At 34.5% G+C, this 72,089-nt stretch overlaps 4 protein-coding genes across 4 annotated transcripts; 2 read left to right on the top strand and 2 right to left on the bottom strand.

The window, feature by feature from the left end:
* Positions 1 to 21,329: 21,329 nt before the first annotated feature.
* On the bottom strand, positions 21,330 to 24,208 carry LOC139844569 (uncharacterized). The gene is made up of 5 exons (XM_071834794.1): positions 23,819 to 24,208; positions 23,276 to 23,442; positions 22,683 to 22,982; positions 22,317 to 22,580; positions 21,330 to 21,796 (listed from the first exon to the last, which is right to left on the bottom strand). The coding sequence occupies exons 1-5, from the start codon at positions 24,189 to 24,191 to the stop codon at positions 21,419 to 21,421; spliced, it is 1,482 nt and encodes a 493-aa protein (XP_071690895.1). The 5' UTR covers positions 24,192 to 24,208; the 3' UTR covers positions 21,330 to 21,418.
* A 2,274-nt stretch (positions 24,209 to 26,482) lies between these two features.
* On the top strand, positions 26,483 to 30,440 carry LOC139844568 (ankyrin repeat-containing protein At2g01680). The gene is made up of 3 exons (XM_071834793.1): positions 26,483 to 26,886; positions 27,527 to 27,936; positions 29,419 to 30,440. Exons 1-3 carry the CDS (start codon positions 26,574 to 26,576, stop codon positions 30,283 to 30,285), a joined length of 1,590 nt encoding a protein of 529 aa, XP_071690894.1. The 5' UTR covers positions 26,483 to 26,573; the 3' UTR covers positions 30,286 to 30,440.
* Positions 30,441 to 30,555: 115 nt separating this feature from the next.
* Positions 30,556 to 39,410, bottom strand: LOC139844567 (nuclear pore complex protein NUP155). Its single transcript, XM_071834792.1, has 13 exons — positions 39,036 to 39,410; positions 38,456 to 38,625; positions 38,177 to 38,303; positions 37,793 to 38,055; positions 35,573 to 37,193; positions 34,851 to 35,063; positions 34,510 to 34,757; positions 33,357 to 33,765; positions 32,968 to 33,173; positions 32,259 to 32,583; positions 31,944 to 32,162; positions 31,527 to 31,855; positions 30,556 to 30,861 (listed from the first exon to the last, which is right to left on the bottom strand). The coding sequence occupies exons 1-13, from the start codon at positions 39,192 to 39,194 to the stop codon at positions 30,744 to 30,746; spliced, it is 4,407 nt and encodes a 1,468-aa protein (XP_071690893.1). The 5' UTR covers positions 39,195 to 39,410; the 3' UTR covers positions 30,556 to 30,743.
* Positions 39,411 to 39,677: 267 nt separating this feature from the next.
* Positions 39,678 to 43,149, top strand: LOC139840846 (uncharacterized). The gene is made up of 4 exons (XM_071831088.1): positions 39,678 to 39,932; positions 41,797 to 42,268; positions 42,339 to 42,573; positions 42,656 to 43,149. The coding sequence occupies exons 2-4, from the start codon at positions 41,804 to 41,806 to the stop codon at positions 43,147 to 43,149; spliced, it is 1,194 nt and encodes a 397-aa protein (XP_071687189.1). The 5' UTR covers positions 39,678 to 39,932; positions 41,797 to 41,803.
* The last annotated feature ends 28,940 nt before the right edge of the window (positions 43,150 to 72,089 follow it).

Genomic DNA, 72,089 nt, shown 5'->3' with positions numbered 1-72,089 from the left:
TAAATATCTTTAATCAATCAACCCAAAATATTTCAAAAATTCGTCATGAGTTAAATTAGGTCTTGGAACCGAAATTACTTTACCGAAAAGAGGGGCGCATATTTTTGATAATATTTGATTGATTAAAGTGGGATAAAAAGCCAAAAAGATTTTTAATTTTATTTTTACCATATTTTTAAAATTAATATATAAATCTTAAATTAATATTGTAAACTTTGTAAAAACAATATATTTAAAATTGTAAATATTTGAAAAATTAATATAAGTTTGGTGTGAATTTATAATATGAATTTTTAAATTAAGTTTGGTGTGAATTTTTAATTTTTAAAATATGAATTTTATTTTTATGCATTTTAAATTGTAAGTTTGGTGTGAATTTTTAATATTAATTTTGAATTTTATATTTAAATTGTGTGAATTTAAAAACAAAAATTTACTTTATCTCATTAAGTTAAAAATATGATTTTTAAAATTCGTCGTAAGTTGAAGACTAGGTCTTTGAACCGAAATTGCTTTACCCAAGGGAGGGACGAGAACTTTTATTATCATTATTTTTAATCTTATTGAATTAAAGTATGCCAAAAAATCTTAGCATTTAAAACAATCGCTACAAAAAGACAAATTTTAAAATTTTGTCGAAGGACGGACTAGGACATCGATCCGAAACGACCTCGTCCTAAATAACAAGGGAAACAAAATTTTAAAATTAATTACTTAATTGTTTTAATTAGTATAAGATGTTAAAATATATATATATATATATATATATATATATATATATATATATATATATATATATATATATATATATATATATATATATATATATATATATATATATATATATATATATAAACTCCGCGACTCGCGGAGGGACCGAATTACAAAAAAAAAATAAAGGAGCTGGAACAGCTCAGTCCACACAACACCCACAAAACATACTGCGAAAAAACCCGAAAATATCACACAAAAAATCGAATTTTTTCACCATTAATCATCAAATCTTTTACTAAAATCATGTTGAGAAGGATGCTATCAAGGAATTACTCAAGAAAAACGGTAAATTTCTACACCTAAACACCATTTAATCCGAAAATTAGTGTTCTTGAGCAATTTTATACCCAATTCGATTTTGATGCTTTTTAGTGTAAGTATGCTTAAATTACTTATGTATTATGCTTGTATAACCTAGATTGATGCTATTTAACATGATTAGAAGCCTTAAACTTCAAATTTTGAGTAATCTAGGGTTTGTGTTCTTGAGCAATTTGGGGCTTTTTGATATAAGCAGGTTATGGCCAATTTTTGTCGTGAATTGTTGCTAAATTAAGTAGTGTAACATGTTTAGGTAGTTAAATGATCCAAACTTTGAGCCTAAACATGATTTTGAGAATTAAAGTGGACTTTTTCAAGTCTAAAATTCATGAACTTGATTTTTGAGAGATAATGCCATTTGAAACTTGTTTAATTGCTAGTAATGATTATTTTGACATGTTATTTGAGTTGAAAGCTTATGAACTTGGCGAACATTTTCGTATATGCTTATTTGAAAAAGTGTAGATTTGATGAAAATATGAAAATGAGCTTAAGTTTGATATAAATTGATCATGTCATTGTAATTATTTTGATTGATGATTTTGCTGACACTAATGCATATTTGGATGCACAAAAATTGTGTTTGATGTGTTTTGCAGACTGAAAGGGGTGAATCTTCATCCCAAGCTCGCAATGCTCCTGCTGAGAATGCAGAACAACAGGAGGTGGATAACTACTACAAACAAGATATACCTCATCCAGTCATGACATTTTCTGATATGCACTTGGAAGATTTGCACCCGAACCTGAGATTTGACAGACTTTGGATAGATTATCCAAAATACCAAAGGGGTTTGCATACTCTTCATTCTAAAGTTGTTGAGGTACCTAGGGTCATAGAATGGGGACCATTAGAAGCTGTAGAATTGGCCGGGCCAATTAGGGAATTACTTGCACAGAGGTATGGTAATTCTACTTTTAACGACTGGGTACGTTTATTCACCATGCGTAGACCTGTATATAAAGTATGGTGTGAAGAATTGTTGTGTAGTATAGAATTAAATGATCGGGTAGCTAGTTTAACCGATCGATCTTTTATTAGATTTTTGTTAGGAGGTTCGATGCGCCACATGTCTTTACTAGACATGGCTCAGGCTTTACGTATATATACGCCTGAGGAGTTAGCATCTGCCGATTGTAGAGGGTTGATATTGAACGGTAGGAAGATAGACGAAAATTTTGATACGCATGGTGTATGGAGTCAAATGACTAGCCATCACCGATTCAAAGGAGGAAATTACTCTTATTTGGATATAGATAGAGCTGAATTAAGAGTAATTCATAGGTTTTTAGCTAATTCGATTACACAAAGAGGTAAGAACAAGGAAAAGGTAAATGAACAGGATTTGTTTTACCACATGTGTATTCGAGACCCACAAAGCGCTGTAAGTATACCTTATTGTGTGGGTTATTATTTATCAGCTATGGTTAGGGGGATGAGACCGCATAGCATAATAGGAGGTGGTATATTTATTACTTTGATTGCTGAATATCTCGGTGTGGATATATGTCGGGGGGATTATTAGTCGAAGAACCAGAACCCCGCGATACAATAGGTTTAAATGTATACCATGGTGCGAAAGTTTTGAAGAGGCGAAATAACGCCGCAGTACAATACCATGGTAGACATCCACAGGTTGAGAGAAACCAACAGCAAGGTAATGTAGGAGGGGGGAAATGAAATGCAAGAAATGCAAAGGTTTATAGCTTCACAGGAGTACGAAAATGCTAGACATAGAGCATTTGAAGATTGGCAAGTTCATCAAAACCAAATCATAGCTTATTGCCAACATATAGGTAGAAACTATATTCCTACTCCATCACCCATATTCCCTCCCTGGTCTATAGAGATTCAACCACCGTATCCTACGTATAACCCAGTCGAAGCATTTTATAGCACCAATGGTTATGCATGAAACCCCTACTGGTATCAGTATCATCCCTAGTCTACTTAGTTTTATTTATTTTGTAATTTGTAATGTTGATACGTTTAATACTTATTTAATATTGTAATAGTTTTTATAATTTTCTAACTTTTATTCTTAGATTTTAATAATTTTTGAATGTGGGGTAATATACCAAACTTCAAAAATATGTATATATGTATGCAGTTTATCTTATGTACACAACAGGGTAAAACAATGCATTTTCAAAGACTGGCATTAAGTTCAGCAAAAGCAACTAATTTTGACGACAAGATGCAAAATATATGTGAAATAACAACAAGACGGAATGAACAAATGATGTGCACCATTTATCATTCAGCAAACAAACACAAATATGTTTGGAAACTTTGGTAAAATTTAATCATTTTCACACAAATCACCCTCAATAATTTAAATTGTTACTGATTTCTTGCAAATGAGGGCATTGCAAGATCTTAAGTGTGGGAAGGGGTTAAATTCTTTCGGATTTTAAAATTTTTACTTTATACACTTGGTTACCATTAGAAATACTAGTAAAGTAGTAATTGTATTAGAATCTAGTGCTCTCTGATAATAAAGAACAGCCCTAGTCTTATATACTGACTACCCAATTCTAGTAAAATTTTTCAAAATTTTTAATTAAATGAACTCAAAATCATGTTTATACATATTTATGAATGATAAAACTAGGTTTTAACACCGAAATTGTTGTTACCTCGGAAAGGACATAAATTGATAAACAAACCAAAATGTTAAAATTCATTTAAAATGGAATAGAGGACAATAAAAAGGAAAATAAAAGCCAAGTGTGGGAAAATTCTCCAAGTTATTCAAAACATATGTCACATATTTTTGTACAAATAACTGAAAATACTTTTGCTTTGGACTAAACTAAACTGTTTTACCCGATGAAAGAAAAGAAGAGATGGATCTACACGATGAATCAATTCCATCATTAAAAGGAAGTAAAGTCTTCTGAAAAAGAAACGCGCTTCTTGATTTAGGTCAGGAAGTTGTCGTCCAGACCAACTGTAGGTTGACGAAAAACCTAGAAAAGTCATCACTAAAATCAGCAGGGAATCCACGGACCTCAGCATTAAATAGGGTCGCCAAGTGGTCAGATTTATCCTAACTATGAGAAGGATTTATCTCGTACAATGGGGGGGCACCATGCAAATTAGCTGGATAAGACTAATGAATCAGATCCCCAGAAAGGATAATCTCCTTAAAAGATCAAAAATCAGCTTTTAAGCCTGATATTAATCAATCCTTGAGATTGACCTTAAAGATTGAGAATTAAAAACTCATGGAATTTAATGATATCTAAACTCGAGCCTGAACGAGAAAATATTTTGATCAAAATTACAAACCGATTTGTTTTCTAAAAACCCATTTTCAATGCGTTCATTACCATTGAACGTAAAATCCTAGGAATTCACCTGGAATTCATTAGGTCACCTGAACCAAATCGGGTGTCAACCGTAAGAACGGTGGTTGCATAGTGGTCAAAGACAGGACCTTGTGCCAAACCTACAAATTATAAGGGTGAGCTTTACTATTGCTCCTACCAAGGATAGTAATTGCATCTGACACGTTATAGACCATAATTAAAAGCATATCAGGGGACATTGCCTTCACAGTTGCTTGTTCAACGCTTTCCTTTACAACCGGACGGTAGTTTACCGAAAGGTAATATACGGGACAAGTAAACTGGACGTGTTGCTTTTCAAATACAAGGTTAGCAAGTAGGTGACACAAAACCATAAGTTTTGAGCTAAAATTTTCAAATCTGAAACCCACCAAACCCACAAAAATATTTTGCAAACACCGATGAATGGTTATTCCAGAAAACTTATCTAGGGTAAAAACTAGATTTCATTTTCAAAAGATCAAATGTTTTCATAAAGATCCAATTTCCTTAATGGATCTAAATTTTTATAGTCATGTGGGACTGTAAACCATATCGTTACTACCATTGTTTATACCGCCGTATAGAAATCACTGATGTACAAAGTGTGAAGAATAAAGAAGTGATTCTAGTATTTCAAGACGATATTGCTTGAGGACAAGCAACGCTCAAGTGTGGGAATATTTGATAATGCTAAAAACGAACATATATTTCATAGCATTATTCCTCAAGAAAGACAAGCTATTAGTTGCAATTGTTCTATTTACAAGTGATATTCGTTTAAATAATAAAAGGTGAAGACAAAAGACAGATTCGACGAATTGAAGACGCAAACGACCAAAAAGCTCAAAAGTACAAAAGACAATCAAAGAGGTTCCAATTATTGATAAGAAACGTCTCGAAATTACAAGAGTACAAGATTCAAAACGCAAAGTACAAGATATTAAATTGTACGCAAGGACGTTCGAAAATCCGGAACCGGGACCAGAGTCAACTCTCAACGCTCGACACAACGGACTAAAAATTACAAGTTAACTATGTATATAAATATAATATAATATATAATTAATTATATATATATTATATTTATATAATAAACCGTCGGTAAATAAAGAGCCAAAATGGAGTGAGCTGTAATTACAAACTCCGCGACTCGCGGAGTTTGAAGAAGGAATGGGCCGCGAGTCGCGGAGCCCCAAAAACTGAAACTCCCTATAAAGCCCAACGAATTCTGATCAATTTTTGATCCAAAATATATCCATCTCTCTATCTATATACGTAATATTTATATTTATAATTTATATTTTAATTTTAATTTTAATTTTAATCCTAATAATAAGGGTATGTTAGCGAATGTTGTAAGGGTGTAAGTCGAAATTCTGTCCGTATAACGCTACGCTATTTTTAATCATTGTAAGTTATGTTCAACCTTTTTAATTTAATGTCTCGTAGCTAAGTTATTATTATGCTTATTTAATCCGAAGTAATCATGATGTTGGGCTAATTACTAAAATTGGGTAATTGGGCTTTGTACCATAATTGGGGTTTGGACAAAAGAACGACACTTGTGGAAATTAGACTATGGGCTATTAATGGGCTTTATATTTGTTTAACTAAATGATAGTTTGTTAATGTTAATATAAAGATTGACAATTAGGAGTCCCTATAAATTACCATATACACTCGATCGGACACGATGGGCGGGGTATTTATATGTACGAATAATCGTTCATTTAACCGGACACGGGAATGGATTAATAGCCACTAGAATAATTAAAATAGGGGTGAAATTATGTACAAGGACACTTGGTATAATTGATAACAAAATATTAAAACCTTGGGTTACACTCAGTCGACATCCTGGTGTAATTATTAAACAAAGTATTAAAATCTTGTTACAGTTTAAGTCCCCAATTAGTTGGAATATTTAACTTCGGGTATAAGGATAATTTGACGAGGACACTCGCACTTTATATTTATGACTGATGGACTGTTATGGACAAAAACCAGACGGACATATTAAATAATCCAGGACAAAGGACAATTAACCCATGGGCATAAAACTAAAATCAACACGTCAAACATCATGGTTACGGAAGTTTAAATAAGCATAATTCTTTTATTTCATATTTAATTTCCTTTATTTTATATTTAATTGCACTTCTAATTATCGCATTTTTATTGTTATTGTATTTAATTGCACTTTTAATTATCGTACTTTTTAATTATCGCAAGTTTATTTTATCGCACTTTTATTATTCGCAATTTCATTATCGTTATTTACTTTACGCTTTAAATTAAGTCTTTTATTTATTTAATATTTTACATTTTGTTTTAACTGCAACTAAAGTTTTTAAAATCGACAAACCGGTCATTAAACGGTAAAAACCCCCCTTTATAATAATAATATTACTTATATATACATTTGTATTTTTATAAAAGTAAACTAATATAGCGTTAAGCTTTGTTTAAAGATTTTCCCTGTGGAACGAACCGGACTTACTAAAAACTACACTACTGTACCATTAGGTACACTGCCTATAAGTGTTGTAACAAGGTTTAAGTATATCCATTCTATAAATAAATAAATATCTTGTGTAAAATTGTATCGTATTTAATAGTATTTCCTTGTAAAATTTAATAGTATTTTATACCCCTTAGCTTTGACATCAGTTGCCTTCAGGCCTATCTTCATGAAATCCAGATTCATTGAAGGGGGCAAAGTTTGGGTCAGGCATTTTCAGGCCCTTCTCTCTTTCACTTTCAAGATTCCTCTCCGGCCTCCGGTCACCGCCCTCCGTAGCCTTCCCTTGGCTATCATCCAACTCTGCTAAAATTACTAACAAAAACAAATTAGTATTATGAACAAACATAACAGTTATAAGCAAAAACATGTGCATTTTCAAAAGAGAGCAGAATGGACATACTTCTCCTACGTTTTTGCTTTTTGCCCTCCTCAGTACCCTTCACCCTTTTAGAGCCTATGCTCTTCTTTCTTGTCTTTTGGGTTGGAGGAGGAGTAGGGTTGGTTTCACCCGTGATGTCAATTGATGCCGATGTTTGCTGATCGGCGGTGGTGGTATCATCCGTTGTCCGCTCAGTGTCTGTATGATCAGACCCGGATTCGCTGTCTGAGCTGCTCACAGCAATTTCTTTCCCCTTTTCAGCATCAGCAGCAGCTTTAGCTTCAGCTGCAACTCTCTCCGCCTCAAGCTCTTCAACAGTTTTGTCACGAGCAGTGACCTCCACATCATCATCAAGATCAGGGGATAAAAGAGCAGAGCGGACCTGCATCACGGAGTTGCCTGCAAAGATTACACATTAATAGCAATATAAGTACACATGACAAACAGTGGACAAAAATCTATATATATATAATAGGATGATCATATCACATCCTACCCTATTTTTTCTCACGAAGTACTGGCACAGAATTGCTTGGCCATTCTTGGCTCACTTTGCACAGCACAAGGATTCCCTCATACCTTTCGTATGATCTGGGTGGAATACGGAGTCCTTTCAAGCTATTTACTATCCGCTGTTCTGCGGGAGAAATTTTAACACCCTTTCCTATGCCAGCATCAATAGCACCCCACTCCCGGACAACGGAGTATTCTTCCAGAATAACAGTTTCAACAACAAAGAAAAATGGACTTTTCCAGTCCTTCAAGTTTGAAACTCTAATTAGACCAACAAAATGATTATTTTTCTTACTATCAATAGTAAGCCAGCAATCGCTAATTGTGTGGATTCTAAACAAAGAGATAAAAACATTAATGCGAGGCTTTATATTAATAGCATTGCAGTACATTTCAAAAAGGATGATTTTTTGAAGACCATGGGGATGTATCTGACTAAGACAGGCCCCGTAATATCTAAGAAGGCGAAGAAGAAAGTTAGTAAGGGGAACACGGAGGTTGCCGTGGGTAATTTGTAAAGCGTATAAAGTAATTTCTCCCTCAGGAGGATTGTCAGCGGTTTGTCTGATAGTGGGAAGAACAGGGTTGTATTGATTGAGATGGCGAAAGGCAATCTTTAATCCATCTAAGTATTCACTAGTCAATGATGAAGCCATCGTGCTAACTTCTAGAATGTTAGCAGTATTTGATGAAGAAGGCTTGGCGTGTTCTTGGCCAGTACTCCGTGAAGAAGCCATGATAATACAGTAACAGATATCAACAAGAAGAAAATAGCAGTAAGATGAAGTGTACTGACCTTGGAAGACGGTAAACCTTAAAAAGTTGAAGATTGAAGAAGGCGATGAAGATTTGGGAGAAATATGCTTTTTGGATCTTGGAAAAGGTAAAAAGTGATGGTAACAGGGTTATGACAGTTTTTATAAGGGTTCATCGGTGCAATTTTTATGGTCATGATTGAGACACGTGTATGGGCGAGTTTAAACGAAGGGTACGAAATAATACTTTTTACAACTGGAGGTGCGTGGATGATCTCAGCCATAAGAAGACAATCATAACAGTGTCAGTAAAATTCGTCTGCATTTAATGCCTAAAATGTTTTCCCCGATGCAAGTGGGCAATGAACAGGTTGGTTTGGCATGCGTTATCAAAAGTTTAACAACTTAATCATTTTTCAAATGCTTAAGTCCTTAAACTGGGGGGACTTAATGGTGTATCCTATCGTATACACACATAAAAGGCATAATGATTGCATAAAAGTAGCATCAGGAAGGCTGGAAACAACAGTTTTGTGGAGATTGTCCGTCCAGCGTTCTCCGCTGTACAGGCTGCTCCGTCATGCGTAAGCCCTGAAGGCCGCCTAGCGCATAAGCCCTGGCCGGAGAGCGCCGCATTTAGCATAAATTTCGGAGCACATGTAACAGAACGTATCATCATTTGACACGTGTCCCCAAACAAATCTGGTAGATCTGACACTATAAATAGACCCCTTGGGTCGTCATTTTACACAAGTTCAGACATTCTGACAACTTTGAGAGCTGAGACTTTACTTCTCTCTTTCTCTCTCTACTTTCTCTCACTAGAAGTCATCCGGCTAGCACTTATACGCTCTGCGAACGACAGATTGATTAAGCCACCCCACAAGTTCTTACACTTGTGTACTGGGTCTGCAGGGATTATTTCCCGAGAGTAAAAATCAATCGGCAACACTCCGCCCTTCTAAAAGCTAGATCACTTCTAGTCTCTTGTTGACATACTAAGCCTTACCTCATAAGGAAATAGGTGTCGTCAAAAGGACGAAGGTTACGTAATGACCAACAGTCTCGTAATAACCTAAAAACCTCATTTCTTACCCCAATTACCGACTCCGTCACTTGTGGGAACGTTTTGTTTAATAGTTGTAGCCCGATGTTCTTTTTCTCACTTTGGTGAGAAGCGAACATTACTAACCCGTAAGCATAACATGCTTCTTTATGTTGCATGTTATCCGCTTTTTCTAAATCATGAAGTCCTATATTCGGATACATTGAGTCAAAATAATTTCTTAACCCGTTGCGTAAAATAGCATTTGGGTTCCCCGCAATATATGCGTCAAAGTAAACACATCGTAACTTATGGGTTTCCCAATGTGATATCCCCCATCTTTAAACGAAAGCCTTTTATAAACCAAGGCATTCTTGGAACGTTCTTCGAATGTCTTACAAACTGATTTTGCCATAAATAGTTGTGCCGAGGAATTCTGACCGACTCTAGACAAGATTTCATCAATCATGTCTCCGGGTAAGTCTTCTAAAATATTAGGTTGTCTATCCATTTTGTGTTTTTATACTGTAAAATAAACAAGAGTTAGATTCATAAAAGATACTTATTAATACAAGCAATTTTTACATATATCGTAAAGCATAAGCACACTATATTACATATACTACACCGCACAAATACAACTATCTTATTCCGACTCACTCGTTTCTTCTTTTTCGAACTTGGTTCTTTTTGCTAAGTTTTTAGGGATATATGATGTTCCCCTAATACGAACCATCGTTTTCCACATTGGTCTAGAAAAACCTGGTAGTTTAGAGGTTCCCGGGTTATTGTTACAACTTAAGAAATACGGGTGTTGACGATACATATAAAGTTCATCGGGGTTGGAATCAGATTTCTCTATTTTTATGCCCTTTCCCTTATTGTTCTCTTTTGCCTTTTTAAATTCATTTGGGGTAATTTCTATAATATCATCGGAATCCTAGTCGGGTTCCGATTCATCGGAGAATTGGTAATCCTCCCAATATTTTGCTTCCTTGGCGGAAACACCGTTGACCATAATTAACCTTGGACGGTTGGTTGAGGATTTTCTTTTACTTAACCGTTTTATTATTTCCCCCACCGGTTCTATTTCCTCCTCCGGTTCCTCCTCTTCCGGTTCTGATTCTTCTTCCGGTTCTGATTCTTCATCCGGTTCCTCTTCGGGAACTTGTGAATCAGTCCAATATATATTCGACTCTTCGTTATTATTAGGTGAGTCAATGGGATTTGTGCTAGAGGTAGACATCTATCACACAATATCAAACATGTTAAGAGATTAATATATCACATAATATATGCATGTTAATAATATATAGTTTCCAACAAAAATGTTAAGCAATCATTTTTAAAGAAAAACACGGTCGAAGTCCAGACTCACTAATGCATCCTAACAAACTCGATAAGACACACTAACGCAAATTTTCTGGTTCTCTAAGACCAACTCTCGGATACCAACTGAAATGTCCCGTTCATATTGATTATAAACGTTCCATATTAATTGATTTCGTTGCGAGGTTTTGACCTCTATATGAGACGTTTTTCAAAGACTGCATCCATTTTTAAAACAACCATCACCTTTATTTTATCAATAAAGGTTTTAAAAACATTACGTAGATTATCAAATAATGATAATCTAAAATATATTGTTTACACACGACCATTACATAATGGTTTACAATAGAAATATATTACATCGACATATGTTTCTTGAATGCAGTTTTTACACAATATCATACAAACATGGACTCCAAATCTTGTCCTTATTTTAGTATGCAACAGCGGAAGCTCTTAGTATTCACCTGAGAATAAACATGCTTTAAACGTCAACAAAAATGTTGGTGAGTTATAGGTTTAACCTATATATATCAAATCGTAACAATAGACCACAAGATTTCATATTTCAATACACATCCCATACATAGAGATAAAAAATCATTCATATGGTGAACACCTGGTAACCGACATTAACAAGATGCATAATATAAGAATATCCCCATCATTCCGGGACACCCTTCGGATATGATATAAATTTCAAAGTACTAAAGCATCCGGTACTTTGGATGGGGTTTGTTAGGCTCAATAGATCTATCTTTAGGATTCGCGTCAATTAGGGTGTATATTCCCAAATTCTTAGATTACCAGACTTAATAAAAAGGGGCATATTCGATTTCGATAATTCAACCATAGAATGTAGTTTCACGTACTTGTGTCTATTTTGTAAATCATTTATAAAACCTGCATGTATTCTCATCCCAAAAATATTAGATTTTAAAAGTGGGACTATAACTCACTTTCACAGATTTTTACTTCGTCGGGAAGTAAGACTTGGCCACTGGTTGATTCACGAACCTATAACAATATATACATATATATTAAAGTATGTTCAAAATATATTTACAACACTTTTAATACATTTTGATGTTTTAAGTTTATTAAGTCAGCTGTCCTCGTTAGTAACCTACAACTAGTTGTCCACAGTTAGATGTACAGAAATAAATCGATATATATATTATCTTGAATCAATCCACGACCCAGTGTATACATATCTCAGTATTGATCACAACTCAAACTATATATATTTTGGAATCAACCTCAACCCTGTATAGCTAACTCCAACATTCACATATAGAGTGTCTATGGTTGTTCCGAAATATATATAGATGTGTCGACATGATAGGTCGAAACATTGTATACGTGTCTATGGTATCTCAAGATTACATAATATACAATACAAGTTGATTAAGTTATGGTTGGAATAGATTTGTTACCAATTTTCACGTAGCTAAAATGAGAAAAATTATCCAATCTTGTTTTACCCATAACTTCTTCATTTTAAATCTGTTTTGAGTGAATCAAATTGCTATGGTTTCATATTGAACTCTAATTTAAGAATCTAAACAGAAAAATATAGGTTTATAGTCAGAAAATTAAGTTACATGTCAATTACTAAAGAGGTAGTCATTTCCGTCGAAAAAACGACATCTTGATGACCATTTTGGAAAACATACTTTCACTTTGAGTTTAACCATGATTTTTGGATATAGTTTCATGTTCATAAGAAAAAATCATTTTCCCAGAAGAACAACTTTTAAATCAAAGTTTATCATAGTTTTTAATTAACTAACCCAAAACAGCCCGCAGTGTTACTACGACGGTGTATGTCCGGTTTTACGGTGTTCTTCGTGTTTCCAGATTTTAAATCATTAAGTTAGCATATCATACAGATATAGAATATGTGTTTAGTTGATTTTAAAAGTCATGTTAGAAGGATTAACTTTTGTTTGTGAACAAGTTTAGAATTAACTAAACTATGTTCTAGTGATTACAAGTTTATAACGTTGAATAAGACAGCTTTTTATGTAAGAATCGAATGATGTTATGAACATCATTACTACCTAAAGTTCCTTGGATAAACCTACTGGAAATTAGAAAAATGGATCTAGCTTCAAAGGATCCTTGGATGGCTTGAAAGTTCTTGAAGCAGAATCATGACACGAAAACAATTTCAAGTAAGATTTCCACTCGAAATAAGATTGTTATAGTTATAGAAATTGAATCAAAGTTTGAATATGATTATTACCTTGTATTAGAAAGATAACCTACTGTAAGTAACAAAGGTTTCTTGATCTTGGATGATTACTTGGAATGGATTTAGAAAACTTGGAAGTAAACTTGCAATCTTGGAAGTATTCTTGATTTTATGAAACTAGAACTTTTAGAATTTATGAAGAACACTTAGAACTTGAAGATAGAACTTGAGAGAGATCAATTAGATGAAGAAAATTGAAGAATGAAAGTGTTTGTAGGTGTTTTTGGTCGTTGGTGTATGGATTAGATATAAAGGATATGTAATTTTATTTTCATGTAAATAAGTCATGAATGATTACTCATATTTTTGTAATTTTATGAGATATTTCACGCTAGTTGCCAAATTATGGTTCCCACGTGTGTTAGGTGACTCAAATGGGCTGTTAAGAACTGATCATTGGAGTGTATATACCAATAGTACATACATCTAAAAGCTGGGTATTGTACGAGTACGAATACGAGTGCATACGAGTAGAATTGTTGATGAAACTGAACGAGGATGTAATTGTAAGCATTTTTGTTAAGTAGAAGTATTTTGATAAGTGTCTTGAAGTCTTTCAAAAGTGTATGAATATATATTAAAACACTTGTGATGACCCGAAAATTTTTGACTTATTTAAACCAATTCTCTATACGATTTATTATTTTAACACGCTAAACAAAGTCTGTTAGATTGAGTCTCAAAATTTTAGAACTGTTTCATATATACAATTACCTTTGATTACTCTCGACGATTCATGAACAATTATATGTATGTATATATATATGTACAAGTAAAAACGACTTTCCTACAGTAAAAATTACTTTGCTACAGTAAAACACAATTTGCTACAGTAAAACACTATTTGCTACAGTGAAACCGTATTTTGCTACAGTACTACAGTGAAAACGAAGATTCATTCAATATTTCTCTAGAATCGCCAAACCCTTAACTTCATTGACTCAAAAGGGAAAGAAGTATGATTGGTCCACGGAACAGGAATCCTCATTCCAGTTGTTAAAGAAGAAGTTAACGTCTGCACCCATTTTGTCATTACCAGAAGGAAATGATGATTTCGTGATCTATTGTGACGCTTCGCGCCAAGGTTTAGGATGTGTATTAATGCAACGCACAAAAGTTATCGCATATGCCTCACGACAACTAAAAATTCATGAAAAGAACTATACAACACACGATTTGGAACTTGGAGCTGTAGTTTTTGCACTCAAAATATGGAGACACTATCTATATGGCACCAAGTGTACAGTGTACACTGACCATAAGAGTCTTCAGCATATTTTTGATCAAAAACAACTCAATATGAGACAACGTCGCTGGGTAGAGTTGTTAAACGATTACGATTGTGAAATCCGTTACCACCCCGGAAACGCTAATGTTGTAGCTGATGCCCTAAGTCGAAAAGAAAGAGTAAAACCTCTTAGGGTCCGAGCTTTGAATATTACAATTCGTACCAATCTCACAAAGCAAATTCAAGCAGCACAGTTAGAAGCTTTAAAAGAAGAAAATGAAAAAGGCGAAATGAGCAGAGGGTTAGAAAAACAGCTTGAGGTAAAAGCCGATGGAACCCTGTATTTTGCTGATAGGATATGGGTACCAAAATATGGTAATCTAAGGCAACTAGTACTAGATGAAGCACACAAAACGAGGTACTCAATTCACCCAGAAAACGAGAAAATGTACCACGATCTCAAGAAGTTTTATTGGTGGCCTAATATGAAGACGGAAATTGCTACTTATGTAAGCAAATGTTTGACGTGTGCAAAGGTCAAAGCTGAGCACCAAAAGCCGTCAGGATTACTGCAACAACCAGAAATTCCGCAGTGGAAATGGGAAAGAATAACTATGGATTTCATTACGAAATTGCCAAGGACTGCAAGTAGTCATGATACTATTTGGGTGATAGTTGATCGTCTAACTAAATCAGCTCACTTTCTACCAATAAAGGAGACAGACAGTATGGAGAAATTAGCACGCCTATATTTGAAGGAAGTAGTTTCCAGGCATGGTGTACCCATCTCTATCATATCTGATCGCGACACCCGATTCACATCACGTTTCTGGCAGTCATTACAAAAAGCATTGGGAACTCTATTAGATATGAGCACCGCTTATCACCCACAGACAGATGGTCAAAGTGAAAGAACAATACAAACATTGGAAGACATGTTACGGGCATGCGTGATTGACTTTGGAACCAGTTGGGATCGACACTTACCGTTGGCAGAATTTTCATACAATAACAGCTATCATACGAGCATCAACGCAGTGCCATTTGAAGCACTTTATGGTAGAAAGTGCAGAACTCCTATCTGTTGGAGTGAAGTAGGAGAAAGACAACTTACTGGACCAGAAATTATTCATGAAACCACCGAAAAGATCATTCAAATACAACAGCGATTGAAAACGGCCATGAGTCGCCAAAAGAGTTATGCTGATGTAAGAAGAAAACCGCTAGAATTTCAAGTGGGCGACAAAGTCATGTTGAAAGTGTCACCCTGGAAAGGCGTTGTACGATTCGGTAAACGAGGAAAGCTAAGTCCTAGGTACGTAGGACCCTTTGAAATCACAGAAAGAATTGGAACAGTTGCTTATCGATTAAAGCTACCGCAAGAACTTAGTAGTGTTCACAACACATTTCACGTGTCAAATTTGAAGAATTGTTTAGCTGAAGAGGATGTCGTAATTCCTCTTGACGAAATACGAATCAATGATAAACTCCATTTTATCGAAGAACCTGTTGAAATCATGGACCGTGAGGTCAAACAATTAAAACAAAGCAAAATACCGATAGTTAGGGTTCGTTAGAACGCAAGACGAGGACCCGAGTTTACTTGGGAACGTGAAGATCAGATGAAGCAAAAGTATCCACATTTGTTCACTGATATCGCTCATGAAACAGGTACTACTCAAAATTTCGGGACGAAATTTTCTTTAACGGGGAGGTACTGTGATGACCCGAAAATTTTTGACTTATTTAAACCAATTCTCTATACGATTTATTATTTTAACACGCTAAACAAAGTCTGTTAGATTGAGTCTCAAAATTTTAGAACTGTTTCATATATACAATTACCTTTGATTACTCTCGACGATTCATGAACAATTATATGTATGTATATATATATATATGTACAAGTAAAAACGACTTTCCTACAGTAAAAATTACTTTGCTACAGTAAAACACAATTTGCTACAGTAAAACACTATTTGCTACAGTGAAACCGTATTTTGCTACAGTGAAAACGAGTTTGCTACAGTAAAACACTATTTGCTACAGTAAACACTATTTGCTACAGTGAACACTATTTGCTACAGTAAACACTATTTGATGTCGGCGAACTAGCAAACAAAAACAGAAAAGGCGGCCATGCGATCGCATGGCAAAAACACTGAAAACTCATGCGATCGCATGAGCTACAGTAAATCGAAAAGTACTATAAAAGGTCAGTTTTGCTCGACGAAATATTTCATAAATATATATGTACGTAAATTTTATAATTATAATTATAATTATAATTTTAATTTTAAGTTTAATAATAATAAAGTATATTCGAGGGTATTTTTAATTCGGGTTTCAAACCGTTTTAAAATAAGGAAATATTGAGTATTGTTCGGGGTATTGTTCTTGAATCCAAGACCAACCATACAGTCGTCTACCATCATTACGTCTACGCAATTTGCCTACAATATTGAATCGCAATATTGAACTGTGAGTTATAGTCTCCCTTTTTAAATACTTTAAATATTTTTGGGCTGAGAATACATGCAATTTATTTTAAACGCAATAAGACACAAGTACATACAAAATTCTACACTGAGTTAAACCGAAAATCCCTTAGCTTTGGTAACTAGTAGCTGCCAGTACATAGGATATGGACTGGTGGGCGCGAATAATTGTATATGGATCCATAGGGCTTGACATCCCCGTCCGAGCTAGAGCACTAGCCTTTTAACGGACGTATGTTATTTGAGTTTAAGACACGTTGATTTACGTGTATTAAAACGAATGGGGTAATTATCACTATAGCGTTAAGTTTAGTTACCAGGGTGCTCTGTTACGTAGAATCTATTGATAAACTTTTGATGAAATCTTGTGGTCTATCTTTATATATGTTTATGACTCGAGCAATTAAACCTATAACTCACCAACATCCGTGTTGACTTTTTAGCATGTTTTATTCTCAGGTCCTTAGAATGCTTCCGCTGTGATGTGCTTGTTGCCTGCATGGAGTCTCTCATGCTTTGTACAAAGTTTATTGCATTCAAAATAAAACTGCGTTGTGTAATAAATAATTGGACTGTGATGTCAACCTGTAAATTAAAGACTTATGTATTTTGGGGTTTTGCTTATACCTAAGCACTCGCCCACATGTTTATAACTTTCTATGTTTAGAAAGTCACTTATTTTAATGAATGCAATATTTTATCAAAACGTATCATATAGAGGTCAAAACCTCACTGTGGAATCAATGATTAACGTGCCGCGTCAATAGCGATTTTGACGGGTCGTTACAACACTACATGTATATATATTTTAACTGAGTCGTTAAGTCATCGTTAGTCGTTACATGTAAGTGTTGTTTTGAAACCTTTAGGTTAACGATCTTGTTAAATGTTGTTAACCCAATGTTTATAATATCAAATGAGATTTTAAATTATTATATTATCATGATATTATGATGTATGAATATCTCTTAATATGATATATATACATTAAATGTCGTTACAACGATAATCGTTACATATATGTCTCGTTTCAAAATCATTAAGTTAGTAGTCTTGTTTTTACATATGTAGTTCATTGTTAATATACTTAATGATATGTTTACTTATCATAATATCATGTTAACTATATATATAACCATATATATGTCATCATATAGTTTTTACAAGTTTTAACGTTCGTGAATCACCGGTCAACTTGGGTGGTCAATTGTCTATATGAAACCTATTTCAATTAATCAAGTCTTAACAAGTTTGATTGCTTAACATGTTGGAAACACTTAATCATGTAAATAACAATTTCATTTAATATATATATAAACATGGAAAAGTTCGGGTCACTACACCACATACTCCAAAATACTATGGAATATTTGACCAAGTACATTGGTTAACCCGTTTGATAATCTGATGTTGGACTTTAGTTTGAATTTCAACAAACCTCCCCTCAAACCTAAGTTCAACTAGGCCTTCACTCCAATGATAGTCCTGATCCAACCTAATTTAGTACCTTCCGAAACCTCAGAACACAACCTGACAGGGACCACATCAAGTCGACTTACGGTACAAGGCTCCAAGATAGACTCATCCATTGAGGGCGCGTAACCACGTGCACCAAGTACGGGGTGCAACAACCGTCGACATGGTCCAAATGTCACGTTGCGCTATCCACACATCCAGACTACAACCCGCGAGTATCCAAACTTCCACGATAACTCCCACTGTCAATTTCCAAAAGAATGTCCCTACTGTTTACTACCTTACCGCCCAAACCTGAGAGAAACCACCTCTTACGCACACATATGTTTCTTCCCCATATACGATGTATGACTTTGGTTTGCCCCATAACAAACCTCCCATCAAACCCAAATCCATATGAGCCTCCCTTTCAACGATAGGTCGGGCCCAACCTTTACCGCTGCCAAACGGAACTCTCAAACTGTCTGTGTGCGGACCAATGAGATTTCGATACAAGACTTCAGGATCAACTCAACGTTACCAAGGGAACGCACACATGCTGAGAGGTGCGCCCACAGCACCGTCCATCACATCCGGAATATATTTTGGCTCCCGTAACAAGGCTACATCTCTGAAAAATCACAGCCTTTATCGCCCGAAGATTTGTAAAACAAATCGTCTCGCCACTCGCAACATCAAAACCGGAACTCTCTCATAAAACTGCCGCAACTTAAAAAATCGTATCTCAAGATCCAACGGTCCGATTATCAGCAAAATTTTACCACTCTTAGAACAGTACTTCTGGAAACTACAGTCCAAGTTTCACGTCGATCCAACGGTAGATGAACCCTCTATGATTTTTCTCTCACTGAAGCTTCAAACCCGAATATCCGCAACTTCGAAAAAAACATAACTCCTGATGTAACGGTCTGATCACTGTCAAATTTTGACCACAATTAGATCTATACGTCTTTTACTTACAGTAAAATTTTCAAGGCGATTCGACGGTTAACAAACCCGTGATGATTTTGTCTTCTCTAACAGCTCCGAATACTAACAGTTTAAACCTGAATGGCAGCAACTTCGAAAAACTATATCTCGAGATCTAACGGGTCGATCTTCCTAAAATTTTTACGGCCACTAGACCTATGTATCTGTCACGTACGGTAAAAATTTCAAAGCAATCCAACGGTTAACGAACCTGTTGCGATTTTTATCCTCCATCTGTGCAGTAGAATCCGAATTTTGAAAGTTCATCATTCCCTCGAACGGGACCGCAAGGAATGATAACTTAGATCCGATACCCGGATCTTCCCGAAAATCTCTCAGCAACAAGACCCATCGATCCGATCATCGACCCCGTTGACTGATCCCATGATCATGATACATATTGCATCACATCATATACCCGTCGTTCGTTCACCATACTTTCAATTCGCCATCGTGCCCATACTTGAACCTTGAGCTCTGAGACCACTTGTTAGGATTTCGGAAGGCTCCAACAAGACAAGTGATTTAAACTAATTACTAACTCACGAACGACAAACGAATTAAAACGATAAATAAAGTACAAACGACACGGGTATTTAACGTGGTTATATCCCAACTCCAAAACACGGAGAATGGTTTACTCCACGGGCGCAAACCAGAGATTTTTCAGTATTATTTTCGTGCACATTTTACAATGAGGCTAGGGGTTACAATTTATACGAAGAGTTAAACTTGTCCACCAAGTTACATTTGTCCTTCAAGCAAAAGACATTCCATGAATATCTATTACTTGCTCCATACTTCATTCATACTAGAAGATTTAATTAAGGCAACAAGATCTCTACGACTTGTTCACCAAGTCAAACTCCCTTCGACTTGTTCCTTTGATCAAATTCTTCACACCTTCAACAATCTCCCACTTGAAGACTTTGAGCAAACTCTTCACTACTCAACACTACGTATAGCTTTAGAACCGTTGCTCTTTAATCATAACCCTTGTTAAATCCTTCTTTTAGTCAATTCTAATTCAATTTTGTATTTTCGTAATTACTATATTCTTTTTTTTTTCTTCATACATTTGATTTGATTTTTATCATTAATGTAAACATAAAATCGTAAAATTTTGATGTAAAAATCAAAATTAGTTGAAACAGCATCTGTTAGATCATCAAAAGCTAAAGTTGGTGTGCCTACTGCCTAAAAAGGGCATTATATTGCATTATTGCTTCTAAGTTTCATCTACAATCGTCATTTGTTTCTCTACATGATTCCAAATTGTTTTCTTTTCAGGTGTGTTTGGATGATCTATTTTAAAAGCTTACAGGAGCTTAAATAATACTCCATAGAACTTATGGTTTTCACGAGCTTATGATTTTTAAGCTTTGTTTATTAATAAAAAAAATAAATAAAGTTTAGCAAATAAATTCCTCCCATCAAACTTAAATAATAAGCTCTTAGCATATGATATGTTAAATTACATAACTACTTTTTGAAAAATTATTTAATACGTATGTATTATGTTGTCCTTTTTAGTCAATTTAAAGCTATAAGTTTCAGCTCCAGTTACTTTATCAAACACTTATGAAAAATAATAAGCTTCAGTTTCAAGCTTAAAAAATAAACTCCAACTACCAGCTTCAACTCCCGCTACCAATCTCCAGCTAATTTCACCCAAACACACCATTCACCTATGATCCTGGTTTGGACCGATTAGAAAAAGTTAATCATTTTTTATTTTTAAAACGCAGTTAAGAGTCACCGACGATAAATCCAGACGCGATGTCGGAACCAAAAACACCTACACCAATTTAGGCCCTATAATGTATTATGAACTAGATAGATAGCAGAATACATGTAATGTGAGAAAGTAAACCGAAACGACATTTTAATCTGTAAAAAAAGTGATAACATAAAAAGACTGTTACAGAAAAGGGTTCAATCAACATTTCAAAACCAACAAAAATCCTGTCAAAACTGAACCAAAAGAAACAACAAACATGAAGGTTCAAGTTTAACTTTGAGAAGCAAAGGATTCATTTGAAGATAGTAATTTGACTCTCTTGGTAAGATTTCTCATAGCATCTATAATAACCGATTTCTTTTCGATTCTAAACTGTAAAGCTAATTCCGTTGAGGGTGAAACGCCGTTCTTGAGTATCGATTCATCTTCCATTATTTTGGTGGGGAAATGATTAAGTGCTATCACGCATAACGCAATAAGCGTTCGAAGAGTAGATATTTCGTTAGCTAATCCAATAGGAGCCTCCGTCGATAGAGATTTGAGTGTAGTTAGATCATGTTTTTCGACTGTTTCCGCATCATTTGCCAAGAGAGCTCTCAAGGCGGCTAGTAAACGGCCTTCTACTACTTCCGCTCCACCGAGAGTCACCTAAAAAAAATATAAAAAATAAAAAATAATAAAAAAATTCTCATGGCCTGCAGCTTTAGGGTATTGCCATTAAAAAAAAAAATTATGTTTTTACAATAACAATTTAACCCAGATTTTTCTAATGACAGCTCGCCCTTAGAGCTGTCATTAAGAATTAATTTGATGCATAAAGTGGTGGTTAAACATTAAGCTAGTCGAGGGTAGTTATTTGCACAAAATGAGTGGTTATTTTTTATGTACAAACAATTTTTGCGTGTCCGAAAATCTTAATGACAGCCCTTAGGCTGTCATTAAAAAAATCCATTGGTATAGGTCTTGGATGACTTCCACCCGTTTGACCGATTTGACACGTCTCCTTTCAAGTTGATCTTTTAGCTTAACCCATTTGACAACTTAGAGATGCAACATTACCCGAATCGACCCACATTTACAGGTAATCAGATGATTGTTGGTATTTGATTGTTTGACAAATTAGGTAAAACGGGTAAATTCTAACAAACATAAAAGGGGGAAATGATACCTTGAGAAGAGCTTGATCTCCGTCTAAGTTCAATTTTGATAATATCTGTTGTTGCCAAGGTGCCGGTGAAGAGAAATTGGGATTCGAAACCCCAGCTGCCATGCTGGCAGCATCTAAAAGACCACCGTCATACTTAAGTTCGACACAATCGTACGGATTCGATGGAACCACAAACCCATAATCTAGAAGAAAAAGATCATTGCTCAAGCAACCATAGTTCAAAGTTAAATGATCGCGTTCTTTAATAGTTGTCCCCGCAACAACCTATATATAACACATCAAGTTCAATTATGTTTGCAAAAAAAGTAATGTTCGCTTAAAAGTGGTAACTTTGACCCATTTACAAGTAGAACGTCACCTACATACCTTTACTATCATCTTTGGATCTCCTGAACCTTGTTCTTGAACGATTTCGGCATTAGGGTTGAAGCTATGATTGCACATATCAATAAGAGGAAGCATCATCGGAACATCACTACGGTTTCCATTTTGAAGATTTTTCCCATGCAAACGGAAAGCTCTAGAAGAAACAGCCGACATAGCCCAACCTAATGACGATGCGTCAACTTGACGACCTCCAAATGGATGATCTTGTAACTTCACATCTTCAATTTCACGTCTCAATTCTTTCTCAAAATCAAGAAGAAACCGACATCTTTTATTCACCTGTACGTTAGGGATTGGAGCATTGTATGCAACATATAAGCGAATATTGTACAGTACGACAGTACGTTAAAAAATTGACAGTAAATAACCAAATGTAACAAAATGAACTACCTAAGAATCTAAGATAGACTTTGAATGTGCTTATATTGCTCTACGTTGTAACGATCATATGTTTAAGTGTTTATTTAACCATTAGGAACTGATTATCAGATAATTAGTTCCAAAACATAAAACCAAACATTCTGTGATAGCATCATATGATATTGTATTAATCAAAATGATGTAAAAGTTACCTGGTGAAGAAGAGGGGCATATTGCAAATTCTTAATATCTTCCCCCGGAAAGAAAATGGGTACGGTAAAAGTTTCTGGAAGATTGCTGATATATGGCCACCAAAAGGAACCGGTTTTTGCTCTCTCTTGAAGAAGCTTTAATCCCAATTTCATAGCCCATAGTTCCTCTGCCAAATGCTTTACACCATTTATTCAGAACTCAATATAGCCTATTTTTTGCAAAATAAAGTTACTAACAATGGCTAAAACAAACTAGCTAATTTGAAGTTGATATTTAAGTTTATTTTATATACAAGGTATTAAAAAAACCACCAAATATTTGTCAAGTTCTCAACATTGCTCAACTTAATCACTGAAAATTACAATAGAAGCAGTAAATGCATATAACAAATGCAATCATAAACAAGTAAACGACCTTTAAAATGAAAAATGGTCTAACTAATGTAATGTTTGTTTTCTAATAAGTACTAACATATAGAAATCATCAAATAGAACTACATATAATATATAAAAATAACAATTAATCACTACAAAATTACATACCAGGAACATGGCGAGATAAATTGACCATATTGGAGTACGACCCATCACCATTATCAGATTCATTTGACGGAAACCGCAACGGAATGTGCTCCGGCAACGCAATTAATTCAGACCCTTTGGGGATTTCTTCAGAAGCAATCAATCCAAGCCCGTATGGACCGGAATCTGCAATTCGAACAAAAGGGTGCACAAAAGCACCTTCTTTTTTGACCCATTTGATCAGGTCAGGTGGGTGTGGAACTAACCGTTGTGGAGTTCCGGCAGCGGCGGAAACAGTCGTGAAACGGCGGCGGGAAGATGGAATCCTGGTGGTGGTTGGGTTTATAGTGAAACAGTGGTGCTTAGTAGCTACTGACATTATCTTGTTCGACATTTTTTGTGAAATTTGAGAATTTGTGATTTGGGGATACGAATTCGATTGGTTTGCTATTTGCCGGCGGGTTAAGAATTAAGAAATGGAGGTTGACAAAAAACACCCTGATACTTTCATTGTATAGATATCTGGTCCTTAATATCTACCCTAAAAAGAGTAGTTTTTTTAGTACTCCGTAAAAAACCCGATTAGTCATTCTTAAAAGTTGTCCGCTTCGAATTTTCAAAATTAGTTTAATTAATCGATCAACGTGATGGGTCAAAATCGATTTGGTAATCAAAGTCAGTTGAAGTCAAAATTGATCAGCATTTTAATATTAATTTAAACAAAATGAACAATTTTAAACAATTACGTTAAAGTTTATATTTATGGCTTTCTTCTATATTTAAACATATCATTTTTAAATTTTAATATTTAAATATATAAAGTACAATCTAATTAATCCATAATTAATTTCCGAATGTCTGATTACTTCATTCAAAGTTCATATCGATTAGTTTGTCTATTAAATTATGCAAATTTATAGATTGTTAATAATGTTTCATCCACCAAACATTTTAGAAATTCCAAGGACAAATATATTTTTATAAAACCAATGATAAATATATCTAAAAAAATTCCTCGCTTTCTATTATATTGTATTTGACATATCAGTATTTATCAAAGATTTAAAATTTCCTATTATATTGCATTTGACATAACAATATTTATCAAAGTTACAAAATGTAATCATCGACTCACTTGCACTACATTTGATTTGATTCACCGTATATTTTGATATACATGAATTTGTTGTTAATACTTTCGATTGGGTTTTTTCTAGATATTTGGCTTCTAAGGTCAGTGGCGGAACTTGAAATTTATAACTAGGAGGGCGAACACTAAATTTTTTTATCATTATTTAACAAAAATAAGCATCGTCATAGTCATATAAATACGGTAATAAAAATCATTACAACTCGGCTCGACGACCTTTGAGCATTTTAAAATCATCGATAACATATTCCGAATTAAACTTTTCAGCAATTTCTCGTTCGATATAAACCACCAAATTATCCTCTAGATAGTCATCAGACATTTAATTATTTGGAACCACACTAAAAAAAATAGCATAATGAATCATATATATGCAATAGCGTAAATCAAATTGTTTCTCATAACACCACATGTCCCTGAATCAAACTAAGGATGAACTACAATAATATAATAATATGATAAATTAATAATTAATAATGATAATGATGATAAAAAAATCTATAAACACGGCAAAATATATGCCGACAACTGAGACAAATTTATTTACATGAGGTTTATATGCCTATATGCAATATTTTTGGGGTTATTCATAAAATACCTTGATTTATATTGGGGTTTCTTCCACTTAGACAGCAACTATGCGAGGGCTTCTTCCATTTGACAGCAGTAGGGACAATACTTGTTTTGCTTTTGAACCACTTTTTTGCTTTTGTTTTTGCAGTAGAGAAAGAATTAAAGAAATGGAAATTTTTGAAAATGGAGAAAGGAAAGGACGGTTTGGTTATTATTATAGGAAAAGTCAATGCTGCAAACTTAGGATGGCTAATAAAGTATATTTATTTTTTGACCTCTAAAATATTAAAATATTACACGCATGACTAAAAGTTTTAGGGAGGCGGGTGCCCTCCTTTGTCTCAACAAAGATCCGCCCTTGTCTAAGGTTGATTGGAATGTATGGCTCCATCATCCTATGAACTATGAACTGTTTGTAATTTTCCTAGCATCTTGCTAGTATTTTTATAATATTCTGTTGTTCTAAAAAAAAAACAATAGAGATTTTTAAGATTTTTTTTTGGGTCCGTTGTTTTGTTTTATTTTTTCTAGCTCCCGCTAGTTTTAATAAAATATTTGACTCTGTTGTTCAAAAAAAAAAAGATAAATAATAGAGTTTTTTTTTTTTTTTTTTTTTTTTTTTTTTTTTACATTTAACAAAAAAGAGAAGGGCATGTGGTTAGAATTAGAGTATTTCGGATGTGAAGGACTAACTTGCAATTTCATAGAACTCGCAACTGCCGGCAAAAATTCACCGCCTGGTGTTTAACTGCAATAACCATAGCATCGCAAAAGAGTAAAAAAAAAAAAAAAAAAGTCTAAACTTTATGAGAAAACAATTTTACAGCACAAAACAACAAAAAATAATAAAGTTATCTCAATAAACGAATATTATTACATCACAAATTGAATTATTGATGCGTTGAACCACAAATTATAATCCCTCAGATATTAAAAAAAAAAAAAGATTCCCAATTTCTTCACACCGTTGAATTAGTTACTTCATAGCAACAACAAGATAACGCACTCATACTCTCTCACACACACAAAATAAAAATTAAGTCTTTAACAAAAATGGATTCATCATCATCTTCAAAAGCAATACGATTCATTTCGCATCAATCTTTCTTCTTAGCCGTCCGATCAAATGATCTTGAATCGGTCAAACAGATAGTCAACGATGGTGGGGATATTGATACAGGGTCACTGTATGGTTTGATGACGATGCAAAACGACGCCGGAGAAACAGCTTTGTATATAGCTGCTGAGAATAATTATTTTGAAGTGTTCTGTTATTTGCTTAAGTTTTGTGATGTTGAAATTGTGAAAGTTAGGTCTAAATCGGATTTTGATGCCTTTCATATTGCTGCTGAAAGAGGTCATTTAGGTAATTTCAGTTATGATTATTGTTTTTTCTTTCTTTCTAGATCTTATCAATTTGTTTGCTTGAATCTTGAGCTATTTGTGTTTGTATTGATATTGCTAAATTTTGTGACTTTTTTATAAAACCAAAGTATGGTATTTGTTTGTTTGTTATGTAGACTATGGATTGCTATATTTAGTTGTTTAAGGTTTAATTTTATTGTAATCATCAATCTTCTTTTTTTTTTTTTTTTTTTTTTTTTTTTTGTAATCATCAATCTTAGCAGAGCATATTTGGAGTATTTACTAGTAGTATCTTGAAAGAAAGAAAAAGTTAACTAGTTTGCTCAATTGTACAACCATGGTGGAACTTTTATTATTTGGGTACTGAAAAAGATTAAACTTTATCATATGGGCATCGAAAAATTGTATAAAAAATTTGATCTTTTCATTTGGGTATGGGAAAATTTTTTAAAAATTCATATGAAAAAGATGATAAAAGGTTGATCTCATTTGGGTAGACAAAAAGGTTAGATTTTTATTCATGATACAACTCTGCTACTGTTGGCAACTGTAAAGGGGTGAAAATTATGTGTAAATTATCATTTAGATATGAAAAAAGATTCAATCTTTACGCCTAACGACTTACGCTGTTATGCATCCAGAAATCGTGAATGAACTTTTAAAGTTATGGCCTGAGCTTTGTAAAGTATGTGACGGAAAAAACACGTGCCCGTTATATTCAGCAGCTGTCAAGAATCATCTGGATGTTGTGAATGCCATTTTAGATGCAGATGCTACTTGCTTAAGAATAGTAAGGAAAAATGGGAAAACTTCATTGCATACAGCAGCTAGATATGGTAAAACAAATATGGTAAAAACGCTTATTGAAAAAGATCCAGGTATTGTAGCGATTAAAGATAAAAAGGGTCAAACTGCGCTTCATATGGCTGTGAAAGGACAGAGTACTGCTGTAGTCGAGGATTTGTTATTAGCTGATCACTCGATTTTAAATGAACGTGACAAGAAGGGTAACACTGCTATACATATCGCTACTAGAAAATGTCGATCTCAGGTATTATTTTGACTTATAAATCATCTCATTTTCATATCACGTTATTACACTAGGACAAGAAGTTATAAGTAATTTTGATGACTTTGATTATGGTCATCCAACAACTTTTGATGATAAGTTACAGAGGTGGCAAGTTCAGGTCATTTACTAATGAATGTGTCAATTTGGGCCGTGTTTTATTTTTTTGTCTCTACAAAATGTTGAATAAAAAGTCATATGAGTTGACCCCTAAAGTCTTTTTTAATTTTTATTAGACCGGTACTAACCCGGCGTCAGAAATAGTTCGTCAGATGAGGAGGATGAGTCTGACGCTTTTGAAGCCTGTTAACCCTGCGTCAATTTTTGACGCCAACAAAGGTTAGTTGATTTTTTGACGGTGGAGTGAGATTTGGTTGAGCCAATCACAAGTTTTTGCCATTTTATATTTATATTTAATTTATTTTTTTCCCACCCAATTTCCAATCAGATTTTACCACTTCACTCTCCAAATATTTGACACAAAAACTTGACATTTTGGGTTAACGAGAGTCAAGTACAGTCACAGCTAAAAATCCATTTTTCACCAAAAAGTACATCATTCGCCTCTGACATCACAGTCAGGGTTAGAAACAGTCTTATGGATACAACTCCTTAGACTGTTTCCAACCCCGACTATGATGTCAAAGGCAAGTAGTGTACTTTTTGATGATGTGGCAATGTCAAGTGGTGAAGTATTATAAAGGGAAATGTCAAATTTGAGTTTTAAATTGTGTGGTGGGCGATGTGGTAAAAATATTGTTGTTAGTTGGGTATAAATTATTTTAAATAATAATATATGAAAATAAATGGTGAAATCTGATTGGCTGGAAAATATTTGACACACCTTCTCTCTTCCTTCAAATTTTCGACTGACGCCCCTTAGCCTCAAACTTTGACGCCCCGTTAGAGGCGTCAAGGGCGTCAAACTAGTGCCACATTGGATTCCATGTCATTTGACGGATTTTTTTGACGCCCCATTATAATCAGTCTAATTAAAGGCTTAAGTCATGTTAATCAAATATCTAGATTATTTGCATAGATATTTGTTCATAAATTTTAATTGAAAAATTATTTGAGTTTTGCTAACACATGCACATTTAAAACTTAAGATTTTCTTAAATATCATAATCATAATTAGTATTATATATTAATACTAACTGATAGTTACCATTTTTATGCGTATATTAAATACTAATGATATTTTAGGAAATTTCAAGTTCATAATGTTCCTTAATATATGCAACGGGTCATACGTTAGCAAAAACCTTTTTATTTATATACATTTTTGAAAGACAAATTGGCGTTTTTGGGTCAACCCGACCCGGCCCGACCTGTTTTGACTCGTACATGTTGCCACCTCTTGTACATTTCTTTTTATTGGGTTCGATCTTTGTTTCTGCTACTGTAATCGGTATAAATTCGTTCAAAAACTTTGTTCTGAAATAATGGGTGTGAAATTTTCAGATTGTAAGTCTGTTGCTGGGCTACACTTCAATCAACGTCAATGTAATTAATCTTCAACAAGAAACTGCAATGGATATAGCCGATACGCTAAACTACGGCCCACCAAAGTTAGAAATCATGGAAGCTTTAGGTGAAGCAGGTGCGAAACACGCTCGACATGTTGGTAGATTCGATGAACAAATGGAACTTAAACGAACCGTTAGCGACATCAAACACGAAGTTCACTCGCAACTCTTACAAAACGAACAAACCCAAAAACGCGTATCGGGTATCGCTAAAGAACTAAAAAAAATCCATCGAGAAGCCGTTCAAAATACCATCAACTCGTTAACCGTCGTTGCAGTTTTATTCGCGTCAATCGCTTTTTTAGCCATCTTTAATCTCCCGGGTCAGTATTTGAGAACGGGTCAAGAAGCGGGCGAAGCTAATATAGCCCATACTCCAGCTTTTCGAGCTTTTTGTCTTTTTAACGCGACATCACTATTTATTTCGTTAGCGGTTGTGGTGGTTCAGATAACGCTTGTGGCGTGGGACACTCGGGCCCAGAGACAAATTGTGTCGGTTGTGAATAAGTTGATGTGGGCCGCGGGGATTAGTACTTGTGGGGCGTTTTGTTCAATTGCGTTTGTGGTTGTTGGGAAACGAAGTGCGTGGATGGCTATTACGATTACGGTTGTTGGTGTACCGATTTTGTTAGGGACACTTGTGAGTTTGTGTTATTTTGTTTTCAGGCAACATTTTGGGTATTTTGGGAGCGATTCGCAGAGGCGGATTAGAAGGGCAAGTGGAAGTAAGTCGTTTTCGTGGTCGCATTCTGCTAATATTTCGGATGATGAATCTGATCATGATAGGATATATGCTCTGTGAATGTTGGGTTTTTCATTAGAAAGCCTAAAAATCAGAAATATGTTATATTGATTGACAGTTTCTATCAGGAGATGTATTTATCAATCAATAATCTCTAATAAATTTTGTAGGGTTATGTACATATTGTATAGGGAAATGGGTTTGTTCTTGTTTAACCACGGTCGATGTAATGGTACATGTGCCTAATGTTTTGCATTTCTCCGGCTCGCCTTCTTTATCAAAATTGATATTGATAAAAGTAAACAAGAAAAAGATGATATCTTTAACAAATCGATCCTTTTTTTTTTTTGCAGCACAATAAATGAGCAAAATCGATCAGAGACATTACAGAAATATAATTTTGCAATTCTTACAAAAATGGCAATGATGAAAGTTCAGATACCAGTATTTATTGTTTTTGATGATGATATAAAACTGGCATATGACACATACAATACGAATAAGATACAAAAAGGTAATCAAAACCGCTGATATGAAAAAGAAGCTAAAAGGGATTCTTCAAGCTCCTTGAAACCTCTGTATACCGTATCAGTTTGGCTCTGTGGCAACGCCAATCTCCTTACTTCAGTCATGTACCTGAAGTTCAAGTTTTCGCTTAGTAATTGAATCTAAAAAAATTTATCTCAAAACCAAAGCTAAGTGTGACCTATACATGTGGCAATTTCAACCCAATAGTTATAAAAAGATAAATCTGGTGTGTGTTTTAAAACATGTAGGTCCGTAAAAAAGAACGCAGCGAGTTTTCTAATGCACATTACCTAACCGCTTTACTTCGAATTTTCCTGCGACAATTATCCTTTGGGATATTACTAGCTACAAAAATATCTATAACCACATACAAACTGACATTGTATGATTTATGTACCAATCAAATTACGTTCATTTTTCTCTTTCATACCCTTCTCTCATTGGGTAATTAATCCAAGCCATTTTTAATATTCTTTTGCATAAATTTTAGTATGGCTAGCACATCTCTATACTTTTTGTAATCACATATAACACATTAGTCGTATATTTAAAAAAAAATCTAAAAAGATTAAGTTTGCATGTCCACAAGTTGAAACCCGTGTAAAACCACTCATTTCGACCAAAACCACTTTTGACCCCAACCAGCCAATTTTGCCACCTCCAAGGACCAGTTTGGTTCAATTCAGCAATTTAAGAAGTAAAAAGAGGATGTGTTCAGTGATGAAGCCTGAAACCGTCATAAAATTGCTGTCTAAAATTCAATGAAAGATTACCTGTTTGCAGCACTGGTTATCTTATCACGGATACCATGATTAATAGCAGTTCTTTGATCCATTGAAAATGTCCCTCGAAGAATGAGAGAAGCCCCAATTGGGCTTGTGCCCATCCCCTGTGCAGAAACAGACAATGTCCATTCACGAAGGACTACTAAAACCGAACGCAAAAGCCTTAGTTTAAGGCTCGGGGACAACAAAACTGCTCCACTCGATAACAACTGCTCATACGTGTTTAACACAGGTTCTATTGCGCCTTTGCAAGCTGCTAAAAGTGATCTTGCAACATCTTCATCACCAACAACTTCAACGCCTGAAATCAATCGATCCTGCAAATAAAATCAACCATTTTATCAAGTAAAATGTCTAAAATACCCTCGAGGAAGTATGGATCAGAGAAAGATGAAAAGTTCATACCAATGCTGCTTTTTCGAGCTGTAGACATAATGTATCTAAAGGCAGAACAGAACTATCTCCAGGGTAAACATGTGAACCGATCCTGTTTAGAACCGAACAAGCTTCAGCAATGCCACCTTTTGAGAGAGCCTGATCCATGAGTCTGGCCCACGTGTCTCTTACGATGCTGCTGTCAGTGTCACCCGAATAGCTTGCAAAATACAGCATTTCCAAACATATCTGAAATGCACAACACACAAAAATCAAGTAAAAAAATCTGGTGCTGTACCCTGGATGTGAAACCCGATTAGTTAAAAAACAAGAGAAGCGTTATACCTCCCAGAGTTCAAATGGAACGGCATATTCATTATATAGTTGGGTTATGCTTTTCAAATCGAGTGACAACTCCTTAACCTTTTCCATGACAGTTTGTAAAAATTCAGCATTGGAAACATTTGGGGCAGATTCTGATGTACTAGGGGCAGACTCTATTTTAGAAACTACACTCTCTAGTTCCTCTTTGATTTTGATCTGGAACTGGAGAACGGTTAGCTTTCCCTCAAGCAAGTCCAGCAACCCACTATCTCTCGAAGAATTCATCATGCTGTCACTATCACTCGCACTTTTGGCCTGAATAACCGCATTACTTAAGTATTGCCGCCTGAAATCAAGAATGTACCAATAAGATATTGCCTCAGTATTTAAAGGTAGAATATTAATATAGAACACTTGACTTCATAAACTATCATGTTATCTGATTTAGCTTAACAATTTTGGATATGAGAAGATAAGCCTGCATGGTAGGAGAGGAAACTGTGTTCTGATTACAGCAATTCAATGTTTTATCTCCGATGGTCATTATTTTTTTTTAATTAGGTTGAAGAAATATAACTGTAATAATCTGTCATATTTGAGATTCTAATTATACTAGAATAATTGTGCAAAAACCACCAAAAGGCATAGTAGGTCAACTGCAACTGCACATAATCACATGGTTTAACCCGTAACCAACCCTGTATATAGGCGTCATTATAAGTAAAGGTACCTCTGGACAAGTGTAAGGAAACTTTCCAAACCAGTAGAACGCCTTTCTGCCAATCGCAGAAGTACATGGGCCGCAAGAACATGCTGTCGTTTTAACACGTAGTATCGTGCTAAGAGCTCAAAGTATTTTGTTTGATGAGCAGGAATGGGCACTCCTGATTGGCGCATTGGAGAGGCTCCTGATGTAAAACCAGAAACAGCATAGGCCTACAAATATGGTCAACAGAGGTCAACAGTAAGAGATTTTTTTTTCAACAATTTTCATCAATAAACAAAATTAGGCACCATTCCCATCCTTGAAATATGCTTAAAAATATGTTGACATTCTCAGAATGACAACTGACTTGGTTAAAAATTAAGTGAAATGGAATGAATGTATAAATAAAAAACCTCTTGTGTAGGTTCGCGACCAGCATTCTGTAAGAAAGGTACTAAATCAGGTCCTCCATATTCCAAAAGTTCATCCTCGAGCCCCAAATCGATCAGTGTTCGGTACAGATACTCGTGAAAGATTCTGTCAGACGATTGCACACCAAGCTGGATGATCTGGCATATGTATTTCTTCTTATCAACTGGATTAAGGGACTGTGCGGTCGGTCTGATCGGTGAACCGAATTCTCTCGGTGAAACTTCCCCTTTTAGAGACCTTAAAGCATTTGCGATGATGTCATAGCACCTTTCTCTCTGAGCAAGTGCATGTTCTCGAACTCCAGTATCTATTTGCTCATTAAGAGCATCCCCAGCAGGGTCTAGGGCCTGTGCCTTCTGTAGAGGCAGGCGAACCACAGCTTCATAAAACCTGCAATTATGGTCCTATTAGTTTTGCAACTGACAATTCATTAAAAAAACAGAAGGAAATGTGTGTTGGCCTGTTGCATTTAGAGGTGGTAATTTTAACCCAGTTAGTTAAAATAGGTCAATTGGGATAGTGACTTAGCTCTAACAAGTCAACTGGATCAAATTGCTTAATAGATAATGGCTAAAATTGCTCAAAAGTCACCAAAACTGATTTAAGTGCAGAGAAACCTCAAACCACCTGATTGAAATTCTAATTATTAAATGTATACTAAATACTAAATACTATACTTCAAATAGTCAACCCATTTACTTGAAAATGAAAAAATTGGATACTGTATCAAATTGCCTAATAAATAGTGAGTCAAACGATTCAAAGGTCACTAAAATTTATTTGAGTGCAAGAATCCTCCTGATGACTTATTACAAATATAAACTTACTCATTAAGTAGCATACTTTTTGCAATCTAATTTGACACGCTAATTATTTAAAGAAAACAAAATAAAAACTTGAAACTTTTGTCAAAACTTACAAAAAGTTACTTACATAGCACATGAGATGTATCATTCACACTAACTTAATTTTTAAATTCCTCTATTTTCATAATCCCATACCACGTGGTTTCGTGAAATACTTTTTGTATGTGCAGTATTTCTTAAAAGTGTATCAGATACATTGACCCGTTTTAACATGTTACCCAAACTTTTCATTTTGGCAGCCCAATTTGATTTTACAATATTAACAAACCTCAAGCCCTCAAAGCGTTTGCACACAGTTTGGAGATCTGCAGACTCAGGAACTCCACTCAATTTACTGAACGCATCTCTAGCGAGTGTTTCACTCTCGTCGGTGTTAGAAGCAGTAGCAGCTCTCTCAAGACATTCGACCGCCAAGTAGAACCTGTAATCAGATTCTTTGTAAAAACTTGGACAACCTTCGCGTAACCTACCACTAATATCATCCACAGTTCCCCTGCCATCCGGACCCGTGTAATACTATAAAATTCAAAAAAATACAATATTAGTGATATTACGGAGTATTATTTAAAAATTAAGATAGTTTCATATGGATGAACTATATTGTTGTACCTCCATTAAAGCAGATACAAGTCTTGTAGCGAGTTTATCACCCTCTTCAGAGCAGACTAGCTGGTGAAAACTCATTTGAACCAACGCTTGTTTTGTGATTAAGTCAAAGGCTTGAAGTAAACGGGTCAAATGGTGTTGCGAAAGAAGTTGAAGAAGAAATAAAGCTTCGCCACATCTAAGAAGCAGCTGTCTTACACACTCCATTGACCTCACCTGTAATCCACATATTTTATTGAAGAAAAATAAATAAGCTGCAGTTTTGACTTATCCAGCACCTTTAAAAATCTTATCAATAACTAATATCACTTAAAGGTGACAATTTTTACCCATGACATTCACTAATGAATGAGTTAATCCAGATGAAGTTTTATCTCTAACGACATGATAGATGGAACAAATTTAAAAAAAAAAAGGGGGGGGTTCACAGAAAACAGGTTGAAAATCACCAAAGTGCACCTTAGCGCATGAACTCTAGAAAGTTATTTAATTCAAAGTTCACAGATTATTAAAAAGAAGCCAATTTGTAACCATACTAAAATCACTACTTATTTACAAAAATAAACACATAGATAATTAAATTGTTTGGACGGTAAGTGTTTTATGTCAACCTAGTCCATTCATACTAGCACATGAATAAAAATATTTCGACCCAACCCCCGACCTGCCCATTTTGCCACCAAATCTATAACTTGAAATTTGAAATGCTTGAATTTACTATTTACCTCCATGGAAGCTAGTTCTGTGGGGCTGTATGGAAGCCGTTGTCTTTTACTAGACATGGCTGCTTCACTAGAATCTAAATTCCGAGCATACGGACTAAATATATTCCTTGACATATTCCATTCACCATTTGCCATATTACCACCAGTTCCAATCAAAATAGACCCCGTTAAATCACCCAAACCAACACTTCCATAAAGTCCTCTTCTTTGATTCCTTCTAGATCTTAAAAAGTTCTCTAACGACCGAAGTTTATCTTCAAGAACTTTCATTGCCTCTATTGAAAGCCTACACCCAACTATTCCACCTCCATTTGTAACGTCAGAAGAACTCATAACAGGAAGTTCCCACACAGGCAGAAGCAAACGTGATGCACACAAACATAAACCTTCATAAGCACCTGAAAAAACCGGTTCAGCCTCTTGAACTACTTGACCCATGCTAAACCCGCCCGCACCAGTTCGGGTACTAGCCAATGCCCCGCTACCTTCAAGCTGGGGCATACCCACAACTCTTGGATCTTCAAACGCTTCAGCCGCCTTCTCAGCAACAACGTTGTTTATAAAATGTTCTGTGTGAACGATCCGTGCTGCTAGCATTAGACACATGGCAGCCGCCTCACCAGGACCAAATCGGTTAAAAAAGTCCTCGAGTATCGTTCTTGGTGTATTAGACTCTAACAACCTTCTTAAAATATCAACAGGCCGATTAAAAACAACTTCCATCATCCCCATAGTACTAAAAATGATAATACGCCGTCTCGGTAATATATGCTGAGTTGGCAGGTCGCCTCTAGCCCATAATTTCCCAGCAAACTTATCAGATGACTCGCCAAAGTTATCATATCCACACAATTCTAGCTTTGAGTAAAGTGATTGCACGGTTGCAGCTATATCGGGTAATGGTAGGACTTCGGCCACGGCCAACATTCGGCCTTCAACGGGTAAAGAAGATACACATTCTCTTAATGCCCTTGAGCTTCTGACACCTGTCCCTAGACTATTAGAGGTTGATGATGAATGTGTAGTTGAATCCCGATTCACAATCAAAAGTGATGAAGTAGTTGAAGGAGACGAATCAGATAGTACAAGTGTTGCAGATGAGTAATGTGCTGATTCTATCTTTAAAGAAAGATCTTCACTTTGAGATCGAGCTGCAAGAGAAATTGGCCCGAACGACAGAGCACCACCAACCCCTAAAGGTGGGGCGGGCCGTGTTGTAACCAACTTTAAACAACTTGGTTTTTGAAGATTATTACTGAATGTTCCGCTGTTTCCACTAGATTTAGTAGTTGAGAAATACATTCTTCTACCATCTGATAAGATTGCAACAAGATGAAGCCATTTTGATTCTACTGTAGATAAAGGAGACATAGAAACTATAGACGCTTTTGATGATCGAGCAGCTGCTGACGACCTGCCAGTACTATGTGGGTCCCTTTGATTGATCAAATTCTTCTCCTCTGTCACCTTTTTAAGTGGTCCATCACCATTTGGACCTAACGAGTAAACTTGAATTTTCATTTCTTCAGTCCGAGCATACAATATGTGCCTCTCATTATCGACAGCCATTTCAACAATAGGATCTACAGCGCCAAATTTGAATGCAGTTGGTAATACCCACCTGAATCAAGTAAAAATGGCATACAGATGATTGAGATGAACATAACATAGGTCATACTCTTAACCCTAAATAGGAAATATTGAAGCTCATTAGTTCTTATTGGTGAGTGTTTGGAGGCATTTTTGATTATCTAATAATTGCACTACTTCAGATATTTAGGAGTCAGATAATGAGTTTGGATGATCAGTTCCATACCTGTTGTAGCAAAACTGATTAGTTATAATTTATTATAATTAGTTAATTACCATTCTTGATACCCACAACTTCATTGCTCAATATGTCAATACAAACTATATTATTAAAATTATAAAGAATTCAAAATAATAAACATTGCTAACAAATAGATTACGAGAAAAAAAAAAAAAAACATTGTTATAGTTAATAAAAATGTTAAATCATATTTTTAGTATGGATACTTCAATAACATATCAACCCAGCATAAATTTATACAACTACTATCTCATAGAAACAACAAAAAATTATCTGATTATGAGCCACAGTCACATAATCCGTCTAAAAAACTAACACTCAAATACCTTTACAGATCAATACTATCAGATAAAGAATTATTAATTGTGTACATAGACTCATATTTATACCTTGAAACAACACTGCCGAGACCTGCGGTCAAACAAACTTTACGGCACTGCTTGTGCCAAGCCGACCTAGATTCATAATGCATCTCATATATATGTCCATCGCGTCCAGCCATATATATCTGACCTCTATTTGTACAAGCAATGCATGTCATTGTAACTTCATCAGACGGTATCGTATATTCTGGTAGAGGCTGCAATGAAACCTCTGCATATGGGTCTGATCCATCACCACTTCCAGAGCAGCAAACTCCAATAAGAATCAACTAACAATCAAACAACATATGATGTGAACAAAAAAAGCTAAACCTCGAGTATATTATATAGTACAGTACCATTTTTAACAAATAGATATCGAATAAACAATAAACAATACATAATGATTACCTCAACGGGAGTTGCTAAGACCAAAAGATATTGGATAGCCTCAACAAAAATTCCAGGTTTGACTTTGACCAAACCAACTGCACAGATAGCCTGTTCATCACCGCTGTATTCAGGACACTGGCCATCCCTATATCAAAAGATAAACAAGTTAACGATAATATAATTCTTAAGTGTGTAGTCACAGATGAACTGGTCCACAACCACACAGACTGAATAAATATCAAAGTGTTCCATATCATCAAACAACTAAGCTATATAAATTCCAGTAACGATATTTACCACTTATCAAACCGCCAAAGAAACAAAGAATTATCTACGGATGCCCAAGCTCTACGAATCTCGGGAAAAATCCCACATAGAGCAGTGCCTTCCCCTCCAGCAGAATTGTATCGTTCTATAAGTACTGACGGTAGCTCCCTGCTATCTACCACTTCAACTAAAGGAGGCCACTGCAAAAAGCCAATGCAGCATGTCATCAGCATGATCAACCACACAGTGCAAAAGAACATGTATTCTAAAGTCACAAATATAAAAACGCCAGCAAAAGGTGTCAAATTTCATAGCCAATACTAATTACTAAATCAAATATGTAAATCGATATCAAAACATCAACAGTAACTCTTTATAAACATAGCTATTGGCTAGCAAAAGGTGTCAAATTGATAACATTCCTATGTAATAGGTCCATCTTATTTGAAAGCCATTAAATTTGCATTAATGTGACACTCATAACATACCCTGGCAAGCTACACTTCAACTTTTTATTTCCATAACTGCTACATCTAAACAACATGACTTACTTCACAAGCTCTAACTTAAATAAATAAATAAACAAAAAATAAAATTAATGCATTAATACCTCTCTAGGGTGAGTGGAGTAAGGGTGACTAGTATATCTAGAAGCTTCTAGGGCTTCTTCTAGATCAAGCTGTGCAGATACATCTCTACCAATACGGTCACTCACTACCAGACTTGCTTTCGTGACGTCACGCATTACGATCTCGTTTCCCCAAGACATTTGCGCGAATTAGTTAATGACTGACGATATACAATTACAAATGTGAATGTATGATTTACGGAAGTATATTGATTGTAGCTGAAATTGAATTCGACAGTTAGGGTTTTGAGATGAAAATAGAAATTGGGAGTTAGTATATGGAGTATGATGATTGAATTGAATGATTGATTGATGAGATGATTGAATATGAATCAGGGTTTGTGTGAAAGTTGAAGAAGAGGGTAAAACATGTTATTAGGGTTTATATATAAGTCAAAAATTTTGGAGTTTAATGGATGTTTGTGAAAAAATAGTGGCGGGCAAATTAAGCGGTGTCTGAAAATAGATTTCTCAAACTATAAAAGGGGGCGATTCAATACATACATGAATTCTCTATAGAGAGGATTAGGGAGTACTTTTTTCTATTTTTTCATAAACTAAGGGGTTGTTTGTTTTTTATATTGAAGATCTTATTATGTCTTATGTCTGCGGGCGAGAAGACGTTTTCTTTGCAGATGGTTTGTTTTTTTGAAGATATAAGACGAAATAAGATCTTATTTTATCTGCAAGCGGGAAGACCTAAATAATAGCTTCCAACTTCTGAAGACTTTTTAACCTAATATTATCTCCACCTCAAATAACAGAGTCACCAAATCCAACCCACCCACCTACTTTCAATATCTCCATCATCCCCGATCTTCAAGTCCGGCCATACCATCACTTCCGGCACATCATCTTTTTCGGCCGACCACCGCCAAGGTAACCTCCTCTTTCTTTTTTGCTAATAATCTGGTTAGACTTTGATTAATTATTTGTGTATATACCACGAAAATTATGTTTGATCGAAGAGCTATCTACACTTGTTTACTGTAAATTGATATTTGCTTATTAAAGTTTTGTTATGTCTTATTTCAAAATTAGCTTTACTATAGTTATGTTGCTTCAATTAATTAAAAGGTGTATACTTAGCTACAATTGTTGAGCTTTCAGAAGTGTGTAGAAAGGAAGAAATATATTACAAAAGACCATATTTGAAGCTTTCTAAACTTGTTTACTATTATCGATATCTGCTCATTTTTGTGTTTTATAATGAATGAACTTTTGTTTATTGTGTTTACACTTGCTTACTAGTTTTGTTGCTTTAATTAATTAAAAGGTGTATACTTTTTTGCCACACACTTGCTTACTAGCATGATTGCTCATATTCGGAGACTATTTGTTTACTGTGTTGTTTGCTACATATGTATATATATTGACTATTTAATTTGTTTGTTAGTAAGAAATGGATGAAGGTCGAAATCATTGGTCAAGTGAAGTACTTAAATGCTTATTAGAAGTATCACTTGAAGAAATTGCTAGGGTAGGAAGAAGGGGAGGTAGTTTACAAAAGGAGTCTTGGGATAAATTAGCAACAGTCTTTAAAGAAAGGTTTAATTTGAATATGTCTCAAAAGAAAATTAGAAAATGGTTATGATAACCTCAAAGCCAAATACACTGGATGGGTGGATTTGAAAAACAAGACGGGTAATATCTATAATCCACAAACAAATATGTTCACTATGGCGAGTGAAGATTGGGATGCATTTAGGAAGGTGTGTTCTCTTTTAATTTTTTTTACCATTTATGTCATACTCATAACGACTACAAGATATTAATATTAGGATCTATAATTGGATGCAGGGTCATCCAAAGGCAGGTTCTTTGAGAAATCACCCATTACCTCATCCCGAGTTATGTATTGCTTTGTTTGATGGTGCTAGTGCTACCGGCAATAATAAGTGGGCATCTACCCAAGCCTCTCGGGCCTCATCCTCTTCTATAAATCAAGGGGTCTTAACACTTCAAATTGAAGATGACCCTTTTGCCGATTTAAGTGATGATGTTGGAGACTCCCATCAACAAAGTTCTCATGCCCAAGATCAACAAAGTTCTCATGCTCGAGATGAGATTCCACCTGAAGAAGGTCTAAGTGCTTAAGAGAGGCCTAAGAAAAAGGCTAAAACATCGGTTAGTCTTGATGAATTAACAATGGATATGCAAAATGCACTTAGGCATATGGTTAAAAGTAAGCAAGGGCCATCAATAGATGAATGCTATGAGAGGTTGAAGTTAGTTGAGTTGGAATCTACCGATCCTTTATTTTTGGCTGCGTTTAATATATTCGGGCAATCAACACAAATGAGGGAGGCATGGATGACTTTGCCGGCAGATCCTGAAGTTTTAAAAGGGTGGATTAAGTTGACTGGTGGGACATTAGGGATGTTTAAGTAGTGATGTTTGGTGGTACAAACTGTAGGTTATGTTTAGGTAGTAATGTTTGGTGCTACAAGCTTTTTTTGAACAAAATGTGGCTTATGTGTAACTAGTATCAATGTTTTGAAGCAAATGTAGCTTATGTTTAATTACTTTTGATGTTTTGTAACAAGTTGATGCTACATCAGACTAGTTTTCATGTTACTATTTAATATATTATGAAATTGTAACATCAATGATGTTTTGATGTTTAAGTAGTATCAATATATTATGAAATTATATATCTTTATGCATATTAATATTTTGAATGATAACATCAGTGATGTTTTGAATGCATTATATGAATGAATGGTTGTTAATCACTTTGCAGGTGCATTATGGATTACAATCATAAACTTATGCTCCTCATAGTTATGTATCTATATCTTCGTTACTTTTGGTCAAGAAAAAGAAAACGAGATCTAGGTTCGGTGATGACAGGGCAACTATTTACGTTACAGTTGTTGCAAGGAAACGATAAACAATGTGTTGAGTTGTTACGTATGTCCCGTGACTCGTATGTTCGACTTTGCACTCATTTTAGAGTAAATGGTTGGTTAAAGGATAGCAAGCATTTATCGGTAGAAGAGAAAATGGCCATGTTCTTGTTGATGTTAGGTCACAATCAACGTTATGTACTTATCAAACGCTTATTCCAGCACTCAAAACAAACAATTCATAAGTATTTTCATGAAGTATTGGCTACAATGTTGCAATTTGCACAAGAGAATATAGTACCAACGTCGTTTAGTCCGAATCTAAACATTCCTGGATATCACAGGAGGTTACGCCAAGTTTTTAAGGTAATATCAATAAAGATTATCGTTTGACATATATTTTATTATTTTTAACTAATATATATTATTCGTATAGGGAGCGGTTGGTGCACTTGATGGGACTTTGATACATGCTCGTGTTCCAGCTGCTCAACAACATTTGTATAGAGGAAGAGGAAAAGGAGATTGCTATCAAAATGTTTTAGCAATATGCGATTTCAACATGATATTTACATTTATTGTTGCTGGATGGGAAGGGGTAGCACATGATTCCCGAATATTATCCAAAGCTTTAGCAAATCAAGATGCACCTTTTTCACTTCCTCCGCAAGGTACACTGAACATTTGATCATTTCAACATGATACTAATAACTACACATTATATTATTTGTTGATCAATTCATTATTTTTTAGATAAGTATTATCTTTGTGATGCTGCCTATACACACACTCGTGGATTTATGGCACCATATCGTAACGTAAGGTATTGGCTTGGAGATTTTAGACAAAGGCGTGCATTGAACTCGAAAGAAAAATTTAACCACGGACATGCGAAACTTAGAAACGTTATTGAACGTTCTTTTGGCGTCTTAAAAGCACGATTTGCAATATTAACTAAAATGGCTCCTTTTGACTTGGTTACCCAACGAAATGTAACAATCGCATGCTTTGCGCTTCATAATTTTATAAGAAAAGAGGGTTTAAGTGATGAGCTTTTTTCAAAATATGACCAACCAAATGTGCAACTTAATAATGATCATATACAACGTCATGGGCCTGAATATGAAAATGATGAGGAGGAGGATGGAAATGAGGAGGTTCATCCAAATGGAACTAGAGCAGATCGTCAATATATGGTTAATTTGAGAGATCAAATTGCTCAACAACTTATGCAAGCTAGAAGATGAATATTATTTACCCTTTTTATTTAAGTTATTAGGTAATTGGTTGTTGAACTTTTATTCTAAAGTGTACTTTAATTAAATGTTAAATTTATGCTCTTAGTTTATTATTTTATATTAATTAAATAGTCAGTTATTCGATAAAACATCTAAACTACATAAATTCAGAACTGGATTGACATTTGCAGACAAAAAAACAAACAGTCTTCTATTATCAGCTTGCAGACCTCAGAACCACATCTTCTTTGGCAGACATGGTTTCAGACTGCAGACATAAAACATCTTAAAAAACAAACAGCACCTTCTTTCGAATTTCAATGTCTATTCACGAGCTTTTTTTAACAATAGTTTGAGATCATACTGAACCGACTAAGCAACTCACACGTTCATCTTTCGAAATTGCATAACCCGCTCTCAACTGTTATTCAAGAGAAAAACTCGGCCCAATCCAAAAGTAATGAACGATAAACCCACCTCCGTGCCCTCGCTTTATTCACAAGATTCTAATGTTAACATGATAATAATTAATAATTAATAATTAAAAAGAATACATACATATATGTATGTATACATACGTATACGTGTTAAAGGAAGCTAGGGAATTAAAAGTTAAATAAATAAAACATGCTAAAATATGTTAGATGAATACATTGAAATGACACGTGGAACTACGGGTATGTTTAAACGAAATAGTTTAATGATATGTTTTAGGTATTAAGTGAATGTAAATACTAAAGTCGTTTAGTTTGAACCGTGAAATCAAGGATTTCGACTAAGAAACTTGTCGTTATTTTTACAAACATATTGATATACTTAATTTGATCAGAATAAATGAACTACATTTATTCACCCACCACTCTCTTCTAATTTTGATCACAATCACTGTTTCCTTGTTATACAAGCCTAAATTACAGCATTTTATTAAGATATGTATTTCGCATACATATTTAACGTAATTAATCTCGTAAAGATAACCCATATTTGAATAATTATAATAATAATATAATAATATAATAATTATAATTATAAAGTTTGCTTTAAAAATGAATATTTATATTTTTAATAATAATTATTAGTGATAACAAATGACTTTTGCAATCTCAAAATTTAAAATACAACTATTATATAAAGTTTGTACAATATTTTTCAAAGTTTGTACATGTGTCCATGGAATTTTTGTAAACGATTGTACAATCTTTTTTTTAAAGTTTGTACATATGATCATGTGGTGTTTTAATAAGGTTGTACATATTGCTTCAAATATTGTACATATGATCATGAGGTGCTTTATTATAAGATTGTACATAATGTTTCATATATTATACAATTAACATGTTAATATTTTAATTAAATACAATAAATTATTTTAATGACATCATCATGGGGGTTTAGATTTTCTTCTTTTAATTTTTAATTTTTTTAAACTTAAATAATTTTTATTTATGACATTATTTTTTTAAAGATTTATATCATACTATAGATAGATATACGTATACGGGTTAAAAGGGGAATTAAAAGTTAATTATATAAATAAATAAAACATGTAAAATCGCTAAACTAATCAAACTCTACAAAGCTTTCGTTTTTTCTTTTTGATTACATGTATAATTAATTATTATTAATAATAATAATAATAATAATAATAATAATAATAATAATAATAATACTAGTAATAATAATAATAATAATAATAATAATAAAAATAATAATAAAAATAATAATAATAATAATAATAATAATAATAATAATAATAATAATAATAATAATAATAGTCGAGCACTTTTGAACTAAATTCACTAATTTCATCCTTCTCTATAAATGGTATGTGCAATGTGCAACTCTTGGAAATTGTGCAATGTGCAACTCTTGGAAATGATATCTCGAATCGGGATCTACACAACAAAATCGCATCAAACTTGCAGCTCACACAACCGATGAAATTAGTGGCTAATTTAAGATATAAACTCAATAGTGTCCTAAGTTTTATTACAAAGTACCTTTCATAATTAATAGTTATTTACCTTAAAATAAATTATAAATTCTACAAATACATGGGGTCCCATAATTAAATTTTGGTGTTGTCGTGTATGATTTTACATGTATTTAATAAAGAAAATTTTAATGATAGTGAGGTCATGGGGCCCCATAGTCCACAATTAAATTCGACCATGGATGAAGTAACACATCGCAATAAAGTATTACCAGTTTATCACATAAGGTGGATATTTTTATATGGAGAGCGAATGCAAAAAATTTCAGCTCGTTCGGAGCTAGACACACGTGAGGCATACTTGAACTTGATTCTATGCCTTATTTGCAATATCAATGTTGAAAATGTGCATCTTCATATTATTCCATATCTCGCCCTATAGTTATAATTATCTGAACCAACTTTTCAAATGATGGAACATGCAAATAATCAGCTTTTTCAACTTGGTCGAGGCTTTCTCCGAAAAATCAATCATTCCCTAATACTTTGAATGGTAAAATTATGTGGAAAGCATAAAAAGTGGGTATGTGGCTATTAGCCAATAATGTCGACACAAATTTGCACTCAATGTTATCCCAGACATTAAGTACCACTCAGGTCGCCTTTCGCCTATTGTGGGGGCAGCGAGGGCCGAGGAGGAGGGTTTTTACCCGTCATGCCCTCGGATTGGTCCAGGTTTCCTCCAGAACAGTATTTGCGGGAGGGTTATGCAACTACGAGAGATGGAGATGTTGGTGGTTTAGTCCCCCTAGATGATTCCAAACTGATGTCCAACAAAAAAAAAAAAAGTTAATAATTTCTTTGTTTTAAAACACTTTCTTTAGTGGACATTTGAAAAGATAAATAGTTTGCCTCCGGTGATATAAATTTTCTTAATGGGCATTTAAAAAACAGATTGCCTCCGGTGATTTAATTTCTTAGATCCACCACTACTAATTATATCGGTGTAAAGATTGCCCCCTTTTAAGTTTCAAATAAAATCTAATTTTACGATAAATCAGCTGCTTTTTCAAAACCTCAATAGAATGTGATTTGCTTACATAAATGATCTGAATATAATAAAAATTAAATTCTTGATTTTCATAAAGAAAGTAGTTAGTTTATCTGTTTTCCAAGTATTAAAACCCCAAATTCAAAATCCAACTACGTAACTTACGATGTCGTAACTATTTCAACTTTTACAAATACCATAACAAAGCTACGAAATTATTTAAGAGATATTCGTTATCATGTTTTCTAAAAGGACCATCCAAATTATTACAGTTGCGCTTTATAACGATCTCAACTTCAATAGAAATGTTATATAACAACCCTCACATTTTCGCTCTGAAATGACCAAAATGCCCTTGGGGGTTTTCATCTGTTCCTCCGTGTAATCGATTTAGGGTTGTTATCCGTTACGACCAATGAACAAAAATTTATGCTTTCATTAAATGATCGTATTTATTATTAAAACCCTAATATTATTTAAAACCCTAAACCTAATCCTATGCATTAAATGCTAAACCCTAATACCATTTAATATTTAATATTAAACCCTAACCCTAATACTAAATTAATAATATAAACTCTATGTAATAATATTAAATGGTGACAATTATAAAATTAAAAACTAATTAGAATCAAATTAAGAATCTATAAAAGTTAGGGACTAATAATTAAACAAAATGTATTTTAAATAAATGTAACTTTAATAAAAAAAAATATAAAATATGTAAATAAATAAAGCCGAAAAAAATGAATAAATAATAACAATATTCATAATGTAACTCGGCTAGGAAAAAAAAGGGAAAGTACTTGATCACTAAGCTACCAACAAATCCTAGTCTAATTCTAATTACTTGCATCCTAATCCTAATCCAAGATCTTGATCACCAAGTTCCTAGAATTCTAATAAGATTACAATTCTTGTAACTCATCTATAAAAAGGCATCAAGATCTTCCATTGTTGCATCACAAATTAATCACAAAAATTACTCTCCTATTCCCTTGCTTATAGTCGACAATCTTCAGCAGCCCAACCCTCTCTTTCCTTGCTTGTGTTCGGTTGATATGGCATCACCATCATCACCTTAATTGTCGACCACAACAACCCTCCAAACCTGTTGCTGCAGTCGACTAAAACCTCCACAAAACAGTCCACATTCGCTACTGTATCTGCCTGCTGTTCAGCCCTCCTAATCGCCACTTCTACAGCCTTTAAACCTGCTATTTTCCTGCAGTTGTTCGCCACCATAAAAGCCCACTTCCCTTCTATTTTCTTGCTGCAATTCGTTCACAGCAGCCTCCAAGACAACATAAGTTGCTGTGATTTTTGCTGTGGTGTTCCTGCTGGTTTGCGAGCCAAATTAGACCCAAGAAGCACTTGTTTTGGGTCGTGATTAACAGCTGGAAACCTGCTCCTGTTCGGTCCATAATCATCACTTTGTTCTTGATCTCTAACCTCGTAAGGTATACCTAAACCCTAATGGTAATTCCACTTTTTAATCTATTACTATAAATATACTATGTTGATTAATATTGATCTTGTTTTTGGAAGATAATTATAAGTATTATGAATATGATAAAAAAAAATAATGTTAAAAGATTATGTTGAATTATAATAATTATGGTTATGATTAATGAATGAGTAAAAAGAATAATTATAAGAATAGGTATTGTGATTATTAGTGATAAGATTAAAGATTTGACCTTGGTATATATACTAGGTGATTAATTGGTTAAAGGCTTTAATGAAAGGTTAAACTTATGTATGGTGAACATGATAATACAAGATTATGGTTAGGGTCGAAAGGTGATAATTGTAATAAGGTTGAGTATGATTATGAAGTACTAATAAACTGTTAAGAATAAGGATGATGGTTAATGATAGAAGTTTACGATTAGGAGTAGTTATTATGATAAAAAGTTATGATTTTATGTTAATGATTAAAGGTATTAGGTTAATGATTAATAAGTTATTAGCATGATTGATTAAGTATTATGATTATAAACTTGAATGTGTTAATAAATAAAAAGTTATGATTTTATGTAAGAGAATAATGATTAGTAATATTTTAGGGTTGATTAGTAAAGTATAATAACAATGATATACATGCATGCATGCATACGTATGTATGTACATATATATAGCTAGGTATATGCTTGTGTATATATTTAGATATATACATACGTGTATATGTATATGTATATGTATATGTATATATGTATGTATATGTACGTATGTGTGTGTGTGTATGACTGTGTATTATGTAAGTTATATAAGGATAGTAAATATAATAAGAAAAGTAATAAGTGTGTACATATATGTAACATCTTACACTTATATGTATGTAACACATATACCTAATATATATATACTATATAGTGATGAACATGTATGATCATAAATAAAGAATATATATATGTATCACATAGGTGTATGTTAATATATGTAACACATAATGATAAGATAACATAATAGTTGATAAATTAAAGAATAATACTATTATTAGTATAACTTATACACTTAACTATATAGTAACACTTAATTAAGCTAAATATATTATCACTTATATATATATATATATATATATATATATATATATATATATATATATATATATATATATATATATATATATATATATATAAAAGTATATTAATAACTTATTATGTGTATACAATATAACGTGAAGGTTATAGTTAAAGATAGCGTACAAAGACTACAAACATCATCGCTACTTGTGGCGTAGGGTGATCCTTGTTACCATTATGGGACACTTGTGGATCTCGAATACCAAGACTTAGATTCTGGTCAAGAGATCCTGGGCCGCTCGGTAACAATAGATCATTCGAGTGACTTACATGTTAGCAATGAAGTTTGGGCGAGATTGTACAACATCTTTGTTAAGAATTATAACTCGAACTTCTTAAATTAGAAGCTTACTATAAGTGGAAGCTTTCCATAAATAGTAGGTTTTCAAAAATAGAAACTTTTGAGAAATAGAAACTTTTCTCGAAAACCGTCACTATTAATATAGTTTGCTATATTAATAAATAAACTTTATGTCTATTAGACATTAACTAATTAAACATTATATCTCTAGGTTGAGATCTCCGATTACATACTCCGTTCATACAACTTGCGTGGAATTTCTTACTTACTACTAAGGTGAACTTCATAGCCCCTCTTTTTACTATTTAACTGTTTTATAACTTTGGGGTAAGACACATGCTTGCTTTTAAATTATTTACAATTTAGACACAAGTACTTAAATTATTTGATATGCAATTTCGTGAGACTTTTGTTAAACATGTATTTATTGTTACATGCAAATCCCCGTCATAATATCGTTAATTGCTGGAATTGAAATATTGCAAGCTTAATTATTGTGAGTAGGCCTATTGAGAGTGACGTCTTTACCCATTGGCGTGATCGTCAAGGGGGTACACAATAATGATTGCCGACACCCGTATAGTGTCAGGGGTTAATGTTTAGTTTGATATTATAACTCATGGCATATTGAATATTTTGATATTTTGAATTAAATCTTGTGGTCTAAAACTTATTATGATTATTAAACCTATGTTGTTCACTCAACCATTTTTGGTTGACACTTTAAGCATGTTTTGTCTCAGGTGAAGATTAGCTTGTGCCCTATGATGCTTAGTTAGCTGTTGCATTGGAGTCCACATATTAGACCTATCATTTGTTATTTACATATGAATTTCATTATGTAAAACATTATCATGTTTTCGCAGCAAATTCAAATTTTGTTATAAAACGTCTCATTTAGAGTCGTTCTCGTTCATACATACTTGTGTTGTGATATTGTGAAGTCATATCTCCCCGTCCCTATTTGGGGGTATGACAGAGTGGTATCAGAGCCAGGCTTATTATAGAGAACCAGGATTGCATATTATGTGTGTCTTACATGTTAGTTAGGGTTCCTTAGCAATCTTTAGGACTATAACCTTTCCTGGCTTAGCTTAAGTACCATTCTTATTTGTCTATATTCTTGCCTTAGTTTTAAGTGCCTTTACTTGTTCATATTCCTGCCTTAGTTTTTAGTGTTTCCTTATTATATGTTTCTTTATATCTTGCCCTTGTATCTTTCCTTAGCATCCCTCTTGATACCCTGCTTCCTTTCCTAAGGATGTCATTTCTGACTTCTGAATTTCACGACATTTTTCATGTCATTTATTATGGTCATGTACAAAACATTATTGTTATAATACATACCGTGATGCCTTGGTTTGCGAACTAGAGAATGTCCTTATAGACTCATGAAGAATCTCTCCGTGCAATCTTTAGTGCGTTGGGAAATGCTTTAGGTTATGAACCCTTTAAATAGCAATTGAGCTTTAAGTCCTTAGAAAGTTTTCTAATAAATAAAAATTCTGTAGTTTGATCACATATCCTGACCCTATGGAGTGACCTTGGAATGGAAGTGTGAATTAGTGAAACATAATGACACCTAATCAACGTGATTATGTTACGGTAATTCATATAGAAATTCCAATATCATGACATATGGAATAGAAAGTGAATCAAAGAAAATTTCCAAGCCACTTATTCGAAAATCTCAATGTGATTACATGAAGGATAATCATCATCTGATTTTAAGATATACGAAGAACTCATTTTAACCAAATTACCTCATACTTATGAGTACATTGACTTATTGCCGATCAAGTTACGAAGCTTCGATGTATTTATAATGGATTGTTTAGCCCCATTGAGAGCGAGAATCCTATGCTTCAATAAAACTGCTAGTATTCCTCTAGAGAATGGTGAAACTCTAGTCATTCAAGTGAAAAGAGTGGTTCCAAACTCAATATCATTTCATGCATCAAAAACTGCAAGTATTTAATGAAGGGATATCAAGTCATCTTGGCTCATGTTAAGGAAGTCGAACCGGAAGGAGAAACGCATTGAAGATGTACCGGTGATTAGAGACGTTCCCAAAATATTTCATGAAGAACTCCCTGGTCTCCCTCCCCAACGACAGGTTGAGTTTCAAATCGATTTGATTCCCGGTGCAGCACCTATTGTAAAGGCTTGATGTGTTCTAGAGGGTGTGTATGAAACGGCTGTCAGTTTTATATTTATTTACTACAGGAAATCACCTAAATTAAACTAAAACACAAAAGGCAAGTATACCTATCGTGTAATAATATAGCTAAGGTAAAGTCCGGGAGGTCGATCCGTGGATACTATTATTGGGTGTCTTACTAGATCAAATTAGTTAATTAAGTAGTTAAACTAGATTTAGTGATATATAGTAATTATAGGTAACTTTGGGGGGTTTTTACCGTTTAATGACCGGTTTGTCGATTTTAAAACTTAAGTCACAATTAAAACCTAATGAAAAATATAACTTAATTTAAAGTGTAAAGTAAATGACGATAATTAAAAGTACAATAAATTAAAAGTGCGATAAATAAAATGACAGTAAATAAAAGTACGATGAGATATAAAATAAAGGAATTATGCTTATTTAAACTTCCGTAATCATGATGTTCGACGTGTTGATTTTAATTTATTACCATGGGTTAATTGTCCTTTGTCCTGGATTATTCGATATGTCCATACGGTTTTGTCCATAATAGTCCATCGGTCATAATTATAAAGTGCGAGGGTCTTCGTCAAATTATCCTTATACCCGAAGTCAAATATTCCAACTAATTGGGGATTCGAACTGTAACAAGGTCTTAATACTTTGTTTAATGAATACACCAGGTTATCTACTGTGTGTAATCCAAGGTTTTAATACTTTGTTAACAATTACACCAATTACCCTTGAATGTAATCCACCCCTATTTTAATGAGTCTAGTAACTATTAAATCATCCCCGTGTCCGGTCAAATGAACAATAATTCGTACTTATAAATATCCCGCTCATCGTACCCGATTAAGCGTATGTGGTTATATATAGATACGTCAAATCATAACCTTTATATTAAATTAAGGAGGTATCGTTTAGTTAATATAAAGCCCATTAATAGCCCATAGTCTAATTTTCACAAGTGTCGATCTTTTGTCCAAACCCCAATTATGGTCCAAAACCCAATTATTCCGTCTTTAATATTTAGTCTAACATCACGATTACTTCGGCTTAAATAAGCATAATAATAACTTAGCTACGAGACATTAATAAAAATAATTTAAACATAACTTACAATGAGTATTAATAGCGTAGTGTTACACGGACAGAGTTTCGACTTAAAAACTTAAAACATTCGCTAACATAACCTTATTATTATTAAACTTCAATATTAAAATTATAATATTAATATAAATATATTGAGAGAGTAAGAGATTTAGAAAATAGAAAAAGGTGTATCTTTCATTACTCCGTAGTCTCGTTTTATAGGCAAATGATGAATTTGAAATTTTCACTTATGACCCCTTAACTATGCTCAATTAACAACTTTTTATTATTTATTATTATTCTTATTATGAATTATTTAAATATTATATTATATTCTTGTGCATAGTTGACTTGTACTTTCAGCTCCGTTGCTTCGAGCGTTGAAAGTTGGTTCATGTCTCGGTTCCGGATTTTCGAACGCCTTTTCATATAATTTAATATCTTGTACTTTGCATTTTGCGGCTTGTACTTTTGTAATTTTGAGACGTTTCTCATCAATAAATTGAACCACTTGAATTGTACTTTGTACTTTTTAGCTTTTTGGTCATTTGCGTCTTCAAATCGTCAAATCTGTCTTTTGTCTTCACCTTTTATTATTTAAACGATAATTACTTGAAATTAGAACAATTGCAACTAAAAGCTTGTCTTTCTTGAAGGATAATGCTATGAAATATATGTTCGTTTTTAGCATTATCAAATATTCCCACACTTGAGCGTTACTTGTCCTCAAGCAATATAGAACTTGAATATAACTTTACTAGAATCACTTCTTTATTCTTCACACTTTGTACATCAGTGATTTCAATACGGCGGTTATGAACAATGATGGTAACGATGTGGTTTACAGTCTCACATGACTATAAAAATTTAGATCCGTTAGGAAATTGGATCTTTATGAAAACATTTGATCTTTTGAAAATTCAATCTAGTTTTTACCCTAGATAAGTTTTCCGGAATAACCCTTCACCGGTGTTGCAAAATGTTTTTGTGGGTTGTGTGGGTTTTAGATTTGAAAATTTTAGCTCAAAACTTATGGTTTTGTGTCACCCACTTACTAACCTTGTATTAGGAAAGCAACACGTCCAGTTTACTTGTTCCGTATATTACCTTTCAGTAAACTACCGTCCGGTTGTAAAGGAAAGCGATGAACAAGCAACTGTTAAGGCAATGTCTAATGACATGCTTTTGATTATGGTCTATATCGTGTCGGATGCAATTACTATCCTTTGTAGGAGCAATAGTAATGCTCACCCTTATGGTTTTTCAGTCTGGCACAAGGTCCTGTCTTTGACCATGCTATGCAACCACCGTTCTTACGGTTGACACCCGATTTGGTTCAGGTGACCTAATGAATTCAAGGTGAATTTCTAGGATTTTACATTCAATGGTAATGAACGCATTAAAAATGGGTTTTCAGAAAATAAATCGGTTTGTAATTTGATCAAAATATTTTCTCGTTCAAGCTCGAGTTTAGATATCATCGAATTCCATGAGTTTGTAATTCTCAATCTTTAAAGTCAATCTCAAGGATTAAGTAATATCAGGCTTAAAAGCTGATTTTTAATCTTTAAGGAGATTATCCTTACTGGGGGTCTGATTCATTAGTCTTATCAAGCTAATTTGCATGGTGTCCTCCCCATTTTATGAGACATATCCTCTCATGGTTAGGATAAGTCTGACCACATGGCGACCCTATTTGATGCTGAGGTCCGTGGATTTCCTGCTGATTTTAGAGATGACTTTTCTAGATTTTTCGTCAACCTACAGCTGGTCTGGACGACAACTTCTTGACCTAAATCAAGAAGCGCTTGTCTTTTTCGGAAGACTTTACTTCCTTATAATGATGGAATTTATTCATCGTGTAGATCCATCTTTCTTTCAAAAGTATTACAATAAATCGGGTAAAACTGATTAGTTTAGTCCAAAATAAAAGTACCTGCAATAAGCTTGTACAGATATGTGATATATGTTTTAAAGAACTTGGTGAATTCTTCCCACACTCAGCTTTTATTTATTTCTTTCTTTGCCTTTTTATTCTCCTCTATTCCATTTTAAATGAATTCAAGCGTTTTGGGTTGTTTCTCAATTTATGTCCTTTCCAAGGTAACAATAATTTCGGTAGTATCATCTAGTTTTATCGTTCATAAATATGTATAAACATGATTTTGAATTCATTTAGTTGAAAATTTTTCAAATTTTTCACAAAATTTGGCAATTAAACCAAGCGTAAACCCGGGAGAATTTATAACCCTTTCCCACACTTAAGATCTTGCAATGCCCTCATTTGCAAGAAATTAGTAAAAATTTAAATTCATGAGGGTGATTAGTGTAGAAAAATGATTAAAAATACCGAGTTTGCAAACATACTGTTTTATATCACATTTGATATTTTACGTCTTATTGTTAAAATTAGTAGCTTTTGATGAACTTAATGTCAGTCTTTGAAAGTGCGTTGTTTTACCCTGTTTTGTACATAAGATAAACTACAAACATATATATACATATTTTTTTTATTTATAAAAACCTTAACTTAATAAAACAAATAATTGAGTAATTTAAAATTTTGTTTTCCTTTTTATTTAGGAGGAGGTTGTTTCGGTACGTTTACCTAGTCCGTCCCTCGACAAAATTTTAAAATTTGTCATTTTAAAGCGATTGTTTTAAAAGCAAAGATTTTGGGTTTTTTTTTTATTTTATGTTTTTGGTATACTTTAATTCAATAAGATTAAAAATAATGATAATAAAATTTCTCGTCCCTCCCTTGGGTAAAGCAATTTCGGTTCAACGACCTAGTCTTCAACTCACGACAAATTTTAGAAATCATATTTTTAACTTAATGAGATAAAGTAAATTTTATTTTTAAATTCACACCAAGCTTAAATTTAAAATGCATAAAATTAAAAATTCATATTAATATTATTAATATTTTCATATTTTAGTTTTACAAACTTATTTTAAAAATATTAGTTTTTAAAATATTTACAAACTTAAATATATTGATTTTAAAAATTTATAATATTAATTTTAAAAATATGATAAAAATAAAATAAAATTAAAAATCTTTTTGGTCTTTTATCCCACTTTAATCAATCAAATATTATCAAAAATATACGCCCCTCTTTTGGGTAAAGTAATTTCGGCTATATTACCTAGTTTTACTCTTGACGAATTTTTGAAATATTTTGGATTGATTGATTAAAGATATTTATACCTTATGAATAAACGGTAAATTTCGCAGTGATGTAATAAATTTTTGTATGATATCAATAATTTCGGTTTTAACACCTAATTTTATTGAATATCAATTTAATACTTTATAGCGAACGATTCAGCATTTATTATCAAAAGGTTAAAAGCAGTAAAAATAAAAATTAAAACTGTACATACTTACCTGCTAGATGGAATTCTCAGTGACCCACTTTAGCCGACTCATAAGAGAGTCGTACGAATTGGTTTTCCATAACTACGTAAGCGTATCCACGAATTTTCAATAAATTTTCTTCTAAACATATGTACGGTCCTTCTCTGCATAAAGTAACGAACTCGGTATTGGAATGTGTCTGATTGTTCGAACATTTCCCTTCGTGTGACCATTTTCCGCATTTGTGACATCTTTCAAGGTGTCGTGCTCTTCTTTTCGCTGCGGATTTTGATTTTCCTTTACCAAAATGTAACTTATTATGATCGTTTCTGAGTTCTTTTCTTACTCCGTCCAATTTGGCTCTTATTACTGATACCAGGTCACTCGGGAGTGTGTCATTATTACGTTTAGTGATCAAAGTGTGTAGCATTAGACCATGGTTTCGTTCACAGGAATTCTTCATCTCGTAAAACCTAAAAAAAATAAAAATTCAGAATGGGGGAAGAAGACTAGTTCTTTAGGGTCTGCTAGGGAAAGACCATTCGGATTCCATTCTCGAGAACTACACGAAAACAGAACATCTAACTCTAACAGAAATTCATATTATCCTTAAAAAGACTTGACTCTCCCCACACTTAGTTAGCTGTGGTATCGAAATTGTTATTGACTTCATTGATTTCAATTGGACTATCAACAACTTGCATATCACTGACTTTTTCTTTAAGCCATTTGCTGATTTCCTATGTAACATTCACAAATTCTACTAACATCGCTTTTTCTTTAGGCGACAAATTGGATACTAATCGGTTACATAACTTAAAGTTCCCCGTATTTCTAGCATCTTGAATCCGTTTATACAGTTTCTTCGTTGAACTGTTAAAAACGGGTTCATCTAATTTTGTATCAACAAAGGGGTTCTTTGTTATCAGTTCATCATTAGGTGTTTCTTTATCTTCCCCACACTTAGGCATTTTTATTGGTTCAACAGTTTTGGTTGGTGGAGATCTAAACTTTTGGTTCACAAAGGTGACTGATTTGTTACCATATGTGATGCTCCGTACTAAATCATCAGGTACGGATCATCAACAACAGGATCGTTACAAGGTTAAGTACTATATGCGATTTCAAAAAGAGTTTGCATTCATAATAAAAGTGACGTCATAACCGACGTCGAATGTTTTACATCAAAAGTTTGCTTCACTAAGTAGAAGCAATTAATAAGTGTATGTGACCCCAATAGTCGTTACAAATCATCGTTTCAAAAGTACTAAAGTTTGAATGCAAAAGTAAGCGTTCATGCAGTGACATCTCTAAAGCAGCGGGTGTCTACAGCAAGACTAGTATAACAGCGGAAACAACCTTAAGCACCTGAGAAAAACATACTTAAAAACGTCAACACAAAGGTTGGTGAGCTATAGTTTAAGTATAACAGTAATGTAAGTAGGCCACGAGATTTCAGTGCTACAAAGAGCGTTTCAAAACAGTAATCCAAATCCGTACGTTTAAGTATATGCTCAACCGTGGGCACTCGGTAACTAACTTAACGTTTAATAATATATTACCCCCTGAAAGTACACTTGGCAAGTGCGTATGTCTACGAAGTATTAAACACTCGTTAAATGCTAGGTCGACTAGCCCGAGTGGGGATGTCAAACCCTATGGATCCATATCTAAGATTCGCGTTCACCGGTTCAAAAACCAATGACTAAACGTTACCGAGCTAAAGGGAATGTTTCTGCCGTTATATAACCCACACATATATAAGTTTAAGTACTCGTGCCTAGTATGTAAAACATAATAATCCGCATGTATTCTCAGTTCCCAAAATAAGTTAAATTAAAAAGGGAATGCTATAACTTACAATGATAAAGTAGCGGTAAAGTATGACTCGGAAAGTAAGCAAGTAATGAAGGTTGTCCAAACGGGTCCTCAACCTAAGTCAAATAGTACTAAGTCAGTAAATCATCCGAATAGGTTTAAAAGTATGTAAATAAGGTCTTAAGGGTCATCATCATTCATCATTAACAAAAAGGCGTAAAGTAAGTTTCGTTTATGAAAGTAGTTTAAAACAAAGGCTGAGTTCGGTCAGTCGCCACGGCCTCTACACCTACTGAAATAAGGTGATACCAGTGGCCATGGCTCTGTATACGAGTCCTTTAGTTGTGGTAAAAATTACAGAAGCAAAATCGTCTTCGTTTGACCGTGGCGACGGTCTAAGCGCGAGTAGGTCAGAATTTTCAGCACATAGTTAAATGGACATAGTGACGGTCGGAGGGCCATAAATCCTAAACCGTAACTCGGATTAAGACGAGTCCTATATGAAAAGTTATCTAATCGAACAGAGCTATCTGAAAATCATAGTTACAGTAGCCCAGGTCATACGGGTCAGACACAGAAACAGTGAAACAGTAGGGTCAGTAGGTTCCGGTGGTTCTTGGTGCTCGATGCTTATCATGGTTCTCATCCTTGATGCATATAGCTTCAAGTGTACAACACGTTGATGTGTTTGCATCATTTTCACCAAGGTTTGACCATCATAACCCAAGTGTAAGTCTAAGACATGAAGCACAACTCACTTAAGTGTTGCAAGTGTTTTGATGAACCAAAGTTACATCAAAGTCTTAGATCTAACACATACATGAACTTTAAAACTAATAATAAGTTACAAACTTGAAAGTAAACTTATGAAATCAAGATCTTAAGTTGTAGAACATAATTCTTAGTTTGATCTTGAAGATCCAAGACTCAAAAGTCTAGATCTAACATAAGTGTATCAAGTTATAATTAAAGAAACTTACTTACATGTTCTTGAACTTATGAAGTTAATTTTAGTTCAAGATTAATGAGATCAAAGTTAACTAGTAACATTTGACCAATAACAACCAACAAACATAAATTTAAAGTGCATAATATGAAGTAATAAACTAAGTAAACAAGTAAATAATTCATGGTGGTTCATACTTTAAAGATTCAAACCAAAGTTTGATCTTTAAGAAAGTAAACTTTAAAGTTTACTAACATGAATTACAAGTATGCTTTCACAACACATGAACTTAAATCTTTTTAAAACAACAAGTGTAGAACATAACTAGAAAGCTTATGTTCTTGCTTGTTCTTGTAAATACAAGGTAAGATGAAGAATAAACTAATAAGTTTGATTCTTGAAAACATGTAAGTAAGTAACACAAGTAAGTAAACAACTATATGTAATCAACAACAATCAAGGACAAGTAACAATAAACAACAAAGAATGATGATGATGAAAATCTAGGCCACGGTTTTTAATAAGAAAAGAAGAAGAGAAAATAAGTTCAAGTTACTTACAATCTAGAGAGAAAAAGGAGAGAAAAATGAGAGAAAAGATGAAGCAAGTATGTGTGTGTTTTTGGAGATGAGAGAATACAAGTGAGGATTAATACAAAAGTGAAACAAAATGCACCCTTCAAGGCCTTCTAGGCCGTCGGTCACAAGGAAGGAAAGGGGGAGGGCAAGAGTCCACTAGTCTCACGCAAGTAAAGCTTAAAAGATTGGTTATTATGGGTGATTACATGGGAAGTAACATGTAACAAGATTCCAAGTGACTTCAACTAACTAGTTATATTCTAAATAATACTTACAAGTGTTAGTGGGCTAACTAGTCCACTAAGGAAGTAGGGTGGGCTCTTTAAGTCCACTAACATTAATTAAAGCCCAAGTCCAAGTATTTAACAACTTAAGTCCAACGAAGCCCAAGTAATTAACTAGTAACCTTAGTTAATTAAAATGATTAATAAACTTAATCATGAATGTAAATAATATTCTAAAAATATTATTCGTGAAAGTTTCGTGTGTCACAAAGACGTTTCGAGCAATTAAAGTCATGTACGGTTAATCATGGCAACAAGTAAATGTAATAACATACATTTGTTTAATCACAAGTATTAATAATAATAATTATTAATAAATACGTTGGAAAATCCAGGGTCGTTACATTACCCACATGTTAAAGAAAATTTTGTCCCGAAATTTTAAGGAGTGACCAACAATGGTACCGTATTCGAACAAGAAGGGGCGTATCAAAGTTCCGTGGGACTCGTGGGTTCAGAAGTAAGTTGTTTACCTTGAAAGGTATTTCGGCGTACGAAAGTAAGAATAGGCATATGCCGCTAATTAAGTCTCTTGTCCTAAGTGATCAACAAATTGATTCCGTTTCCGATTAACCTGAGTATGTCATCTAAATGTATATCCACAAAGGAAAGATGGTGTGTTTAGCCTTACAGGCATCTTCGGTAAGTTGGATGCGTGGAATGCATCATGAATATTTCTAGGCTCATCTAAAATATCGAGCGCTTATGTCGTAATACAAAGCTGACAGGTAGGATGGAAAACATGGTGATCACAACCATGCGATTTGATTTCTGGATAGTGTTAGCCACGGATTTTTACTAACCCCTTGATTTCGGAAGGGGACCATAGGCATAAAGAATCCAATATTTAAGAACGTTTCATTTGAATAAGTGAATTGAAATTTTAGATAAAAGTGACCAGTCGGACTTTCAAGCCATAAATATTCATAGCGTCTTCAGAACAGTCTGAACGAACAATGAGGGATACCACCTAGTTTACCATACTGTAGGTGAACCTATCCTTGGATGAAATGAAAAAACAGTTCCGTAATGTAACTTCATCCTTTCAGTTACATGTTGAAGTTAGGGTTAACGTTAACTAGAGCAACATACAGTTGTAACCAATGAAGGAGGAACATATATAGTATCCACATCAGTGCCGTAAATGTTTTAAGCAGTCCCCTCCTAAGGGATAACAAGATTCATAGGTTCTCAAAGTATCTTATATTAGATTTCCGAAGGAAAGCCGCACGAAAGGTGTGGTCTTTGAACGAGAGTGAACTCTTCAAGTGGTTCGTTTTGAATTTATCCATGTACTTAAGGGGATGTGCGGATGTGGAGATACGTGAACCCTGGGTCCTAACGAATGGTTTACTCCGAGTGAAAAGAATCTCCAAAAATGATTCTTGTGTCTCAACATACTGATTCATAGAGATGAGGTTTACGAGGGTGTTGTGATTCACCGTGAAGTATTGAGAGCAGTAACCCACCTAGTACCTTTCCTACAATAGGGTGACCAATGAGTGTACCTCAGAAAACCGATTTATCGGCCCGCGTTTTTGTCATGTCTAGCTTTAAAAAGAACATTTTATGGGTGCAAAGATTTTCTAACAAGTTTTATAAAACCGCCATCCAAAGTGGCTCAAGAGTTTTTTTTTTCTTTTTAAACAAAAGATCTGAATAGTAAGTTTCATCTCTTAACAGAGGGCGAGAAAAAGTGTGTTCCATACATGGTGTAGTATAATACGAAAACCTTTAATAAAATCAACTAACGGAGTTTTGAAAAACAAAACCTTTAAATGTTAGTTGTGACAACGTAAATGGAACGAAGTTCCTAGTAAATTTAGAAGTAGGTACAACGTGTACCATTTTGCACAAAACTATTTGACTTATGTTGAATAACTCGGTAAAGAAGCGGTTTTTAAATAATTTGAAGATATAACTTAGTATCAAAATAAGTAAGTATAAACTTATACATATACGATTTTACAAATCGTATAAGTGACAGAAAAGTTTTTAGTATTTTCATTGTCTGTAAATCTTGTGAGGACCGCACAAATAAACAACGTGTAAAATTTTTGATAAACATAGTTTTTCGTATTTCAAAGGTTACGAGTTGAAAAAGATTGAGTGGAAAAGCTTTGAATCATTGGGTGACCAGTTACTAGGTAATGAAAACTAATGACATAAATGTAGTTTTGGTAATTATCTGGACACAAGTCTTTGGGCTGAAATATTCACGTGCGAAGCCATTGCTAAAAAGTGAGGTACGAAGGATAGAGCACGAGGATGAGAAGTTATTCGCTTCTTGAATTTGCAAAATGCCAAACAGGTCGTGACTAATAATGGAGTCAGAATACCGATGGTGTTAATGTTACTAAATGAGAGTTTCTTGGAATGAGTTAGGACTTAGAGTTACGTAAGAAAGAGCATTGTTCCAACATGTGTGATGAAGTAAATCCATGGGGTAACGCAATAGTCTTGAATGGTTTATGTGGATGTCCGAAGGCCTTACATGACGTGGTAGTCAGTGCCTTTATCACATATACCTGAATCTCTCGATTTCGACGGTTATAAAGCCCTTATGATGACTTAGATACGAATAACACAAGAAGTTTTATATATAATAAGCAACGAAAGTTTTATAGAAATTGTTTATGTAAGAGAAGAAATGAAGTTCTTAGTAAATTAGGGTTATGTACAACACGTACTGTTCAAAGCATAATATCTTTTGAATGAAAGATTTGATTTGTAAAAGTGAAAGTAAAGTTTCATATGTACTTGTCAAAATTAAGTAATCATTTACTTCATTTTATATAACGGGTACGATTTCAAAAATTTGCATGAATGGCAAACAAAATAATTTATTTTTATAAAGCTTTGAGAGGATAGCACGGTAAAATAATGTGTGTAAAATTTTGGCAAATAAAATTTTCATATTTCGGAGGTTACAAGTTGGAAAAGATTGATGAGAATCGAGTAAAAGACTTTTGAAAATTTCGAGTGATATTTGAGGTAATGAAAACCATTGAATTTATATGTGATTGGTGACTATTAGTAGGGCATAAGTCTTTTGACCAAAAAAAAATGCTTAAGTGTGAAGTTGTTGCTTATAAGTGGGATACGATTGGAAGAGTACGAGGATGAGAGTTAACCACTCATTGATTTTAGGGAAATTTCGAACTGGTATGAAGGGTATCGAGGTAAGAAGGATGATGTTGTAGTTATCATCGAATAAGAAATTCCTCGTAATAAGTTAGGATTTAGAGTTGCGTAAGAATGAGTATCAAATGAGATTCCCGGGTAATCTTTAATATAGAGTTTGAACTGCTGAAGTGACGGAATACAATTTTCTTTAAGTATCGTTGTGCAAGTTTGTCCATTATATCGGTTTCTCTTGCGGGTAGAAAGTGAGCAGATTTGGCGAGATGGTCAATAATAACCCAGATGATGTCCTAACCGCCTTATCGTCTTTGGTAGTTTAGTGATGAATTTTTTCCCATTTCCATTGTGGGATTTCGGCTTGTTGTCATATAACTAATAAGGTTCAGTTTTCGGGCTAAATCTCTTCCCATAATAGTTTCACCATTCTTGCAAGGTATACGAATAATTTCTCCTCATTATAAATGAATTCCGCTTTCATCCTTGAAAGTCAGTTCGTTCCAACTATTTCATCAAAGCTTCCTAACTTGATGAGTATTAGGTTAATCTTAAAGTTCATCCCAAATCAAATCTTACTGTACTACTGTGAAAAATTCTATCAATCTTCTCAAATAACATATGCCTGTACGTAGGTAACTAATCCTTTTCAACTACTACATTAAAACTCCCAAGTTTGGTTAGTATGAGGTCATCTTCAAATGACCCACCTGTTAATCGTAAAGTATTACCTTAAATTATTCCTCTATCTTCCTCAGTTTACCATTTGCTTGTGTCCTATAGAATACTTAATTCCCATGGTTGTTGATGGTTTATTATTCATGATAATGCTAAGGTTCTTAGATGTAAGGTTTCTATCATTCTAGTATTAAACAATTCCGAGACGATAAAACGTTGTGCCGAAACGTACCCTAACAAGAATCAGGATCCATGCAAGTTTCCATAATGTTTTCTTTACCGCAGGTAAGTTTAAAGTTTTTCCTATATGAGAACTTTCTCCTTAAATGTCCAGGGTGTCGATATTTATAACAAATTTTTGGGTTATCAATTCTGCAATCAAGGCCCTTCTTGTACAGTATCTACGCTACATGGTTATCCCTTCCCTACCTTTAACAGACTATGATGCGTATGCTCAAATGATCCCTGCCAAGATTTTCCCTGGATCACCCCATATTCCTCATGTAGTAACATTGGAACTTCTGCATGATTTACTTCAATATAATCACGCTGGCCTGGCATCATTATATTGTACCAAATTGTACGTTCATTCCAATATCATTTCATATGGTCAATGTAACGTGATCACTTCCAATTATACACAATTTCATCTAACGGTGCTTTATCTATGTCATCTCAAAACGGAATCGACATAACTAATCTCACAGTTTCTCGATGTGGGTGCGTAGGTTCCGTAGATCATGTATTAATGCCTAAGTGTCCCGAAGTTTCTTCAAAGGTTCGGATTCAGGTAACGTTGTTAGGTTCCTTCTAGATATTCATTCCAGGTCTCGCGTCGGGTTGTACGTGTAGCAAGTAGTGATACGATATGTCTCGAGGCGACTCGCAAGTCTTTGGGTATGGCTGAGTATTAGTAGAAGACACTATGACCTCATTAAAGGGAATGCCTTCCCGACTTCTCCAATGTCTAGGAGTGGTAGGGACCTAAGTGCAGAAGTGTCGTTAGATCGTTGAGCAATCGTGAAGAATGAAAGAGTTAAGTGACGGTTATGAAAGCGTACAGTGTATGTGTCAACTGATCAATCTTCTAGATTGCGTGAAGTAATGTTTCGATCTCTGGAACGGTGGAGCATTAGTAACAGGTGGATTACACTACTAGTTCTTAGGGTTAAACGAGTGGGAAAGTAGTTCAGGAAAACATCTGAACTGGGAAGGATAATTCTCCAAGTTGGTATAGCGAATAGTAGGCATGTAGCAAGAGCGTAATCAGGCATAACAACTACAGCAGCCTAGATCGTTTACAACAGCACGTAGCATGGCAAATAGTAACAGTATCATACCGAAGTAACATGCTACAAGCAGATGGCAGCATGCAGTAGCGAGAGTAAACAAAAGCATACAGCGAGTTTACATAGCAGTAAAAGGAAACGGTAGTATGCAGTAAGCTCATACAGCAGTAGAAGTAAGCAGTGGCATGCAGTAGTATAACAGTAGCATGCAGCAGGTTCCGCAGAAACAAGTAAACTAGCAAGTTGTAGATTAGTCCTATTAGTGAATCCTACTCGGGTCGGTCTTAGACTCACTAATGCATCCTAATTCCCTACAACCAATGCTCTGATACCAAATGTGATGCCCCGTACTAAATCATCATGTACAGACCATCAACAATAGGATCGTTACAAGGTTAAGTACTATATGCGATTTCAAAAAGAGTTTGCATTCATAATAATAGTGACGTCATAACCGACGTCGAATGTTTTACATCAAAAGTTTGCTTCACTAAGTAGAAGCAATTAATAAGTGTATGTGACCCCAATGGTCGTTACAAATCATCGTTTCAAAAGTACTAAAGTTTGAATGCAAAAGTAAGCGTTCATGCAGTGACATCTCTAAAGCAGCGGGTGTCTACAGCAAGACTAGTATAACAGCGGAAGCAACATTAAGCACCTGAGAATAACATGCTTAAAAACGTCAACACAAATGTTGGTGAGCTATAGTTTAAGTATAACAGTAATGTAAGTAGGCCACGAGATTTCAGTGCTACAAAGAGCGTTTCAAAACAGTAATCCAAATCCGTACGTTTAAGTATATGCTCAACCGTGGGCACTCGGTAACTAACTTAACGTTTAATAATATATTACCCCTAAAAGTACACTTGGCAAGTGCGTATGTCTACGAAGTATTAAACACTCGTTAAATGCTAGCGCGACTAGCCCGAATGGAGATGTCAAACCCTATGGATCCATATCTAAGATTCGCGTTCACCGGTTCAAAAACCAATGACTAAACGTTACGGAGCTAAAGGGAATGTTTCTGCCGTTATATAACCCAAACATATATAAGTTTAAGTACTCGTGCCTCGTATGTAAAACATAAAAATCCGCATGTATTCTCAGTTCCCAAAATAAGTTAAAGTAAAAAGGGAATGCTATAACTCACAATGATAAAGTAGCGGTAAAGTATGACTCGGAAAGTAAGCAAGTAATGAAGGTTGTCCAAACGGGTCCTCAACCTAAGTCAAATAGTACTAACTCAGTAAATCGTCTGAATAGGTTTAAAAGTATGTAAATAAGGTCTTAAGGGTCATCATTGTGATGACCCGAAAAATTTCTACTAATTTAAACCAATTCTCTTTATGATTTAATATTATGTAAATATACATATATGTATGTATATATATATATTATAAGATGTACAAGTAAAAACGACTTTCCTACAGTAAAACATTAATTGCTACAGTAAAAATGAATTTGCTACAGTAAAACACTATTTGCTACAGTGAAACCGTATTTTGCTACAGTGCTACAGTGAAAACGAGTTTGCTACAGTGATTTGCTACAGTAAAACACTATTTGCTACAGTAAAACACTATTTGCTACAATAAAACACTATTTGCTACAGTAAACACTATTGCTACAGTACACTATTTGCTACAGTAAACACTATTTGATGTCGGCGAACTAGCAAACAAAAACGGAAAAGGCGGCCATGCGATCGCATGGCAAAAACACTGAAAACTCATGCGATCGCATGAGCTACAGTAAATCGAAAAGTAATATAAATACGCAGTTCGTTCGACGAATTTTTTTCAAATTAAACTCTCAATATTTATATTTATATTATAATTATAATTTTAAATTTAAGTTTAATAATAATAAGTTATATACGAGGGTGTTTTAATTCGGGTTTCAAACCGCTTTAAGCTAAGGAAATATTAGGTATTATTCGGGGTATTGTTCTTGAATCCAAGGCCAACCATACAGTCGTCTACCATCATTACGTCTACGCAATTTGCCTACAATATTGAATCGCAATATTGAACTGTGAGTTATAGTCTCCCTTTTTAAATACTTTAAATATTTTTGGGCTGAGAATACATGCAATTTATTTTAAACGCAATAAGACACAAGTACATACAAAATTCTACACTGAGTTAAACCGAAAATCCCTTAGCTTTGGTAACTAGTAGCTGCCAGTACATAGGATATGGACTGGTGGGCGCGAATAATTGTATATGGATCCATAGGGCTTGACATCCCCGTCCGAGCTAGAGCGCTAGCCTTTTAACGGACGTATGTTATTTGAGTTTAAGACACGTTGGTTTGCGCGTATTAAAACGAATGGGGTAATTATCACTATAGCGTTAAGTTTAGTTACCAGGGTGCTCTGTTACGTAGAATCTATTGATAAACTTTTGATGAAATCTTGTGGTCTATCTTTATATATGTTTATGACTCGAGCAATTAAACCTATAACTCACCAACATTCGTGTTGACTTTTTAGCATGTTTTATTCTCAGGTCCTTAGAATGCTTCCGCTGTGATGTGCTTGTTGCCTGCATGGAGTCTCTCATGCTTTGTACAAAGTTTATTGCATTCAAAATAAAACTGCGTTGTGTAATAAATAATTGGACTGTGATGTCAACCTGTAAATTAAAGACTTATGTATTTTGGGGTTTTGCTTATACCTAAGCACTCGCCCATATGTTTATAACTTTCTATGTTTAGAAAGTCACTTATTTTAATGAATGCAATATTTTATCAAAACGTATCATATAGAGGTCAAAACCTCACTGTGGAATCAATGATTAACGTGCCGCGTCAATAGCGATTTTGACGGGTCGTTACAGTTGGTATCCGAGCTTGAGGTCATAGGGAACCAGAAGTTACATTAGTGTGTTTAACTGGTAATTGTTAGGATGCATTAGTGAGTCTGGACTATGACCATATCTGTTTTTACTGATTTTTGCTTATTATTTGGTCAAAAACATTATATGTGATATATTTATATGCTAACGTAATTGTTGTTTCAATTATGTGATAGATGACTTCTTCTAATCCTATCATTTTGTACGACTCGGAATCGGACACTGAATCTATTCTATCCACAACTGAAAAGGGCGTTCCAATACCTATTAAAGAAGAAATTGTGTTAGCCGGGGAATCTCAACTCCCGGTAAACCCAGAGGAGGTTCCAGCTCCACCCAGCTTTAGTTTTCCAGAGCCACAGTATCGTTGGCATGGACCCATGATCCCTGGAGTAAACGAGGATCGTCCATTTCTAAACAAATATGGACATTGGTCCAGATATACCGCCGACGGGCGGGTTGTGCCGATTACGCCTGGCAGATTTCGGTTCATGACCACCGGTACATATTCTTGCAGTTCGTCATCATATTCTCCTACACATGACTCAGACAGTTCGTCATCAGACGAGATCAGTAAGGAGGAGGATTTCGCTAATGAAATAAAAGAGATCACTAAGGAGAAATTCCAACTTGCTATAGATAATAAAAACAACCACAATAATAAAATGTCCTTAATTATTAAAAAAGAACAGGACCATTCGATCCGTAACCACCCTTATTGTATTAAACCCACTGAGGCAACAGGTACCTCAAAACCCCAACTAAAAATAAAATACACTGCCAGAATGTCTGTCGGACCATGTGCACACAAACAATTGGCAGAGAGAACCAAATGGGAAGAAGTTTCTGATAGTTCTGAATGAACGACCTCGCAACCATAAATCTTCCATGCGCTATTTTATTGCTTATGTGTGCTACTCTATCTTGTTATGTAAAATAAGCATATGTAAAATATCAGTATTGTATGGTATTGTATTATTTTGGTTTATTAATAATAAATGCATGGAATGATTATTTGTATTATTACTACTTATTATTATTATTATTACATAATAATGTAGTAACTCGCTATAATTTTCATAGTGGAATATTATTAGGATTTTAGTAGTTGATTCTTTGTACTAGCTATTATGTATGAACTTAACGGGTAGGTAATACCCTAGAAATAATTATAAAATGCTAATAAGAAGAAAAGGCTTTTATAATAATCGGTTCATATTATTAATATGCTACGATTAACTATTGACAACTCATTTTACCTATAATATTCTATATGATTAAATTATATCTGTTGTGTTTATTGAAGAAACATGTCTCAAATGTCGGATGCTGAGTTTGAGTAACTAGTCGAGAAACGTGTGAATGAAAGAATTGCTGCAGCCGAGGCAGCAAAAGCAACAGCCGAAGCAGCAGCCAAAGCAGCAGCCGTAAACACAAACTCACGAAACGGATGCTCATACAAAACTTTTCAAGGATGCAAACCACAGACGTTTAGTGGAACCGAGGGACCAGTCAGTCTAACCCGATGGTTTGAAAAGATGGAGTCCGTTTTCAAAATCAGTAATTGTGCGAACGGAGACAAGTCAAAGTATGCTTCGTGCACGTTGAAAGACGGTGCACTTACTTGGTGGAACAATTATGCTAAAGCAGAAGGAATAGATACGGCATATGATATCTCTTGGGAAGAACTGAAAAAGATGCTAATCGAGGAGTACTGTCCTCGAAACGAGATCAGAAAAATGGAATCTGAGTTACGTAATCTGAAGGTTATCGGCGCGAATCTCAATAACTATGAAAAGCGTTTCATGGAACTAGCCTTGTTGTGTCCCGAATTGGTGCCAAACGAGAAACGAAAGATAGAAATGTATATTGACGGTTTATCGATCAATATCAAAGGAAATGTTACATCGTCCAAACCGAATACGATGCAAGAAGCCATGACAATGGCACACCAACTCATGGACCAGATCACAGAGAGTTCGATTAAGGCACCAATTACCGAAGTCAAGACAACTGAAGGAAAGAGGAAATGGGAAGACTATAAGGGCAAAAGTACTCACCTGAAGAAACAAGAAACTTTTAAAGGTAACCAAGATGGGGCAACTGCAAGTCCAAACTATAAGGGACCCCATCCATTCTGCAAAAGATGTTACACACATCATGCAGGTTATTGCCAAGTGGTCTGTGACAAGTGTAACAAGAAAGGACATGTGGCGAAAGATTGTTATGCCACCGTTTCTGAAGTAAAGACAAAATCGACCGATGTCAAGAAATGTTATAGATGCGGGAAGTCTGGTCACTTTATAAATCAATGCCCTGATAAGGAGAAGAACAAAGAACCCGCATGTGGGAGGGCATTTAATGTTAGTGCCAGTAAAGCACGTGAGGATCCTAATCTTGTCACGGGTACGTTTACCGTTAATAATCAACTAGCTTCTATTATGTTTGATACGGGTGCTGATAGAAGTTATATGTGTAAAGACTTTAGTTTTAAACTAAAATGTGCATCATTACCTCTAGACGATAAATATACTATTGAATTAGCTAATGGTAAACTGATAAAAGCCGATAAAATTTGCCATGGTTGCAAAATGAATCTCGCTGGTGAAACCTTCAAAATCGATTTGATACCCGTAGAATTAGGAAGTTTTGACGTAATCGTTGGCATGGACTGGATGTCCAAAACAAGAGCGGAAGTTGTTTGCGCTGAGAAAGCAATCCGCATCCCTCGTAAGGATGAAACGTCATTAATGATTTATGGGGAGAAGAGCAACTCAAAGCTGAACTTTATCAGCTGTATGAAGGCCCAGAAACTTATAAGAAAAGGTTGTTATGCTATTCTGGCACACGTAAAGAAGATCGATACTGAAGAAAGAAGCATTAATGACATGCCGGTTGTAAGAGAATATCCCGGAGTATTTCCAGAAGAATTACCGGGGCTACCTCCACACAGGTGTGTAGAATTTCAGATTGATCTCATACCAGGAGCTGCACCTGTAGCCCGATCTCCATATAGACTTGCACCTTCAGAAATGCAAGAATTACAAGACCAGTTGCAAGAATTATCGGACCGTGGATTTATTCGTCCTAGTTTTTCACCTTGGGGTGCTCCTATTCTGTTCGTCAAGAAGAAGGATGGATCTATGAGAATGTGCATAGATTACCGAGAATTAAACAAATTAACGATCAAGAATCGGTACCCATTACCGAGGATTGATGATTTGTTTGATCAATTGCAAGGATCAAGTGTTTATTCTAAGATTGATCTACGCTCCGGATATCATCAGCTGAGAGTGAAGGAAGAAGATGTTCCTAAAACAGCGTTCAGAACCCGTTACGGTCACTATGAATTTTTAGTCATGCCTTTTGGATTGACTAATGCTCCAGCAGTATTCATGGATCTAATGAATCGCATCTGTAGACCGTATTTAGACAAATTTGTCATTGTTTTTATCGACGACATATTGATTTACTCGAAGAACAAGGAAGAACATGAGCAACACTTAAGACTGGTACTAGAGATACTCAAGAAAGAAGAATTGTACGCAAAATTTTCGAAGTGTGATTTCTGGTTACAAGAAGTACAATTTTTGGGCCATGTTGTCAGTAAACATGGAATTAAAGTTGACCCCGCCAAGATCGAAGCCATTAGTAAATGGGAAACACCGAAGACTCCAACACAAATCCGCCAATTCTTAGGTCTTGCTGGTTACTACCGAAGATTCATTCAAGATTTCTCTAGAATCGCCAAACCCTTAACTTCATTGACTCAAAAGGGAAAGAAATATGATTGGTCCACAGAACAGGAATCCTCATTCCAGTTATTAAAGAAGAAGTTAACGTCTGCACCCATTTTGTCATTACCGGAAGGAAATGATGATTTCGTGATCTATTGTAATGCTTCACGCCAAGGTTTAGGATGTGTATTAATGCAACGCACAAAAGTTATCGCATATGCCTCACGACAACTAAAAATTCATGAAAAGAACTATACGACGCACGATTTGGAACTTGGAGCAGTAGTTTTTGCACTCAAAATATGGAGACACTATCTATATGGCACCAAGTGTACAGTGTACACCGACCATAAGAGTCTTCAGCATATTTTTGATCAAAAACAACTCAATATGAGGCAACGTCGCTGGGTAGAGTTGTTAAACGATTACGATTGTGAAATCCGTTACCACCCCGGAAAATCTAATGTTGTAGCTGATGCCCTAAGTCGAAAAGAAAGAGTAAAACCTCTTAGGGTCCGAGCTTTGAATATTACAATTCGTACTGATCTCACAAAGCAAATTCAAGCAGCACAGTTAGAAGCTTTAAAAGAAGAAAACGAAAAAGGTGAAATGAGCAAAGGGATAGAAAAACAACTTGAAGTAAAAGCCGATGGAACCCTGTATTTTGCTGGTAGGATATGGGTACCAAGACATGGTAACCTAAGGCAACTAGTACTAGATGAAGCACACAAAACGAGGTACTCAATTCACCCAGGAAACGGAAAAATGTACCACGATCTCAAGAAGTTTTATTGGTGGCCTAATATGAAAACAGAAATTTCTACTTATGTAAGCAAATGTTTAACGTGTGCAAAGGTCAAAGCTGAGCACCAAAAGCCGTCAGGATTACTGCAACAACCAGAAATTCCGCAGTGGAAATGGGAAAGAATAACCATGGATTTCATTACGAAATTGCCAAGGACTGCAAGTAGTCATGATACTATTTGGGTGATAGTTGATCGTCTAACTAAATCAGCTCACTTCCTACCAATAAAGGAGACAGACAGTATGGAGAAATTAGCACGCCTATATTTGAAGGAAGTAGTTTCCAGGCATGGTGTACCCATCTCCATCATATCTGATCGCGACACCCG

The sequence above is a fragment of the Rutidosis leptorrhynchoides genome, chromosome 4 (assembly GCF_046630445.1).
Source record: "Rutidosis leptorrhynchoides isolate AG116_Rl617_1_P2 chromosome 4, CSIRO_AGI_Rlap_v1, whole genome shotgun sequence".
Taxonomy (NCBI): Eukaryota; Viridiplantae; Streptophyta; class Magnoliopsida; order Asterales; family Asteraceae; genus Rutidosis; species Rutidosis leptorrhynchoides.
This window is presented reverse-complemented; position numbering and strand designations above follow the sequence as displayed.

What these genes read in the sequence shown, in the direction of transcription:
- LOC139844567 (XM_071834792.1), bottom strand. Translation starts at nt 39,194, where the DNA reads ATGTCTTGGGGAAACGAGATCGTAATGCGTGACGTCACGAAAGCAAGT. An exon ending in TTGTATCTGCTTTAATGGAG is followed by an intron (nt 34,758 to 34,850) that starts GTACAACAATAT and finishes TGAATTTTATAG; the next exon opens with TATTACACGGGTCCGGATGG. An exon ending in AAACGCTTTGAGGGCTTGAG is followed by an intron (nt 33,766 to 34,509) that starts GTTTGTTAATAT and finishes CCATAATTGCAG; the next exon opens with GTTTTATGAAGCTGTGGTTC.
- LOC139840846 (XM_071831088.1), top strand. Translation starts at nt 41,804, where the DNA reads ATGGATTACAATCATAAACTTATGCTCCTCATAGTTATGTATCTATAT. An exon ending in GGTTACGCCAAGTTTTTAAG is followed by an intron (nt 42,269 to 42,338) that starts GTAATATCAATA and finishes TTATTCGTATAG; the next exon opens with GGAGCGGTTGGTGCACTTGA. An exon ending in TTTTTCACTTCCTCCGCAAG is followed by an intron (nt 42,574 to 42,655) that starts GTACACTGAACA and finishes ATTATTTTTTAG; the next exon opens with ATAAGTATTATCTTTGTGAT.
- LOC139844569 (XM_071834794.1), bottom strand. Translation starts at nt 24,191, where the DNA reads ATGTCGAACAAGATAATGTCAGTAGCTACTAAGCACCACTGTTTCACT. An exon ending in ATCCAAAGATGATAGTAAAG is followed by an intron (nt 22,581 to 22,682) that starts GTATGTAGGTGA and finishes TGTTATATATAG; the next exon opens with GTTGTTGCGGGGACAACTAT. An exon ending in GAGATCAAGCTCTTCTCAAG is followed by an intron (nt 21,797 to 22,316) that starts GTATCATTTCCC and finishes TATTTTTTTTAG; the next exon opens with GTGACTCTCGGTGGAGCGGA.
- LOC139844568 (XM_071834793.1), top strand. Translation starts at nt 26,574, where the DNA reads ATGGATTCATCATCATCTTCAAAAGCAATACGATTCATTTCGCATCAA. An exon ending in TGCTGAAAGAGGTCATTTAG is followed by an intron (nt 26,887 to 27,526) that starts GTAATTTCAGTT and finishes TTATGCATCCAG; the next exon opens with AAATCGTGAATGAACTTTTA. An exon ending in CTAGAAAATGTCGATCTCAG is followed by an intron (nt 27,937 to 29,418) that starts GTATTATTTTGA and finishes TGAAATTTTCAG; the next exon opens with ATTGTAAGTCTGTTGCTGGG.